This window comes from Lithobates pipiens, unplaced genomic scaffold, assembly GCF_037356315.1.
Source record: "Lithobates pipiens isolate NorthernLeopardFrog02 unplaced genomic scaffold, aLitPip1_a1.2 Scaffold_8, whole genome shotgun sequence".
Lineage (NCBI taxonomy): Eukaryota > Metazoa > Chordata > Amphibia > Anura > Ranidae > Lithobates > Lithobates pipiens.
The window spans coordinates 686,549,371-686,621,459 of NW_027507903.1; the positions used below are offsets into that span (position 1 = coordinate 686,549,371).

The window sequence follows — 72,089 nt, forward strand, 5'->3', positions numbered from 1 at the left end:
GGATAATGGGCAAGATTTGGTCAAATAAAGGGCATGGGGGGAAGGGGGGCTGGGCATTGTCAGGGGTAACATATACCAATGTACAAAATGTTAAAGTGTAAGTTCACCTTTACAGAACAATCTGTAAGATCAACTCACACAAGACCCCCCTCCCCCCCAGTCCCGCTGACCTGGAGCGTGGCGATCTCCCGTTCTGAGCCTTGTTATACCCTCATCACGACTTAGAAATCCCCAGAGCTTAATCTCCTAAACGTACCCCATCAGGTCACAAGTTTAGGAGCATTCTCAGCCCTTGTACACACGGTCGGAGAATCCGTCGGAATGTGTCCTATCGGACCCTGTTGTCGGATAATCCGACTGTGTGTGGTATGCATCGGACTGTTTCCATCGGAATATCCGTCGGACTCAATTTTCCAACATGTTGGAAATATTTCCCGACCAACTGGGCCGGTCGGACATACTCCGATCATGTGTAGAGAATTTTGATTGGACCAAGTGCCACGCATGCTCAGATCAAATTCCTACATCAAAGCTATTGGCTACTAGCCTGAACGTAGTCCCATCGTAACGAAATTACGTCATCGCGTTCTGAAAGATTTTTCGACAACTTAGTCCGACCGTGTGTATGCAACAGTTTCGGACAAGATCCGACGGGCAAAATCCGACGGAGAAAATTGACGAAATCTCGGACCGTGTGTACAGGGGCTAATTGGTCGGTGCCATCACATGGGTGGCGCCGACCAATCAGAAGAAGCATAGCCGGTCCTCTCAGTGGGGAATAAGACGTGTGAATGTTGAGGGGATTTCTAAGCCCCGAAGGCCGTGACACGTCTATAGCAGGGCTCAGAACGGGAGATCTCGGTCAGTGAGAACGGGGGGGGGGGGGATGAGAAAGGGATCCTGTGTAAGTTCATCTTGCAGATTTTTCTGTAAAGGTGAACTTACCCTTTAAAAAATAACATTCAGTGTGGAGAATCCCTTTTGGTGAGGCTTACAAAATGTCTACAAATTTCCTCATACGCTTTGCCTTAAACCTGCCTGTGAAGTGGAGCGTCTATGGGTTGCTTCCTTCTGTCTGTAGACAAGCAGCAGGAGAGTCCTACACCAACCCTGATCCTTGATACTGAGGAGAGAAGGGTCCCCCTCCAATAATACATATCAGAGCATGCGTCTGGGCTAGGCAGAAAAGGAATTGGGGAGCGAGCGTGCACCCCCTCCCCCTCCTGAGCCACAATAAGCCAAAGGCCCTCAGTTAGTGATAAGCCAAAACTCACCTGGGCTCGGGTCGAGACGGGTTCAGCAAACATGACTAAAGTTTAGGTGCCGAACCCAAACCCTGTAGAAGTCAATAGGAGCTGAATGTCTGTTCTGTACATTTGCTGAGATTGGCAAACTAATGACACGGGGGGGGGGGGAGGGTAACATGTACCAAAGGAAATGTAGCACTGACCCCCGAAGGAGCTGCTGGTTTTATTGGTCTTACCGTTACCTCCTTGTGTGCTTCTCCGTCTAGGGTTTCCCATGGTAGACGGCCCAAAGAATGTGGAAACTGACACTGAATCTTCTTTTGGGTTATTTATTTGGAACAGAAACAGAGTCTTTCAATATTGGGTAGAGGGTTAGGAGTGATTTCAGGTACTTTAGACTGCAAAAAATGAAGGAAGTCCTTATAGAAAAGCCAGAGAATAAAGACCGTTCCTCAGCTGGATTTTACACCCCCGGATAGACCTCCTCTCACTAGGCCTAGCAGCCAGTAGGACAGGGGTCTCAAACTGGCGGCCCTCCAGATGTTGCAAAACTATAAGTCCCATCATGCCTCTGCCTCTGGAAGTCATGCTTGTAACTGTCAACCTTGCAATGCCTCATGGGACTTGTAGTTTTGCAACAGCTGGAGGGCCGCCTGTTTGAGACCCCTGCGGTAGGGTGTTTGACAAAGTCTCAGCCACAGACTTGTGATGTACACTTGAGCATTACTGAGGGACGTAGATGAATTTAAAGAGCTATCATACGGTACCAGGTTCTCTCAGCCGATCCGGCGATACCGTATGAGTGTGGATCCATGAAGTGTCCTTCAACTAAGCCTCCAGGCTCCTTCAGAGAAGCCAGCCTTGCACACAGCCTTCTCCTGAAGAGTCCTGCCCTGGGGTTCTTCAGTTGCTGGGCCTCTCCCTTCAGATGAGACGGCACCGGACCACCCTTGGATCAATAGGCCCCGAAATACACTTGGGCCTGTCCCTGCAGTTGCGTTGCCTCGGGCCAGCCGGACCCGAGACTCAGGATGCATGGTTCCGCACCCCAGGCCAGGAGGGCCATGGGGCTGGGTCAGGAGGACCACCAGAACCGAACAGACAGAAAATCAAAGATGGAACTCCGAACCACGAGGCATTGGTACCTTAAATACCACTTCCCAGAATGCATAGCAGGAGAACACTCCCACTGGGCTGGTTCAGAGAGAACAGTGGCATTCAATACACCCAGCTAAACTGCGTTGCTACTCTTGCCGGCGGGGACAGCGACACCTGCGGTCAAGGAGAACCCAGTGCAACCCAGCTGGACTGGTACCGAAACCAGAAATTTTCGAGAAATAATCCTGAAGCCCAACTGTGGTTTTAGGCAAATTAACTTTAGAAAAAAAAAACCATAGCGCCTGTACTGTCCTCTAATTGTGTTGTCCCCCCTATACATTGTAAAGCACCAACCCACCCCCCACACTTTCGTTGCCTGCCCCAGGCTGCTTCTTTGGAGAAGAGTCTGTTATGCATTTTTGGGGGGACCCCACACTTTTTTTATCCCTTGTTTTTTGCCTGGGGTTTCCACCCTTAAAATCCACACCGGACCAGAAGGGCCTATTATGAATTATGCAATTTTTCTATCCAATTCTTACATGGCCATGTAAGTAAATAGGGCCATTGATGTCACTGGTTGTTAAAGTGGTATTACAGGTTCAGGTTTTTGTTTTGGCATAAAATGATTAGTCGAGGGGGTGTCTATTCTTCTTACTTATCTGCCTCGCTAAGTAGGGGGATAATCTCAAACAGTAATAGGGCTATGTATTAAAAAAGTTCTAACAAATATGAAATCATCGATTAATGTCCATATGTTAACAGTGGATGATACTACATAAATATTCTAAAAACCACCATTTAAAGTGCAAGTATATTCAATGTGATTCTAAATCAGGCATAAATAAATTCATCAAAAAGTGCAAAGTGCTTATTTAAAAAGTGTAAATAAATAAAACGCACTACAGAGGTGACTCAAAACCTAAAAAGATATATATATATATATATATATATATATATATATATATATATATATATGTATATATATATATATATATAATCCAAAGTGAATAATAGTGATATTTTTCAGAGGATCTATGCATCAGATTTGTAACTTCAGCATAGTATATTGGTACAGTGTAAAAAGAATGGTGGTTTTTAGAATATTTATGTAGTCTCATCCACTGTTAACATATGGATATTAATCGATGATTGTACATTTGTTAGAACTTTTTTAATGCATAGCCCTATTACTGTTTGAGATTATCCCCCTACTTAGCGAGGCAGATAAGTAAGAAGAATAGACACCCCCTCGACTAATCATTTTACGCCAGAACAGCGCGACGCCACCATACCCCTCATCTCTGTACCAAGTGGATGCGGTTTGATCCATCTCGGTGGAGGCAGCAGTTCTATGATTTAGTTTCTACCAGTGGTAGCGCAGGAATAATTTCTTTTTTTTTTTTTTTTTTTTTTTATTCTTTATTTAAATTTTTCATTTAAGTTGCGTACAAAACATAATCAAGTATTAAAAAAAAAAACATAGGACCAATATACATTCATGTCTTTCAATTTTTCACATTATCCTGGTTTTCTTTCTTTACTTCTCGAGTTCTTCTAAAATATCTCCCTCCCACCCCTCTCCCCATCCCTACCGACCCATTACCTCGTTAAAGATCATAGATCTTTAGATCTTTCTTCCTCCATTCCCAGCCCTTCAATGCTGTACATTTCCTCAACTTTTCCTAACCATTCCTTTACTTTGGGTGCTTCTATTTCTTTCCATTTTTTCGGAATCAGACTTTTTGCCACGTTTATTAATGAGCTTGTAAGGGAATTCCTATACTCCTTAATTGGGGTATCTACTGCATGGAATAGGCATACCCATGGGTTCTCAGGTAACTGTATTTTAGCTATTACTTCTATATATCTTATTATTTCTCTCCAATACTCTTTAATCTTGGGACAATCCCACCATATATGGGCCAAACTTCCCGTTTGTCCACAATTCCTCCAACATTTCCCAGATTGTCCCTCCTGGTACTTTGCCATTATATCTGGGGTCCTATACCATCTTACTAAAATTTTATAATTTGTTTCTATCGTCTTACTATTTTCTGTGGATCTGTGCACCATCTTCAATATTTTTTCTATATTTTGGTTTTCACCCCGTGCTCCTATCTCTTCTTCCCATTTTTTAATGAAAGTTGGTACCTCCGCTTCACATTCCCGTCTCAAGACCTTATAAAGCTGGGCAATACCTGCCCTTGGGGATTTCCCCTCACATATCCGCTCCAAGGCAGTCAAATTTTCTCCAGCGCAGGAATAATTTCTTATCATTCTGGTTTTTGTTTTTTTAAAACAAGCATGCCATATTTACCGGCTCTGTAATAGTTTTGCGCAGAGTAGGCCCGATCCTCCTCTTCTCAGGTCCTCCATCGGCACTCCTGGCTCCTCTTCCTTGTCCAGTGCCCCCAATTGCAGGCCGTTTGCTATGGGGACTCCTAATAAATGATTTCCTGCACAGCCTGAGATGTACTGCAGCAAGCATGGAGACGGACTATTAATTCACCCATTTGCCAAAAAGCAAGAACAGCTAGAGTTTTACTTGAACCCTTCATCTCCCTGAACTCAAACCTCATCTCTACTTATGTCCAAAACAATATTCCCAATGCACATATTCCTGAGAATAATGGAAGAGAGAGTGAGTGTTGTAACCACCGCCACCTAGAGGCCGGAATGATTCAAGGCAAAAAATATATCACCAGCAACCCAGAGAACTACATAAAAGGGTCTTAGCCCTTGTACACATGGTTGGACATTCCGACAACCAAATCCATCGGATTTTGGCTGTCAGATTTTGTACGAAACTGGTGTTGCATACACACGGTCGAACAAAGTTGTCGGAAAATCCGATTGTTCGGAGCGTGATGACATTAATTCGTTACGACAGGACTACGTTCAGGCTAGTAGCCAATAGTTTTGGTGTAGGAATTTGATCTGAGCATGCGTGACACTTGGTCCGATTGGAATTCTCTACACATGATAGGACAAAGTCCAATCGGATCATGTTGTCGGAAAGTTTTATAGCCCAGTTCTCAAATTTGATCCGTCGGATATTCCAACGGAAACAGTCCAATGGAGCCCACACAGTGTCAGATTATCCAACAACATGGTCCGATCGGACATTTTCCATCGGAATGTCCAACCGTGTGTACAAGGGCTAACACTTTATTGAACAATCACATCACAGCAGGAAATAGTGACATTCCAGAGCCACACAGAACCCTTTCATCAGGACCCCTCTGGTGTGCTGATGACATATTTTTTACTCTCATCCCTACTTCCCTACTTAGGGTGCAACAAACGGTCAAGATGACACAAAATGAATGTTCTGGGGTCACCGTGTGAGACAGGATTCCCCAATGTCATTAGGTGACACGAGGTGCTGTGGAATATCTGGAACGTACAGCGTGCTGCAAAGTTACTGGAAGTCACAGGATGTTCTGGGGTCACTGCAAGTCATAGGATGCTCTGGGGTCACTGGAAGTCATAGGACACGTTGGGGTCACTGGAAGTCACAGGATGCTTTGGGGTCACTGGAAGTCACAGGATGCTCTGGGGTCACTGGATGTCCCAGGATGTTCTGGGGTCACTGGAAGTCGCAGGATCCTCTGGGGTCACTGGAAGTCGCAGGATGCTCTGGGGTCACTGGAAGTCACGGGATGCTCTGGGGTCACTGGAAGTCACAGGATGCTCTGGGGTCACTGGAAGTTGCGGGATCCTCTGGGGTCACTGGAAGTCGCAGGATGCTCTGGGGTCACTGGAAGTCGCAGGATGCTCTGGGGTCACTGGAAGTCACAGGATGCTCTGGGGTCACTGGAAGTCGCAGGATGCTCTGGGGTCACTGGAAGTGCCAGGATGCTCTGGGGTCACTGGAAGTCCCAGGATGCTCTGGGGTCACTGGAAGTCACAGGATGCTCTGGGGTCACTGGAAGTCACAGGATGCTCTGGGGTCACTGGAAGTCACAGGATGCTCTGGGGTCATTGGAAGTCACAGGATACTTTGGGGTCACTGGAAGTCCCAGGATGCTCTGGTGTCATTGGAAGTCACAGGATGCTCTGGGGTCACTGGAAGTTACAGGGTGCTCTGGGGTCACTGGAAGTCACAGGATGCTCTGGGGTCACTGGAAGTCACAGGATGCTCTGGGGTCACTGGAAGTCACAGGATGCTCTGGGCTCACTGGAAGTTACAGGAAGTTCTGGGGTCACTGGAAGTCACAGGATGCTCTGGGGTCACTGGAAGTTACGGGATGCTCTGGGGTCATTGGAAGTCACGGGATGCTCTGGGGTCAGTGGAAGTCACGGGATGCTCTGGGGTCACTGGAAGTCACGGGATGCTCTGGGGTCAAGGGTGATGCAGGAGACCCTGAAATCACTGGAAACACCGGATTGACACAGATCCCGGCTGTCTTCAGTGATGTCACATCTGCCTTGCGGTTCACTGTGGTTCTCCCAACTTCTCTGGACTCTATAATGCAATTACACAGCACCAGCAATTTTTGTGGTCTCCGTTCTCAGTGCAATGTCCGCGAAATGGATTGGAGGGGCTCCCCCTTGCACCAGATGAGCTTGTTTTTAATCTTGTTTCTGTGAGTGTGCTTAATCCTTTGATTAAATTGTTCATTTTTAATGCTACACTCAGGTGGCGCTTCCTGTTTTTGTCCTTTTCACGACACAGATGTACAGAGGTCACTTCAGATGCTGAGATCATGGGAGACACAAGAGTCACTAAAGACACAAGAGTTGTGGCATCTATGGACATGATGGAAACACTGGGGGTCACTGGAGTCACAGGAGCACTGAGGACACAGGAGATACAGGGACATTGGAGACCCAGGAACACTGAGGACACAGGAGACACAGGGACATTGGAGACCCAGGAACACTGAGGACATAGGAGATACAGGGACATTGGAGACCCAGGAACACTGAGGACACAGGAGATACAGGGACATTGGAGACCCAGGAACACTGAGGACACAGGAGATACAGGGACATTGGAGACCCAGGAACACTGAGGACACAGGAGATACAGGGACATTGGAGACCCAGGAACACTGAGGACACATGAGATACAGGGACATTGGAGACCCAGGGGCACTGAGGACACAGGAGATACAGGGACATTGGAGACCCAGGAACACTGAGGACACAGGAGATACAGGGACATTGGAGACCCAGGAACACTGAGGACACAGGAGATACAGGGACATTGGAGACCCAGGAACACTGAGGACACATGAGATACAGGGACATTGGAGACCCAGGAACACTGAGGACACAGGAGATACAGGGACATTGGAGACCCAGGAACACTGAGGACACATGAGATACAGGGACATTGGAGACCCAGGGGCACTGAGGACACTGGAGACACAGGGACATTGGAGACCCAGGAACACTGAGGACACATGAGATACAGGGACATTGGAGACCCAGGAACACTGAGGACACAGGAGATACAGGGACATTGGAGACCCAGGAACACTGAGGACACATGAGATACAGGGACATTGGAGACCCAGGGGCACTGAGGACACAGGAGATACAGGGACATTGGAGACCCAGGAACACTGAGGACACAGGAGATACAGGGACATTGGAGACCCAGGAACACTGAGGACACAGGAGATACAGGGACATTGGAGACCCAGGAACACTGAGGACACAGGAGATACAGGGACATTGGAGACCCAGGAACACTGAGGACACATGAGATACAGGGACATTGGAGACCCAGGGGCACTGAGGACACAGGAGATACAGGGACATTGGAGACCCAGGAACACTGAGGACACAGGAGATACAGGGACATTGGAGACCCAGGAACACTGAGGACACAGGAGATACAGGGACATTGGAGACCCAGGAACACTGAGGACACATGAGATACAGGGACATTGGAGACCCAGGGGCACTGAGGACACTGGAGACACAGGGACATTGGAGACCCAGGAACACTGAGGACACATGAGATACAGGGACATTGGAGACCCAGGAACACTGAGGACACAGGAGACACAGGGACATTGGAGACCCAGGAACACTGAGGACACATGAGATACAGGGACATTGGAGACCCAGGAACACTGAGGACACAGGAGACACAGGGACATTGGAGACCCAGGAACACTGAGGACACAGGAGATACAGGGACATTGGAGACCCAGGAACACTGAGGACACAGGAGATACAGGGACATTGGAGACCCAGGAACACTGAGGACACAGGAGATACAGGGACATTGGAGACCCAGGAACACTGAGGACACAGGAGATACAGGGACATTGGAGACCCAGGAACACTGAGGACACAGGAGATACAGGGACATTGGAGACCCAGGAACACTGAGGACACAGGAGATACAGGGACATTGGAGATCCAGGAGCACTGAGGACACAGGAGACACAGGGACATTGGAGACCCAGGAACACTGAGGACACAGGAGATACAGGGACATTGGAGATCCAGGAGCACTGAGGACACATGAGATACAGGGACATTGGAGATCCAGGAGCACTGAGGACACTGGAGATACAGGGACATTGGAGATCCAGGAGCACTGAGGACACTGGAGATACAGGGACATTGGAGACACAGGAACACCGAGGACACAGGAGATTCAGCCATACTGCAGGTAGTGGGGGGCTAGTCATAGAGATGCATTGTCAAATGCAGAGCACCATGCTGTCTAGCAAGGGGAGAAGGGAATAATGTAAGGCTTATTAAAGGCTTTGGGTTCATTTTTTTTAACTGTACCCTATATCCTCAATGCCCACAACTGGATTAGATTACAGTAAAACATTTATTTATTTGTTTCCATGCATGAAAAAAAAACAAGTAGACACATGATAGGGAATTGGAGGAATGTTCCATGCTAGGAGGGGCCCAAGTCACATCTTATTACTTGGAAAGAGAGGTGTGTGCGATCTTTCCTCTACAGCCCCATATTCCAGCTGTCTGATTTCCAGGTAAGCTGTCACTTTATTTGGAGGAATTGTCTGTAGTCTTTGTCCATTATCATTTTATCTGTGTATAGATAGATAGATAGATAGATAGATAGATAGATAGATAGATAGATAGATAGATAGATAGATAGATAGATAGATAGATCTCCATTGGTCAGCAGATCTCCCACAGAAGAGACAGAAGATAAGGTGATTGTGGTTGAAGCAGAAGTTGATGGTGGGTCAGGGTTAGAACATTCTGAGTGGGACCTGATAATGGACAATGGGGAAAATAGAAAATAAGAGAGACTTATCATGGGTGGGGACTTAGTGGAAGATGGCTGGGGTGGAAGGGGTAGAGCGAGAACTGATCTTAAACAGAGGACTAAGGAGGATTTGTGTGATCTCTCCATGGACCATGGGGAGGGGAGAAGAGGTTGAGGGGGTGAGGAACGTGGTTGGGGAAAGAGGGGATGGTTGTGGTTTGGTTTAGTAGGTGGAATGGTATCTAACCATAGACCAGTGATGGAAAACCTTGGCACCCCAGATGTATTGGAACTACATTTCCCATGATGCTCATGAACTCTGCAGTGTAGCTGAGTATCATTGGAAATGTAGTTCCAAAACATCTGGGGTGCCAAGGTTTGCCATCACTGCCATAGACCATGGGTAGAATAGACAAAGGAAAGCTAACATGGATGTGGACTGAGTGAAAGATAATTGTGGTCTGGATGAAATGAGGTAGAGTGGTATCTGATCTTGGACAGCGGAGAGAGGGGGCAGTTTATGATCTGACCATTGACCATAAGGAAAAGATGCTGAGATTGACTGAGTATGGCTGGGGGAAGATGGTCATAGTAGGGTAGAGCGAGCAGAGTGGTATCTGACTGTGGAACATGTCCACTGTGTTGGTTGTTGGCTATATCGAATATCAAGCTTAGTTTTGGACTTCCGATTGGCCATATCGACTCACAGCAGGGGGCATCTCTATATTACATTCCATTCCATGGAAATAATTGATGTTTGTTATTCAGGGAGATGGAGCTGTGTGTGCTGCTGTTCCTGGTGGTGATCCCGTCTTCATGGGCACAGGAAGGTAGGTAATGAGACTTGACGAAAACTGCTATTGTTGAGCTCAAGTCTCTAGCACAGGAAGGTAGGTGATTTGACCTGCACACAAATACTGTTGGTGATCTCAGAGTCTCTGGTAGTTTTCATGATCCCATGACTAAGCTCCAGGCTAAGGAGGCCTCTCTTATTACCCCCATATAACACTGTGTATGTGTGGCACCAGGGATTTTTCCTGTTTTCTTTCTAGTTTTCAGGGGGGTTGGGGGAAATGAGGTTAGTTATATCAGGTTCTCCAACTACGCCATTTTGTGGACAGGGCCCAGGTACCTTAGCCAAAGGCATGCTCACCAATGCCTGGGACCTGTGGTCATGTGAAAGTCTAACATTAAGGCAGTCTCCTGACTCAGGGATGAGCTGACATTGAAAGTAGTATAAAGACATTTCTCTCATTTCCAAGAACTGTCCCATTGCTCTACTCCCAGAGTGTACACGTGTTGCATTCAATTTAGTGGGCTGAGCCACGCTATCTCCACCAGTCAGTGTATCTCCGCTACCTCACTCCCTGTGAAGGAATGAAACACCACCAGGCAAGAAGCATTAGTCCCATAGGTTTCCTATGTTAACTCCTTCCGTGCCATGCCGATTCTTCTTACTTGCAGATGAGTTCACCCCAACAATCAGAGTCACAAAGATCTAAAGAAATCTATGAGTGGGCACCATGGGACATTTGGTGAAAAGAGTGCTTTACTGTTGTTTTTTTTTCTCACAATGGTTTGTTCTTTGACTGTTTTCCGGGAGCTGAAGCCCTGAACACAAACCCTCAGCCAAACATAATACCTTAGGGTCTCATATGCATCTTGGGGGGACCCCCACAGCATTTGTTTCTATTTCAGGTAAATTCAACAAAGTTTTAATCATTGGAAGCCATCTGACAATCGATGACTCACATGTAGGGATGAGCCCAATGTTTGAGTCGAACGTAACCAAAGAGCGAAAATTATGGGGCATTTGCGGCAAATTTGAGCACCGCGGAACACCCCATAATGCACTGCGAGATTGTCGTACATTAATGTATGATGATTGGCCAAAGCATGCACCTGACCTGCATGCTTTAGCCAATCACAGCGTGCTCTGCTGAGAGACACATAATTGGCCAAAGGCAGGGTGGTAAGTTCAGTCATTATGCACTGAGTATTATAAAGGCAGCCGGTGAAGATAGATTCCAGCTGCCATAGAAAAAGTAAGCATGTGGGGTATGAGATTTGGGATAGGTGTGCCAGGTTCCTGGACAAGTATGCCCATGTTAGAAGGGTAAGTGGAGCCAAGAGCCAAAACTTGTTTCGGCACTGGGCTCCGGGATTTAGCCCGATCTTTGCGGGACGCCAGGATTTAAATCAAATCCTGGGATGGTCGCGGGGAAACCGGGATGGTTGGGAGGTATGTATTAGCGACCTACTATGGTGATCTTTATTTAGAAGACCCAGTTGATAAATCTGGAACAACTTCAACTTCCTAAACTATCAAATACACAGTCAGACATGTTAAAGGCACCTATAACTAAAGAGAAAGTTATTGCCACTATAACAAATAAGTAGTTCACATTATTGCAGTGCAGTTCAGTACAGTAGGCAAAAGTAGAGCATGCTACGTTTTTCTGCACTGCAAATGTTAAAAAATGCAACTGCAACTATTGGTGTTCAGATAATCTTTCTACAAAAATGCATACAAATGCACTACATATAAAGGGATAAACTGTAAGAAGCAAGTGGGAAAAACACCTTGTATATTTTTAGCAACAAGTCCGTGCTCCAGGCAGGGCCGGACTGGGAATAAAAACCAGCCCTGGAAAAAATTGCATACCAGCCCCACAGCATAACATCATTTTCTTGTTCATGAAAGGGAAAACCTTACATTTTAAAGCACATTTGATGAAGAGAGCATTATATATAGATATGAATGAAATCACATAGGGCTTTATATATATATTTTATATATATATTCAAATTCCAGACTCCCTCAGAGACTGCAGACATGATACAGGAAATGGTCAGAGACTGCAGACATGATACAAGAGCTCAATGCAGCCTCAGCAGTGCCGAACAAACGCAGCCTCACTGTCCCCATCAATGCAGCCTCACTGTCCCCATCAATGCAGCCTCACTGTCCCCATCAATGCAGCCTCACTGTCCCCACCAATGCGGCCTCACTGTGCCCACCAATGCGGCCTCACTGTGCAGGGGTAGAGAGCACTGGGGGGGGGGGCTGGAGAGCACCAAGGGGGCAGAAAGAACAGGGGTGGGGAGAATGGGGGGCTGAAGAGCACTGGGGTGGGGGCTGGAGAGTGATGGGGAGAGCTGGAGAGTACTGGGGGGGCGAAAGAACAGGGGGGAGAGCACTGGGGGAGTGGAGAGAATGGGGGGGAGAGCACTGGGGGAAGTGGAGAGCACTGGGGGGGAGAGGAGAGCACTGGGAGAGAAAGAACAGGGGGAGAGCACTGGAGGGGAAAGAACAGGGGGGAGTGCACTGGGGGGATGGAGAGCACTGGGCTGGAGAGCATTGGGGGGAGAGCACTGGGGGGGAGTGGAGAACACTTGGGGGGGGAGAACGGGGAGAGCACTGGGGGGAAAGAACAGAGGGGACAGCACTGGGGGTGTGGAGAGCACTGGGGGGGGGGAGAACTGGGGGGGAGAGCACTGGGGCGAGTGGAGAACACTGGGGGGAGAACAGGGGGAGAGCACTTGGGGGGGGGAAGAACAGGGGGGAGAGCACGGGGGGGGGACAGAGGGGAGAGTGCAAAGCACTGGGGGGAACAGGGGGAGGGCACTGGGGGACTGGAGAGCACTGGGGGAGAACAGGGGGGAGAGCACTGGGGGGGAGAACAGGGGGGGAGCACTGGGGGGAAAAGAACAGGGGGGAGAGCACTTGGGGGGGAGACAGGGAGGAGAGCACTGGGGGGAAGAGCACTGGGGGAGTGCAGAGCGCTGGGGGGCGAACAGGGGGGAGGGCACTGGGGGAGTGGAGAGCACTGGGGGGTAGAACAGGGGGGAGAGCACTGGGGGGAGTGGAGAGCACTTGGGGGGAGAACAGGGGGGGATAGCACTGGCGGGGAACAGGGGGAGAGCACTGGGGGGAGTGGGGAGCACTGGGGGGGGGGGCAGGGGGGAACAGGGGGGAGAGTACTGGGGGAACAGAGGGGAGAGCACTGGGGGGAGTCAAGAGAACGGGGGGGAGAACACTGGGGGGAGTGGAGAGCACTGGGGGGAAACAGGGGGGAGAGCACTGGGAGGAGTGGAGAGCAACGGGGGGAGAGCACTGGGAGGAGTAGAGAGCAATGGGGGGAGAGCACTGGAGGGAATGGGGGGAACAGGGGGGAGAGCAATGGGGGGGGGAGAACAGGGGGGATAGCACTGGGGGGAGAACAGGGGGGAGAGCACTGGGGGGGATACCAGGGGGGGAGAGCACTGGGGGAGTGGAGAGCACTGGGAGGGAGAACAGGGGGGAGCACTGGGGGGAGTGGAGAGAACAGGGGGGAGAGCACTGGGGAGGAAGAACAGGGGGGAGAGCACTGGGGGGAGTGGAGAGCACTGGGGGGGTAGGACAGGGGGGGAGAGCACTGGGGGGAACAGGGGGGAGAGCACTGGGGGGGAGAACAGGGGGGGAGCACTGGGGGGAGTGAAGAGCACTGGGGGTGGACAGGGGGGAGAGCACTGGGGGGAGTCGAGAGAACAGGGGGGGAGAACACTGGGGGGAGTGGAGAGCACTGGGGGGAAACAGGGGGGAGAGCACTGGGAGGAGTGGAGAGCAACGGGGGAGAGCACTGGGGGGTAAAACAGGGGGGAGAGCGCTGGGAGGAGTAGAGAGCAACAGGGGGAGAGCACTGGGGGGGAATGGGGGGGAACAGGGGGGAGAGCACTGGGGGGGAAGAACAGGGGGGAGAGCACTGGGGGGAGAACAGGGGGGAGGGCACTGGGGGGAGAACAGGGGGGAGAGCACTGGGGGAGTGGAGAGCACTAGGGGGGAGAACAGGGGGGAGGAACAGGGGGGAGCAGAGAGAACAGGTGGGAGAGCACTGGGGGGGAAGAACAGGGGGGAGAGCACTGGGGGGAGTGGAGAGCACTGGGGGGGTAGGACAGGGGGGAGAGCACTGGGGGAAGCAGGGGGGAGAGCACTGGGGGGGAGAACAGGGGGGAGAGCACTGGGGGGAGTGGAGAGCACTGGGGGGTGGACAGGGGGGGAGCACTGGGAGGAGTGGAGAGCAATGGGGGGAGAGCACTGGGGGGGAAGAACAGGGGGGAGAGCACTGCGGGGAAGAACAGGGGGGAGAACACTGGGGGGGAGAGCATTGGGGGGGAAGAACAGGGGGGAGAGCACTGGGGGGGAAGAACAGGGGGGAGAACACTGGGGGGGGAGAGCATTGGGGGGAGGGGAGAGCACTGGGGGGGGGGAGAACAGGGGGGTAGAGCACTGGGGGGAGGGGAGAGCACTGGGATGGTGGCTATAGAAGGATAGGGAGAGCTGGAGAGTGGGGGGGCAGCAAGAACAGGGGAGGAGAGAACTGTGGGTGGGGGGCAGGAGAGTGTGGTGGTGGAGGAGAGCACTGGGGGGTCAGGGAGCACAAGGTGAACTGGGGACAGTAAAATAAGTTGGATAGGAGAATCAGCAGGGGGGGCTCCTGCAGCGCCCCCTCCCCCCCGCCGATCCTCCTATCCAGGCACTGTGGCACACAGGGCGGGCTGTACCTGCAGTATCTCCTCCTGCGGATCACAGCGCTGGCTGGCTTTGTGTTCGCGGCCGCTCTGTAACATGGCCCCGCCCCCTCAGACCGGCTCGTGTGATAGGTGGAAAGTTGATTCTATCTACTATGACACGAGCAGGTCTGAGGGGGCGGGGCCATGTTACAGAGCGGCCGCCGAACACAGAGCCAACCAGCGCTGTGATCCGCAGGAGAGAGCGGAGGATGCAGCCGCAACTAAAAGCGGCCCCAGGGCAGGCGGCCTACCGGGAAATCTCCCGGTATCCCGGTAGGCCAGTCCGGCCCTCCAGGGCTAGCCTTCAAAGGGAAGTTGAAAGCAGACTCCAAAGAACGTGCAAAAGAAACAGAAAAGGGTGTCACCAGATTGGAGTCAGTTGCATTTAATAAATGTACAAGTGCGTACTGTACATCCACTCTCATGTAATGCAGAAGATCTTCAGCACAAAGTCCTCGATGTGTCAGACCAGTGTTTTCTTAGCCTGTAGATGAATCTTCCATGGGAGTAAGTAGTCCCGTTGTTCTGCCGAGAACTGTCCCCCCATCAGATAGCGTCCGCCCTGTACTGTGCAGGCGCAGCGCTTGCACAGTACGGAGGACAAGGAGACTCCAAAAGTCTCAGAAGATGAACGGCGCCTGCGCACTTGCTAGTACCTTCTGCCCTGAGTCCAGGTTCAAGCCCCACCATGCAAGTGGACATACGGTATATGATGTAAAACACCACTTGGTAACAGGGAATCTCGTGGGCTTGCTTCGCTCGCTACGCTTTGAGCACGGCCTCGCTTCACTCTGCAATTTTTTGTTCTAACTCTATGTCCACTTGGATGGCGGGGCTTGAACCTGGACTCAGTGCGCAGGCGGCGTTCATCTCCGGAGACTTTCAGCGTCTCCTTGTCCTCCGTACTGCGCAAGCGCAGTACAGAGCGGACACTATCTGACGGGGGACAGTATTCAACAGTACACCATCCAGCAGGATTTCCTTATCTGACCATGGAGGCTGGAACCGAGGCTTGGCTCTGGTCAGAAAGTGAACCACAGGCGTTGAGTGCGGTGACGTCACTAGCAACAACGTTTCGGAGCTGGCGCTCTGTGTAGGCGAAAACAGGCGCGCTCCTTCCTCAAGCTTAGGGGACATGGGCTATGTTCAGCCTTATATGTGCATCGGTTTGCTGCCATCTAGTGCCTGCAGTGTTGAAAAACAGCCAACATAATCCTAGAGAGCTGCAAACACTAATCTATTGTGGCAAATGCAGGAGAACAAAAAAATATGAATACTAGGACAAATGGCAAAATAATGGAATGGGGGAGGGGGGAAAAAGAATATAAGGGGCTGTTAATGAGGATAAATACACATATGTGTTGATGCTTGTAAGCATACCACATATATATATATATATATATATATATATATATATATATATATATATATATATATATAAATGCAGATAAAAACATGTGCAAAATGTAATGAAAATAACAACTCGATAATAGATAAACATCACTTATAGGTACAATATAAAATAATTAAAATGAATTGCATAATTATAGTGTCACCATTGCATGGTAAAAATAGATGGAAACATATAAATAGGAATATGTATTAGAAATATCTTATAATAGATGAATTAATCAAGGGAATTGTTAAAATTCAATGAGTTAATATAAAACTTAAAATAAAAACATTTTTTTTCTATGTGTGTATATATACACTTGTGTTGCATACACACGGTCCCACAAAGTTGTCGGAAAAATATGATCGTTCCAAACGAGGTGACGTACAACTCGTACGACTGGACTGTGTAGAGGCCAGTAGCCAATAGCTTTTGTCCCCAAATTTATTCTGGGCATGCGTGGCACTGTGTGCGTCGGAATTCTATACACGCGACCGGATTTTGTTGTCGGAAAATTTTAGGTCCTGCTCTCAATTTTTTTTTCCGACGGAAAAAACCCACTAAAGCCCACACACGATCAGATTTTCCAACAACATAATCCGATCGGACTTTTCCTGTCAGAATTCCGATCGTGTGTACGGGCATAAGAGGAAGCGAGATCCTCACAGAGGTTTCAACCATCCACACTCCATCCATAATGGACACATTTAGGCTTTAGGTACACTTAAAATGTATACATTGGCTTGCAGCTGTAATGTGTTTTATGTTTTTCTTTGTTTTCCAGACTTGGAGGGGAAAGTGTTCATCTTCCATAGAGAAGGCAGCACAGATCATGTCATTCTGAAACCTGCAATTACAAAGCCATTGCAGCAAGTCAGCGTCTGTCTAAATGTCTACAGTGATCTTTCACGTGGTTATAGTCCCTTCTCTCTCGCTACTACAGAAAAGAGTTCTGCTTTTGCATTCTACTCAAACTCTCCAAATGTCTGGTCCATAGTAGTAAATGGAATTCTCGACTATATTAAGACAGACTCGGATTCCTTGAACTGGAGACACATCTGTGTGACCTGGGATTCTGACACTGGCGTGGTCCAGTTTTGGGCCAATGGAAAACTCTACCCCAGAAAAGTCTTATCAAAAGGGTCTTCCATCAATGGTGTAACCAGCATTGTTCTGGGACAGATTCATAACAATTTTGGGGAAATTATGGCTTCTTCTTATTCATTGGTTGGAGAAATAAGTGATGTCCACATGTGGGATGTTGTCTTGACTCCAAGAGACATCCAGAAAGTCCTCTCTGGTGACCGCTATGGAAATATCATTAGTTGGAAGTCTCTAGGCTATGAAATGAAAGGGGAAGTTCTTCTTCAACCTAAACTTCAATACAAGTCTGGGGGGTCCATCAGCTCATTATGTACACCATAAAAGCCAAAACTTTTTGGGGGTTTGGAGTAGGAAAGGGTTAAAATCAACATCAGGTTCTTGTTGCTGTCCCTATCCTGCTCAGGAGATTTAGCTTCACTTCCTGTCTCAGAGAAACAATGGGTAATGTGAAGAAATCTCCACAAAGTCACCAGAACATGGGTCCCCATTGGAAGATTTCCTCTTACCTTTTGCTCTCTAAAATTCCAAAAACAACGTCTACCAAGACCAACACAAAGAGTGAATATCTCCCCAGCAGAGACACAGACAGTCATGAACACTTGGTAGAGGGTCTAACCCTTTCACACTCCATCCAATACAAAAAAAATAAATGTTTTGTCTTCGCCTACGCTTGAAGTGGTGGCAGGTTCTGGAAATTGGCATGGGTTTTGTGGGTATCAGTTTCTGCATTAAAAATATTAGCATGCAAATTACCGCTACAGATAACAGTTATTCCAAGCTTTGTATACTTAGGTTGCATCATAACCTGAATTAAAGGTGTAATATTCACGTATTGACCCTTCTCCTCTATGGAACCACCAATCCCAACACGTAACTATGATAAGCAGGCTGCTATTGCTGAAGAACAATTGGTTATGGATCCAAAATTAACTGCCTACATTTACATTATTGTCCCTATTAAGAAGTATCGGGCTTCCTTCTTAATTGCTCTTCTAATAAGGTATATTGTTTCTTATTAGGGCAGTGATGTCATACAGGGGGCGGTGATGACATCACAGGAGGTTGGGAGTTTCTCAGAATGTTCTCCATGGAGCAGCCCTTTTGTCATTCTGATCGTGTTGGTCTTTTGGACTATAAGGTCCCTCATCCAGGTGAAGTGAAGTTTGGCTGGTTGCCCCTAGCTTATGTCTGCTGGGACTTAAATGGACCGGCCCACTCATCTCTATGAATAATCTCTGGGTCACTGACCAGGAGCGAACGCACAGCATGTGACCTGATCTGCACGCTTTCTCCAATGAAAGTCCAAGTATGGGTATTTTCACATAGTTATATTGGCCCAGCTTGAGTGAAATGAAAGCATACATGGGTCACACCTGTGGGTTTTCCTGTGCAAGTGGGCAATGACTTTAGTAGCCCCCTCTAATACCAAGATCTCCAATGCCTTCTGGGACCCGCGCCGAGTTTTTACACTGCTGCATATCAACCACAGGGGGCCTCTCCTTTGGCACGGGCGGTGTTTTACAGAACACCCTGTATTTTTCTCAATGAATGCAGAACATTCTCTGATTGGACATGGAGGGGGGTTATGATGTCATCCTCCTGTCTACATGCCTCATCCAGTCAGAGAACATTTTGCATTTATTGAGGAAAATGGAGGGTGTTCTGTGACTGGACCCATTAGATGGCGGGATCACTGAAATAGTGGTGACTACAACCATGGCTGCTGTTAGAGATCACAGAGCCCAATACATCTTACCTGACACTCCCCCGGCCCAAAAGTGACTGAGGACATAGATTGATCAGTCCCTTTCTCTACAGCCTTGGCTGCACAGATGAATGAATAGGAAACACTTTGATGCCGCATACACCGGACTTTCCGGCAGACTTCACCCGACAGAATCAGTCCGTCGGACATTCCGATCGTGTGTGGGATAATCCGATCGTTTGTCCTTTAAAAAATTCAGACGGACCTAGAAATAGAACAAGTTTCAAATCTGTCCGACTGACTCAACTCCTATCGGGAAAACCGTTCGTCTGTGTGATGGTCGAATGGACCAAATACAACGCAAGGGCAGTTATTGGCTACTGGCTGTTGAACTTCCTTTTCTAGTCCCGTCGTACGTCATCACGTTCAAAATGAACAGACTTTAGAACGGACACTAGTCCGTTTGTGTGTGGACATGTCCGTTCATTTGGAAGTCCATCGGAACTCCGTCGGGAAGACCATCGGACCTTTTCTGCAGGAAAGTCCGGTTGTGTGTACGCGGCATGAGGCTTCCTGTTCATTTACAAACTGAATCATAGTAATCACAGTACTATGATTCAGCGATGAATGGACACAGAGGTGATTGGTACCGATCGCTCACTGTGTTCATTCAGGAAAGCAAGGGGCCAGTCAATTACATTCCCCTGTGTGCCTGGAGCAGCTGCCAGCAGATAAGGAGGGAAGCAGATGGAAGGGGTGCATGTGCAAGAAATAATCCCCTTGCAGAGCAGCCGGTGGGACGGAGAGGAGGTGAAGCTGTCAACGCTGCACAGGGAGACAGAAGAGGAGTGATGTCTGCAATAAGACAGTACAGCAGGTCCTCCTACTCGGCAGGTGCCTGGGCCTCCATTTTGAACTGATGGGTCCCGGGCCCACTACAGGAGGGCTGGCTGTACTGCCTTATCAGAGATCCTGACTACAACACTGATTTCCACCGGTACAACATATGGACCAATTTAATGTGCAATAAAATGACAGCCAGGGCAGTGATCAGCCATGGCAGCCTTTGTAGTCATAATCCACCAATAGCAGGAACATTTTGTACTCTACCCACCTCCACTCCAGCTATGTACATGGGCTGTCTCATTTACTTCTTTGAGGTTCAATATCTTTACCATCTTGGTCAGGCTGGGGGATGACATACCTCCCACTCATGTGCAAAGGCACTCATTTGCCCCCGGGCACCCGGCCTATGCCAGGAACGTACGCCGATCTGCACATGCACTCATACGGAGCTCAGTATAATAAATCCCTGTCATTTAAAACATGCGGACCAGGAAGATTCACCTGCAGAGAATGTGTGAAGAATGTCACATCCTGTGTATATGGCAGGGGTAGGCAACCTCGGCCCTCCAGCTGTGAAGGAATTACAAATCCCAATATGCCTCTAGGAGCCATGCCTGTGATTGTCAGGGTCTTGCAGTGTCTCATGGGACTTGTAGTTTCACCACAGCTGGAGGGCTGAGGTTGCCTACCCCTGGTATATGGCATAGTATGTCTCTTCTGAAATATAAAAAAAAAAACCCTTACTGTACATTTGTCTTCAAACCTGAGCAGCGTCAAATTTGATTGGCTGTTACAATATGCCCTCCCAGTCCCGTTGCACATGGCTGGCAGCTCACGAAGGTTGAATAAGATAAAAGTCGATATAAAGTCCAACGAATGGCAGTTTATTAATTTGGGAATGCGGTGAGTAACTATAGAAAGATTGGTTTGACATATGAACATTGTTACATTGTGACAGATGGGTCTCATTTGTGAACTGCTGCATATTCTGGTCATCTTTCCTGGCTCCAATCTCCGTCCCGGCAGATGTCTGTGTCCGGTGCACTGGCCTTCCATTCTGGGCTCTCTGGTTGGCCGTGAATCCTGGTGATAATTCTGATAAGAAGAGCAGTAATAACAATATGGCCGCCCCAACACAAGGGGAGAATCCGTGATCTCCACCTATAATCATGCCCCAATCCTGATCGTTTACAGCATTTGTCAGTGGACTTCACTGTCCATATCTGCGGTGAGGAACATTTACTGTAGGACACAGCCGGGAATACTTCATCAGGGGTCACACAATACCAATATCTAACCCATCGGGGGACACAATACCAATGTCCAACCCATCAGAGGACACAACACCAATGTCCAACCCATCAGAGGACACAATATCAATGTCCAACCCATCAGAGGACACAACACCAATGTCCAACCCATCAGAGGACACAACACCAATGTCCAACCCATCAGAGGACACAATACCAATGTCCAACCCATCAGAGGACACAACACCAATGTCCAACCCATCAGAGGACACAATACCAATGTCCAACCCATCAGAGGACACAACACCAATGTCCAACCCATCAGAGGACACAACACCAATGTCCAACCCATCAGAGGACACAATACCAATGTCCAACCCATCAGAGGACACAACACCAATGTCCAACACATGGGGGGGTCACAATACCAATGTCCATCACATCGGGGGACACAATACTAATGTCCAACACATCGGGAGACACAATACCAATTATATAACGGGACACAATACCAATGTCCATCACATCAGGGGACACAATGTCCAATACATCAGGGGACACAATGTCAATGTCCAATACATCAGGGGACACAATTCCAAACGATATCAGGGGGACGCAATGCCAATGTCCAACGCATCAGAGGACACAATGCCAATGTCAAACACATCAGGGGACACAATGCCAATGTCCAACACATCAGGGGACACAATGCCAATGTCCAACACATCAGGGGACACAATGACATCAGAGGACACAATGACAATGCCCAACAAATAGGGGACACATTTTGAGAGCCTCCATAGTAGGAGCACATACTGTATATAATAATGGATGGATTGAGGGCAGGTGAGCCTGGAGAGAACCCAATCCTCCTTAAAGGCACAGGGGTGCACTGGACACCCAGCAAATAGCACAATGGCAGCAAAGATGTCCAGTGAGCCCCCTAACTGAGGAGGAGTGGGCTCTCTCCAGGCATATCTACCCTCAATCCATCCATTATTATATATATGTGCTCCTACTATGGAGACTCTCAAAATGTATAGAGTTAGGACTGCATATGTCACCGGGGTGCCTTGTCGTGGCCTCTGCAGTTAATGCATGCATAATAAATCTTATTAATGTGAACTTCTGGACAGGACAATTCAGTTTGTGGCTGGTACGTTGAGCTTGGAAGTTCTTTGTTGTTGTTTGACACAATACCATAGTCCAACACATCAGAGGACACAATACCATTGTCCATAACTTTGGGGGACACAGTGCCACCATCTAACATATCAAGGGTCACAATACCATTGTCCAATTGGGGGACACAATAGCCGTTTCAAACACATCAGGGGACACAACACCCGTTCCCAACACATTGAACACACGGCCATTCTCCAACACATTGGGGAACACAATACCCTTTCCCAACACATTTGGGAACACAATACCATTGTCTACTATATGGGGGTTACACAATACCTTGAAAGTAGAGTACATGATGATAATCTCCAGCACATCAGGAGACGCAATGCAATTGTTCACCACATTGTCCAGCATACATTATGTCCTATATAGACCTTCACTCTCCACCAGCTATTGATGATGGCCAGAAATGGATCTTCACCCCCATTAGTTGGGATCCTATTCATGTTCTCTCTGTCATCTCCCGATACTCGATATGGAAACTAATTGTCTTCACAGGGGGATACGATTTTCTCTTCTTTCTCTTCTTTCCCTGGAGCTGCAGCTGAGATAATAAAAATGACAGACAGAATGAAAATATAATACTTTCTTTTACTTCATATATCAGAAGCATCAACAATATACACTCACCGCCCACTTTATTAGGTAAACCTGTTAATTTGCTTGGTAACACATATTGCTAATCAGCCAATCACAGGACAGCAACTCAATGCATTTAGGCATCTTGAAGTGGTGAGATTTTTCACGCACAACCAGCTCTTGGGTTTACTGGAGAATGGTGGGAAAGGAGAAAATATCCAGTGCACGGAAGTTGTGTGGAGGAAAATGCCTTGTTTTTTGTCAGAGGAGAATGGGCAGACTGGTTGGAGATTATAAAAAGGCAACAGTAACTCAAATAACCACTCTGTGCTCCCACGGTATGCAGAATACCATCTCTGAATGCACAACACATCCAACCTTGAAGCAGATGGGCTACAGCAGCAGAAGACAACACCGGGTGCCACTCCTGTCAGCTAAGAACAGGAAATTGAGTCTACAATTGGCACAGGATCACCAAAATTGGACAATAGAAGATTGGAAAAATGTTGCCTGGTCTGATGAGTCTGGATTTCAGCTGTGACATTCAGATGGTGGGCTCAGATTCATCCTGCCTTGTATCACTGGTTCATGCTGGTGGTGGTGGTGTAATGGTGTCGGGGATTTTGGCAAACTTTGGGCCTCTTAGTACCAATTGAGCATGGTTTAAACACCACGCCCCACCTGAGTATTGTTGCTGACCATGTCCACCCCTTTACAGTGTCCCCCATCTTCTGATGGCTGATCCTTCCAGCAGGATAATGCACCATGTCACAAAGCTCCAATCATCTCACCACTGGACAATGAGGTCCCTGTCCTCCAATCATCTCACCACTGGACAATGAGGTCACTGTCCTCCAATCATCTCACCACTGGACAATGAGGTCACTGTCCTCCAATCATCTCACCACTGGACAATGAGGTCACTGTCCCCCAATCATCTCACCACTGGACAATGAGGTCCCTGTCCTCCAATCATCTCACCACTGGACAATGAGGTCCCTGTCCTCCAATCATCCCACCACTGGACAATGAGGTCACTGTCCTCTAATCATCTCGCCACTGGACAATGAGGTCACTGTCCTCCAATCATCTCACCACTGGACAATGAGGTCCCTGTCCTCCAATCATCTCACCACTGGACAATGAGGTCACTGTCCTCCAATCATCTCACCACTGGACAATGAGGTCCCTGTCCTCCAATCATCTCGCCACTGGACAATGAGGTCCCCGTCCTCCAATCATCTCACCACTGGACAATGAGGTCCCTGTCCTCCAATCATCTCACCACTGGACAATGAGGTCCCTGTCCTCCAATCATCTCACCACTGGACAACGAGGTCCCTGTCCTCCAATCATCTCACCACTGGACAATGAGGTCACTGTCCTCCAATCATCTCACAACTGGACAATGAGGTCCCTGTCCTCCAATGGCCTCCACACTCACCACATCTCATCCAATAGCAGCCGACAAATCTGCAGCAACTGCGTGATGTTATAAAGTCACTATGGAGGAAAATCTCTGAGGAACATTTCCAACATCTTGTTGAATCTATGCCACCAAGAATGAAGGCAGTTCTGAAGGCAAAAAAGGGTCAAAACTGGTACTAGCAAGGAGTACCTAAGAAAGTGACCAGTGAGTGTACATTTTACCATTATGACACATTATAATATATCATCTATTCTTCTGCTAAGAAAAAAGAAAGAAGGGTGTGAGGTCAGGGGCATTCCTGAGGCCTTAAAAGACCTAGAATTCCCTGGGCACCTAGACTGAAATATTGGGTGATAACCTCACTCGTTAAGGGCATTGCTTGGGTTCTAAAATACCTAAGGCCACTAGACTGAAATGTGGGGTGATAAAGGAATAAGGTAAAGGGCACCAGCGCCTAGAGGCGATTCAGTTCGCATTGTGCGCTATATAAGTATTTCATTCATTCATTCATTCATTCACTGGGGTCCTAAAAGATCTGCACCCATCCTGATATTTAGACCAAAATATGAGGTGATAAGGGGGTGGGGTCAGGGACAGTGCTAGGTTCTAAAAGTCCTGTGGCCCTCAGCACATCTAGTAGGAAATGTGGGGTGATAAGGGGGTGAGGTCTAGGGCATTGCTGATGTCCTAAAATACCTGACGCCTCTAGGTCTCCTAGACTGAAATATGGGTTAATAAGCAAGTTAGGTGAGAGATTTACTGGAGTCTAAAAAGACTAGGGCCCCCCAACTTACATATTGGGTGATAATGGGGAGGTTAGGGGCATTGCTGGGGTTCTAAAAAAAAAAACTAGGTTCCTCAGGGCACCTACAGTATACTTAAAAAAATAGGGCGATAAAGGCAGAGAGGTCAAGGGCATTGCCAAGGTTCTAATAGACTGAATGAAATGGGGAATAAGGGGGTGAGGTCAGGACATTCATGGGTTCTAAAACACAGATGGCCCCAAAGATACCCTTTATGAAATATGGGATGATAAGGGGGGTAAGGTTAGGGCAATTGTTGAGGTCCAAAACAACCAGGGGCCCATAGGGCATGTAGCCTGAAATATGGGGTGTTAAGAGATTGAGGTTAGGGGCATTGCTAGAGTCCTAAAAGACCTGGGGTCTGCAGGAGCCAAGACTGGGTTGGGGTGATAAGGGGGTGAGGTTAGGAACAATACAGGGGTCCCGGGGCACCTAGACTGGAATGTGCTGATAAGGGGATGAGGTCAGGGGTCCCAGGGCACCTAGACTGGAATGTGCTGATAAGGGGGTGAGGTCAGGGGTCCATTGGGCACCTAGACTGGAATGTGCTGATAAGGGGATGAGGTCAGGGATCCCTTGGGCACCTAGACTGGAATGTGCTGATAAGGGGATGAGGTCAGGGGTCCATTGGGCACCTAGACTGGAATGTGCTGATAAGAGGATGAGGTCAGGGGTCCATTGGGCACCTAGACTGGAATGTGCTGATAAGGGGATGAGGTCAGGGGTCCATTGGGCACCTAGACTGGAATGTGCTGATAAGGGGATGAGGTCAGGGGTCCATTGGGCACCTAGACTGGAATGTGCTGATAAGGGGATGAGGTCAGGGGTCCATTGGGCACCTAGACTGGAATGTGCTGATAAGGGGATGAGGTCAGGGGTCCATTGGGCACCTAGACTGGAATGTGCTGCTATGGGGATGAGGTCGGTCCCTTAGGCACCTAGACTGAAATAGGGTGATCATAGGGTGAGACTATTTCCATGTCTTTGTTCTTACCGGCCAGCCGTAAGCGTACAACCAGGATGACCAGGAACAGGACAATACCAATCACTGTACAAACCGCGACCGTTCTCCTAATCCTGGAACCTGAGGAAAGGCAAGGGAACATCATTTAGGAGGGAGCATGACATTGTCTGCTGTTTACATTGTACCAGAAAAAAGTCACAGAGGTCCAAGCGCTCAACTCACTGGGAGCCATCAGTCAGAAGACTCGGATGGGAGTTATAGTCACCCAGATATTGGCACATAGACCTATCCGATCTCTGTATTTCACACAATTGTCACATCCTAGAGATTAATAATTTAATAATTCTACAATTCTCTGCAGATTGGAGAAAATGGATGTCTACTTATCTGGAGTCTCCTAATTCCATGGGATTCCTGTGTCCCTACCTTCTTTCTCAGGAGAGGCAAAAATTTCCAATTCTTTCATTGAAAAGTTACCCATCTGTTCACATTGCCACACTATTGCTGAGGACTACACCCTGAGGAGACGTGTTGACCCACCTTGTCCCTGGAGGCTCTATGTGCCTTTGGAGGGCAGGGGGTGCTACATTTTTGGCATCTGATGTGAGGGCTCAACCTTACTTTTGTCCTCGTTGACCCAGAAACACACATAAATTGCACAAAGATTCATTTTTATTTCCTTTGGAGTGTGCAGAACACCATCTAAAGCCTGATGCCCTGTACACACGATTGGTTTTCCCATCGGAATAAACTCTGAAGGTTTTTCCGAAGGAATTCCAATGGAATTCCGCTCAAGCTGTCTTGCATACACATGGTCACACCAAATTCCGACCGTCAAGAACGCGGTGACGTACAACACGTACGACGGCACCATAAAAAGGAAGTTCAATAGCCACTGCGTCGGAAGAGCATACAGACGAGCAGTTTTTTCCGTCTCAAAAATTTAGAACATGTTCTCTGTCTAAGTCCATCTGAATTTTCGATGGAAAAAGTCAGATGGGGCATACACACGGTCGGAATATACCATGAAAAGCTCCCATCGGATTTTTTCTGTGGGAATGTCCGACCGTGTGTACACGGCATGAGAGATTTTAACATCATCCTAAGAATTGTGGGGAAGAGTCTTTTTTTATTTTTTTTTATTTTAAGAGCGCTGTCTGGTTTTGTCACTTTTGGCAACACTGACTGATTTAAAACTGGACTCAAGAAGATGCAAGGCACCTCATTGGAAGGATGAAGGGTTCCAGAGCATACCAGACCAATCAGCAATTTGGGAGAAGTAAAAAGTGAATTGTAGCCTGTGTGAACTGGATGATGCAGACGAGCTACTGCAACTGACCTTCAGGTGAAGGAGGAGAGAAGCATGATGGCATTCACCAACCCCAATGCATCCTTTTCAGCCATTGATAGTTTCTGTCCCAGGGATCACCATCTGGTTGGCTGTGCAGTGTCACCAGATCACGGATACCGGCATACTAATGCGACCTAGGGGAAGCTTGGCGATGTACACTATGAGAGGCTATGAGATCATCTGGTAGTTTGCTGTCTCTGCTCTCCAAGCTGTAACTAGGAATGAGCTGAACATACCTGGGTTCTGTTTGAGGTTGGTGAACATTAGATACATTCAGATACAGAATCAGAACCCCATTGAACTCAATAGGAGTCAAATGTTAAAAATCTGTTCTGGTCATTTTCTCCTGGCAATGACACCTCCAGCCTTGTCACCCCAGCTGTTAAGAGTGGATTGGACCTCAGGTATGGCTGTTGCTGAACATCCTGCTACCACCAAGTTTACTCTTACTGCTACAGACAGTGTCCAGACCGCATCAGACATGGATAGTTCCTCATGAGCCGCTGTGGTAGATCCCTACAATGCACCCTATCAGTGCCAGAGTGCATAGGCTGCAAGATCACCAGAGGTAAGTAAGCCCATTGGGGTGATGGAAGGAGGATTTGGTAGTGACAGGGCTACTTCTGCTCAACCTCAGTTAGTGCCTGCCCACAGTGTGTGATTCTAACATTCAGACAGATCAGGAATCAAAGATATGGGATTCAGTGTCCTTTGTGGGTTGGTGGTCAGATCAGACTTTGAAGAATCAGTAGAGTATGAAATATCATCTTGCTATTGCCCCTGCCCTAAAGAGCCACGTGTAGGTGCACCATTGATCATTCCCTCACCTCTGCCCTCTGCTGGATATGAAAAAAAGTTGACAAGCCTGCTAACGATACCTCCTCAAGCTGCTGAGTGCTAAAGGTAGAGATGAGCTCAGACATGTTCAGATCCTGGTCCAAACCCACTTGAGCAAGCCCACCAAGAAGTTGTCATTGTATTGAGCCAACCATCATTAGCTAGGACATTCCCTGCCCTGTAGCTGTATGTATACAAGGGTTGTGCAGTTGTGCTAAAGACGGGAATGCCTTGACTGCAGATGATTGCCCCCCTACAGTGACAGCTTCTTGGTGGGCTTGCTCAAGTGGGTTTGTCTAGAATTTGAACACCCCCCCCCCCCCCCAACTTATCCCTAGTCAGAGGTTACAAAAGTTGCTGGGATCCCCGTTAGAAAAATCCCCAGAGTCTTGTGTTCTCTCTGGATGTAGACACCCAAGAAAACTGCCCAGATTGTCTTGGCTGCAGAGGGTTGGGATCAGAAAGGAGGGGAAAGACTATGGAATGTTATATCTGTAGTGATAGCCCCTGTAGGGGCTGCTGGTAGTTGTGGTCTGTCTGTCACCCTGCCCAGCCAGGCACATGTTTTTTTTCAGTTACTCCCAGACAGGAAACAGTCCATGCACTTTGTTATTTTTATTGGGGAAATTCAACTTGGGTGGGGATGGGGTAAATATTAGATGCCCAGTTGATCAAAAGACAATGTAGGGAATTAAACTATATACATCTCCAGTATATACAATTTCCTCTCTTCCTCCAGCATATCATTTGATTACTGACCTCACTCTCAGTACAAACTTACTTGCAGATTATCACTCCCCCAGGACCAGCTAGCACTGAACTGCAGGCCTGACGCTGGCTCAGTCAGGCCCAAAGCAATTGTCCCTGCAAATTCAGATTGAGAATCGGTCAGGGCTCTTCAAAATAGTCCAGGCAGCTCGACCTCTCCTCTCCTCCTTCCCTTCCAGAAGTTTCCAGCATGTTCTGGATAAAAGTGGGAGGTCTCAGGGAAGCTGCCTGTGAGTCACCCAGCTCTGCCTGAGTCACTCCCAACCCAGAATCAAAACAAACATGCTTGGCTGCCAGCCAAACCTGAAATTGTATCTACACTACAGAAGACCTGACTACTATACTCTTTTGGCACACTAGAGGGTGCTACATATCTGTCTTTGACTGAGAAAGTGGGAGATAGCAGGGAGAAGAAACCTGGCTGATATGACTTATTTGGGAAAGGTGCTGCAATTTTCTATGATATGAGGACAAGTATAATAATTGTGTAGACACATGGAGCTCTGGTCACCATATATATACACCAATAGGAAGGTGATTTGAAGTAAAGCACTGCCATATCTATAGACCACGCATGTGGGGTGGTGCTGCATGGTGCAGATGAATGTATTGAATGGAATGGCAACATTACAAAAATTCTAGCAGTCTATATAAGTCCCTGCCCCTAAGTATTGGCACACATCTTGCCAGAGGCTAGTGTGGCCAGAGAAACCCCACTTACTAGGGAAAGTAACTAGCGGTAGAGAAAGGTTCCTCATGAGGAGAGAGAGGTTAGGAACTTGCTAACTTGGAAGAGGTCTCGCCTCTTGGGACCGGACTGGCCAACACATAGTGGACACCATTGTAAAAAAAAAATATAGGGACACTTTTTTGTCTGCGGGCATAGTCTTATTATAATTAGGGGGCGGGGCATTTGTTTATAGAAGTAGTGGATGAAGGGAACCATGGCGAAAAATGGGCACGGTTTAAGCTAGATAGTGGGCGTGGCTTAAAGAGACGTGACTCAATAGGTGGCGTGGTTAGAGTCTGATATGAATGAGGGATGGAAGGGAGAAACAAAGGGAGAAAGAGAACGAATGAATGAAAAAAGAAAGAAAGGGATGGAGGGACAGCAGGCCCAGATCCTACACCACAATAGAAATGTGTATTTCAGAAGATTTAACAATCAGCAGATAAAGATACTCCAAACACACTTCAATCATCCCGGCACCATGGTTCTTATGGTGTCAGGATGATTGAAGCACATTATTTATATTATTACATTGTAATATAAAATGAAATCATTCAACTCACCATAATAAGAATCAGTGGGAGCCTTGAGTGTGTCACTTGCCACCAGATGCCATCAGCTGTCCCCAACAGAGTCCCTCCTTACATCAGGCCTTCCCAGCGGAGTCCCTCCTTACATCAGGCCTTCCCAGCAGAGTCCCTCCTTACACCAGGCCTTCCCTGCGGAGTCCCTCCTTGCACCAGGCCTTCCCAGCGGAGTCCCTCCTTACACCAGGCCTTCCCAGCGGAGTCCCTCCTTACATCAGGCCTTCCCAGCGGAGTCCCTCCTTACACCAGGCCTTCCCAGCGGAGTCCCTCCTTACATCAGGCCTTCCCAGCGGAGTCCCTCCTTACATCAGGCCTTCCCAGCGGAGTCCCTCCTTACATCAGGCCTTCCCTGCGGAGTCCCTCCTTACATCAGGCCTTCCCAGCGGAGTCCCTCCTTACATCAGGCCTTCCCAGCAGAGTCCCTCCTTACATCAGGCCTTCCCAGCAGAGTCCCTTCTTACATCAGGCCTTCCCAGCAGAGTCCCTCCTTAGGCTGGATTCACACCTATGCATTTTTGGTGCATGTTGCAGATTTGCACTACAGTCCATTCACCATGGTTTCCTATGGATCACGTTCAGTAGTGCAAATCTGCAAAATGCAAAAAAGCACTAAAAATGCATAGGTGTGAATCCAGCCTTACATCAGGTGTCCCCAACGGAGTCCCTCCACACATCAGACATTCCCAGCAGAGTCCCTCCTTACATCCGGTGTCCCCCAGTGGAGCGCTCCCCTTAAATCAGGTATTCCCCAGCAGTGGAGACTCTCTCCGCCACCATAACAGAACACCAGATCGATCTAATTAACAGTCAGAGTGGAACAAAATAGGCGGAGCCGGCCATGTGGCTGCCAATAGAAATTGGACTGCAGCTCAGCCCACCCCTGCCCCTTTCCATTCAGGTCACAGACAGACTGGCAGAGGGGCGGGAGAAGAGCGGTGCCGCAGCTCAATTTAAATTGGCAGCCATCCGGCCTCTGGGCATTCTGGTCTTCAGGAAAATGGCAGCCAGTGGAGACATTGTCTCTGCCAGGCGCGGACCACTGACAGCGGTGAAAAAAAAAAAAAGAAAATTTGGGAAAACAAGGATTTCCCGGGAATCGTGAAAAACGGGGAAAAAGTCTAAATCCCGGGAATGTCCAGAACAGTTGGCAATTATGGTCAACAGCATCTGTTGCAGAGGGTAAAGTGCAGTCTGGCCGATCCGGTCCCAAGAGGTGAGACCTCTTCCAACTTAGCAAGTCCCTTACCTCTACCTCCTCATGAGGATCCTTTTCCTACCGCTAGTTACTTTCCCTAGCAAGCGGGGTTTCTCTGACTACACCAGCCTCTCGCAAAATGTGTGCCAACACTTAGGGGCAGGGACTTATATAGACCCTGCTATCCCAGGATGGCCACTATTCGGTCACATGGCTGCAGCCAAAACACTGCTCCACTGACCCAGGAAACCATAGAGAAACTATTTTCCCCTGACTTCCTCTCCAGGCTGTGACACCACTAGGATTGGACACCACCTACAGGGCAGAAAACAGACTGCATCTGTCTACAGGCTTTATATGCCAGTTCAAATACTAGACCCCCCCAGTACTATTGGCATATCTCCCAACTTTCTGAGATGGGAATGAGGAACAACTATTAGCAAAATGATGTAGGTATAGGACACACCCACCTGCCACACCTCCCTTAAGGAGAATTGTACAAAAAAAAAAAGATTGGCTAAATCCACAAGTGCTTTTTTTTTACCACTATTCCTTTATATTGGCTTTTGAAATTGGCAAATGTAGCAATTTAGAAATCAGATGAAAGGTGGGAAACACTTCTTGATAAATAAGTAGTGCATTTTTTATACAACCATATAGATCAGATCTACACGAGGGACACATGAGGAGGAAAGAGGGACAGATGGACTTTGTTCCAAATGAGGCACAGTCCCTCAAAATCAGGGACAGTTGGGGGCTATGCTGTTGGTAACTGATTTTTTTGCTTTAATATTTTGGAGGACACAGCCAGGTTTTGTTCAATAGTAACAAAGGAGCGATGTGTACAGATGGGCACCAGTTCCATTTAGATGCAAGAAATGGAGTTTGTCTCTAACGCAACACTCCTGGGAGAACGGGTGAGGACCCAGGACACCCAAGACACCCATGGACCAGGCAGAATCCAGATGAGGACAAAAGTAGCAAAAGAAATGGTCGGCGGGACTTTTAAAGATGCATATGTCTGTCAGGAGGCAATCGAAACCAAAAAGGATTAGTTAAAGTTAAAACAATATTAGTCATAAAACAGATGACCAGAATTGATACTCACGATGAGAAGATTGAACAGATGCTTGGATGTACAAAGCAACGACGCGTTTCACAGTTAAAATTACTGCTTCTTCTGGTCTTTTTTTTAAAGAGTAATTCCAGGCATACAATTACCCCCGAGGGGGTAATTTCAACATAGGGGGCGCAGGAGGAGAGACCTAGTTCCCCCCTTTGCTTACCGGAGGATCTACTGCTTTTTGGCCTGGAGGAGAAGGAGGAAGTGATGGCTCCTGACACAGCAAGGCAGTGGGTGCTCAATACAGCCCCCAGTGGTGACACATAGGCATGACAAAATTATATACCCTCTAAAGAAACACATGGAGGAGCTGCTCGTAAGGTGAAAAACACATGAACTGGGTGCAACCGTTCTTATCTAGCTGGCCAAAGACAAACATCAAATCCTCTCTGTTCTGCACCGACAGACCAACCCACCCAGGCGCTATGTTACTCCTTCTGGAGTTTTTGCTTCTCTGCATGAATTAGATTTTACAGATCATATGTTCCATGGAAAGAGCCTAACATCCTGCAATATCTGAGAGGCATTACCAGGGTTTTCCATTCAGATAACAGAGCCCATGGCTGGGGGAGAGCCAAATGCTGGTGTGGGTTGGCCCTCTAGTAAGTGGCTTTCCATATGGTGGTGGTTCCTCACATGTCATTGTGGATCACAGAGGTGTCGTCACTCAACCTATTTGAATATACGCTTTATCCAGAGACTGTACTAGTTTAACAAATTGTATACCATACCCACGTTGGATGTTATTTACCTTCCGGTCTGCATGACCTGGTTGGACTCATTGTGGGTGCAGTGTTTTTTTTTTTTTTTTTTATTGTTTATTGTGTTTATCTCACCCAAACTGCAGCCCTTTTCTAGTTCTTTGGGTTTTAAGGTAACGCAGTTTTCTGTTTTCCATTATATACTTAAAAGGAGAAATTCATAAGAAAATCCAAAGATATTTCTTAGAAAACTCCACTTACCTTCCCGCCACAGAGTTAGCTGCGATAAACCCAATCTTCACCCTTCACTGTGGGCTCTGAAACCTTCAGGAGCAGGGGAACCTAGAGGTTATCCCGCAATCCTGGACCTGCAATGGCACCCTGCAAGTAAAAACTTGATGGCCTTACTACCGAAAAGTACTGGATCCCAGGGTCCAGCTCTCTAAAAAGAGAAGCATTTGCAAGCAAACCCTTGTTTCTTCGGACATGAGGCCCGGGTACCATTCCTTAGGCCCATCAAAGAACACTCGGAATGGATCCGGTCAGCATGGCTAGCCCCAGCGAGGATTGCTTCCAGTGGAGCTCAGCACAGCACATCTTTACTAATGATCAACACCTTAGACCAGTGATTCTCAACCAGGGTTCCATGGAACCCTAGGGTTCCTCCAAAGGTTGCTAGGGGTTCCTTCAGCATTGGGCAATTTCTGCCTCTCAGATAAGTTCCCACTGACACCATTGATCTTTTTAGCTATCTGTAAGGAGGTTATTCTTCCCAATGACCACAAATCTAAGGACCATTCTTCCCACTGACCATCACAAGTTGTAGATTTCTCTAACCTAGCAGGGGTTCCCCAGGACCGGAGAACAATTTCAAGGGTTCCTCTGTGTTGAAAAGGTTGAGAAAGGCTGCCTTAGACACTGACGAAAGGTACTCCCAGTAGTGGGAGGGGTTATATAGGGAGTGCACTTCTGGTCTTAGGGTGTGCCAGTGTCCGTCACGTAAAGGTGGCCTATTAACCCACATAGTAACTACTATGGCTCTGTGTCCCCTGATAGTATCAACAAGAAAGTATTATACAAACAATATATATATATATATATATATACACACACACATGCTCACCCAAATAATCTGAAATTGATCGTGTCACAGCATTAAGGAGAGAAAACAGCATTTTGCGACAAATAGGCGATAGAGTCACCTGGATGGTCTTACATAGTTAGTAAGGTTGAATAAAGACACCAGTCCATCCTGAGTGAGCGCACATGTCTACATTGCATCTCATTATTATTTAAGGTACCCCTACAGCACTGTCAATTTACACACACATCACACACTCACATTGGTCCCTACCCTCAAGGAGCCCACAATCTGAGGTCCTCTACTCACATTCATATACTAGGGCCAATTTTTTGGACAGAAACCAATTAACCTTCCTGCATGTCTTTGGAGTGTGGGAGGAATCTTGAGTACCCGGAGGAAACCCGCAAAGGCACAGGGAGAACATGCAAACTCCAGGCAGGTAGTGACGTGGTTGGGATTTGAACCAGCAACCCTTTTTACTGCTAGGGTGAGAGTGCTAACCACTACACCACTGTGTCACCTGTTTTGTGGATGTTGAACCATGTATGTGGGTAAGAAAGATCTAAAATGTAGTAACACATGTGTAGTAAAGTGTGCCACCATCCCAGAATACAGCATTTAAGATTAACTGTGTATATACATATACATACCATAATATATATATATATATATATATATATATATATATATATATATATATATATATATATACACACACACATACTATAACACATACTATAACTATATTTTATATATATATATATATATATATATATATATATATATATATATATATATATATATATATATATATATACACACACATACATATACACACAACCACACCTAGCAGGTATACACACAGTTAATCTTAAATGCTCTAATCTGGGATGTTAGTGCACTTTACTACACACAGGGGGTCCCCGACTTAGGAACGCCCGACTTACGAACCGCTCCTACTTACGAACAGGGCGCTGCAGGGACCCTTTGCCATTCCGCGCAGACCACTTGCCGTTCTGCGGATGCGCGGCCAGACGGAGCCTCGGAAAAGTCTGTAATTTCCCGCGCATGCGCAGAACGGCATTCAGCGGGACATCGGAAATGTCCATAATTGTCGCTCTGCGCAAGCGCGGCCGACTTACGAACATTTCCGAATTACAAACAGGGGGAGAGTCCCTAACGGGTTTGTAACCCGGGGACCCCCTGTATGCGTTACTACACTTTAGATGCTTCTTTCTGTACATGGTTCAACAGCCACAGGACCATCCATGCGACTCTGACATTGCCTTTTTGTCACAAAATGCAGTTTGCTCTCCTCGATGCTGTGACATGATCAATGTCACCTTATTTGGGTGAGCGTTATATATATATATATATATATATATATATATATATATATATATATATTTTTTTTTTTTTTTTTTTTTTTTTTCATTGTTTGTATAATATTTTCTGTCTCATACTAATGTCAATTTTTTTTGTAACTTGAACTATATAGATGCATGGGAAACAGCCCTGAAGAAGCAGTCATTTTAACTGTGAGGTTTCGGAGCCCACCGTGAAGGGTGAAGATTGGGTTTATCTCTGATAACCCTGCGGTGGGAATGTAAGTGGAGTTTTCTAAGAAATATCTTTGGATTTTCTTATGAATTTCTCCTTTAAGTATACAATGGAATACAGAAAAGACCTTAAAAACTCAAAGAACTAGAAATGGGCTGCAGTTTGGGTGAGATAAACACAATAAACAGTAAAAATATTAAAAGAAAACAACACCCACAATGAGTCCAACCAGGTCATGCAGACCAGAAGGTAAATAACATCCAACGTGGGTATGGTATACAATTAGCTAAACTATCACTGTCTCTGGATAAAGGGTATATTCAAATAGGTTGAGTGAAGACACCTCTGTGATCCACAATGACATGTGAGGAACCACCACCATATGGAAAGCCGCTTACCAGAGGACCAACCCACACCAGCATTTGGCTCTAACCCAGCCACGGTCTATATAATGTTGTCATGCCTATGTGTCACCACTGGGGGCTGTATTGAGCACTCACCGCCTTGCTGTGTCAGGAGCCATCACTTCCTCCAAAAAGCAGCAGATCCTCCGGTAAGCAAATGGAAGGGAGGGGGACTAGGTCTCTCCTCCTGCGCCCCCTATGTTGAAATTACCCCCTCGGGGAGTAATTGTATGCCTGGAATTACTCTTTTTTTTAAAAAACAGCCCTGAAGAAGCAGTAATTTTAACTGTGAAACGCGTTGGTTGCTTTGTACATCCAAGCATCTGTTCAATCTTCTCATCGTGAGTATCAGTTCTGGTCATCTGTTTTGTGACTAATATTGTTTTAACTTGTATAGTTTTTGTAATAAATTATTATTATTTTTTTTCTAAAAATCCTTTATGGTTTCGCTTGCTTCTTGACAGACATATGCAGCTTTAAAAGTCCCGCCCACCATTAAAGGGACAGGCTTTTATCTGTTCCCTTTAACATTTTCTTTTGCTATCTTACATGAATGTGGATGCAATACTCTGCCTCTAGATTCTGTCCACAAAAGTTTCTTTATATGAGGACAGAAGTACTTCTAGTCTTCACAGATGAAGAACCTTTCATCGGATCCGGCAAAGATCAGATCCCGGCGGTGAGACGCGTGTGGGAAGCGGTAACTGAACATAATTATCACTATCTACGGCCTTTTTATTACATTAGTGGCCACCGCTGAGCCGCACCTCCCAACTTTATTGAGATGGGAATGAGGGACACCTATCAGCAAAAGCATGCAGGCATAGGACACCTCCTCCTTAAAGGGGAATTGTACAAAAAAAAAAAACAAGATTGGTTAAACCCACAAGGGCTTTTTTGTACCACTACTGTTCCTTTATATCGGCTTTTGGAATTTACAAATGCAGCAATTTAGAAATCAGGTGAAAGGTTTAGTGCTGGAAAACAGTTTTTTAATAGATAAAAAGTGCATTTTATATACAACTACATAGATCAGACCAACATGAGGGACAAATCAGGAGGGAAGAGGGACAGAGGGACATTGCTCCTAATCAGGGACAGTACCTCCAAATCAGGCACAGTTGGGCGCTATAGCTGAGGTTTTTATACCTTGTTGGTTGACAACCACTTCCTTATACCAGGACCCGAGTACATGAGAACCGTATTAGACATCAAGTCACATCTCTGCATCCGGGACTTTGTGGTTCAATATTACCTCCAGAACACTCACATCAGTCTCTGCACCCGAGGAGCTTACACTCCAATATCACACACTATTATTATTATACATTTATATAGCTCTGACATATACTGCAGTGCTGTATAGAGATCACTGAGCCAGTCACATCAGTCTCTGTACAGAGGAGCTTACACTCTAATGTCCCCTCCCCCCACAGTCACATCACTCTCTGTACAGAGGAGCTTACACTCTAATGTCCCCTCCCCCACAGTTACATCAGTCTCTGTACAGAGGAGCTTACACTCTAATGTCCCCTCCCCCACAGTCACATCAGTCTCTGTACAGAGGAGCTTACACTCTAATGCCCCCTCCCCCACAGTCACATCAGTCTCTGTACAGAGGAGCTTACACTCTAATGCCCCCTCCCCCACAGTCACATCAGTCTCTGTACAGAGGAGCTTACACTCTAATGCCCCCTCCCCCCCCACAGTCACATCAGTCTCTGTACAGAGGAGCTTACACTGTAATGTCCCCCCCCCCACAGTCACATCAGTCTCTGTACAGAGGAGCTTACACTCTAATGTCCCCTCCCCCCACAGTCACATCAGTGTCTGTACAGAGGAGCTTACACTCTAATGTCCCCTCCCCCACAGTCACATCAGTCTCTGTACAGAGGAGCTTACACTCTAATGTCCCCTCCCCCCCACAGTCACATCAGTCTCTGTACAGAGGAGCTTACACTCTAATGTCCCCTCCCCCACAGTCACATCAGTCTCTGTACAGAGGAGCTTACACTCTAATGTCCCCTCCCCCACAGTCACATCAGTCTCCGTACCAGAGGAGCTTACACTCTAATGTCCCATCCCCCCACAGTCACATCAGTCTCTGTACAGAGGAGCTTACACTCTAATGTCTCCCCCCACATCATTCTCTGTACAGAGGAGCTTACACTCTAATGTCCCCTCCCCCAACAGTCACATCAGTCTCTGTATAGAGGAGCTTACACTCTAATATCCCCCCCCCACAGTCACACCAGTCTCTACACAGAGGAGCTTACACTCTAATGTCCCCCCCCCCCCCACAGTCACATCAGTCTCTGTACAGAGGAGCTTACACTCTAATGTCCCCCCCACAGTCACATCAGTCTCTGTACAGAGGAGCTTACACTCTAATGTCCTCCCCCACAGTAACATCAGTCTCTGTACAGAGGAGCTTACACTCTAATGTCCTCCCCCACAGTCACATCAGTCTCTGTACAGAGGAGCTTACACTCTAATGTCCCCTCCCCCACAGTCACATCAGTCTCTGTACAGAGGAGCTTACACTCTAATGTCCCCTCCCCCACAGTCACATCAGTCTCTGTACAGAGGAGCTTACACTCTAATGTCCTCCCCCACAGTCACATCAGTCTCTGTACAGAGGAGCTTACACTCTAATGTCCCCTTCCCCCCACAGTCACATCAGTCTCTGTACAGAGGAGCTTACACTCTAATGTCCCCTCCCCCACAGTCACATCAGTCTCTGTACAGAGGAGCTTACACTCTAATGTCCCCTCCCCCACAGCCACATCAGTCTCTGTACAGCGGAGCTTACACTCCAATGTCCCCTCCCCCACAGTCACATCAGTCTCTGTACAGAGGAGCTTACACTCTAATGTCCCCTCCCCCACAGCCACATCAGTCTCTGTACAGAGGAGCTTACACTCGAATGTCCCCTCCCCCACAGTCACATCAGTCTCTGTACAGAGGAGCTTACACTCTAATGTCCCCTCCCCCACAGCCACATCAGTCTCTGTACAGAGGAGCTTACACTCTAATGTCCCCTCCCCCCCCCCCACAGTCACATCAGTCTCTGTACAGAGGTGCTTACACTCTAATGTCCCCTCCCCCCCCCCCACAGTCACATCAGTCTCTGTACAGAGGAGCTAACACTCTAATGTTCCCTCCCCCCACAGTCACATCAGTCTCTGTACAGAGGAGCTTAAACTCTAATGTCCCCTCCCCCACAGTCACATCAGTCTCTTTACAGAGGAGCTTACACTCTAATGTTCCCTCCCCCACAGTCACATCAGTCTCTGTACAGAGGAGCTTACACTCTAATGTCCCCTCCCCCCCCACAGTCACATCAGTCTCTGTACAGAGGAGCTTACACTCTAATGTCCCCTCCCCCCACAGTCACATCAGTCTCTGTACAGAGGAGCTTACACTCTAATGTCCCCTCCCCCACAGCCACATCAGTCTCTGTACAGCGGAGCTTACACTCCAATGTCCCCTCCCCCACAGTCACATCAGTCTCTGTACAGAGGAGCTTACACTCTAATGTCCCCTCCCCCACAGCCACATCAGTCTCTGTACAGAGGAGCTTACACTCGAATGTCCCCTCCCCCGCAGTCACATCAGTCTCTGTACAGAGGAGCTTACACTCTAATGTCCCCCCCCACAGTCACATCAGTCTCTGTACAGAGGAGCTTACACTCGAATGTCCCCTCCCCCGCAGTCACATCAGTCTCTGTACAGAGGTGCTTACACTCTAATGTCCCCTCCCCCCCCCCCACAGTCACATCAGTCTCTGTACAGAGGAGCTAACACTCTAATGTTCCCTCCCCCCCACAGTCACATCAGTCTCTGTACAGAGGAGCTTAAACTCTAATGTCCCCTCCCCCACAGTCACATCAGTCTCTTTACAGAGGAGCTTACACTCTAATGTTCCCTCCTCCACAGTCACATCAGTCTCTGTACAGAGGAGCTTACACTCTAATGTTCCCTCCCCCACACTCACATCAGTCTCTGTACAGAGGAGCTTATACTCTAATGTCCCCTCCCCCACAGCCACATCAGTCTCTGTACAGCGGAGCTTACACTCTAATGTCCCCTCCCCCACAGTCACATCGGTCTCTGTACAGAGGAGCTTACACTCTAATGTCCCCTCCCCCACAGTCACATCAGTCTCTGTACAGAGGAGCTTACACTCTAATGTCCCCTCCCCCCCACAGTCACATCAGTCTCTGTACAGAGGAGCTTACACTCTAATGTCCCCTCCCCCCACAGTCACATCAGTCTCTGTACAGAGGAGCTTACACTCTAATGTCCCCTCCCCCACAGCCACATCAGTCTCTGTACAGCGGAGCTTACACTCCAATGTCCCCTCCCCCACAGTCACATCAGTCTCTGTACAGCGGAGCTTACACTCCAATGTCCCCTCCCCCACAGCCACATCAGTCTCTGTACAGCGGAGCTTACACTCTAATGTCCCCTCCCCCACAGTCACATCGGTCTCTGTACAGAGGAGCTTACATTCTAATGTCCCCCCCCCCCCACAGTCACATCAGTCTCTGTACAGAGGAGCTTACACTCTAATGTCCCCTCCCCCACAGTCACATCAGTCTCTGTACAGAGAAGCTTACACTCTAATGTCCCCTCCCCCCACAGTCACATCAGTCTCTGTACAGAGGAGCTTACACTCTAATGTCCCCTACCCCCCACAGTCACATCAGTCTCTGTACAGAGGAGCTTACACTCTAATGTCCCCTCCCCCCACAGTCTCCTCAGTCTCTGGCATGTGGAGTGTGTGTACAGACAGAACACTGACCTGGGTCTGGTGGGTCTCCTGGTCTCGGGGGATCGGGGGGTCTCGGGGGCTCAGTCATCCCTCCGTCTCTCTGATGTCAGTGATCTGGATGGAACATTCTCAGTGCTTTTCATCTCATTATGTGACCACAGGAAGATACAGACAGGACGTGGTCAGACGTTGTGTGGTCACCCCTGAAGTCTCATCCTTCTCACAGTGGCCAGGAAATGAGAGCGCTGAGTATGGCGGCCGCCTCATCCCTTTAGACCTGAACACATATGAATTACTCGGGTTCTCTGGCTGATGAAGGTGGTAATGAAGCACTCGGTGCCTTATCTGCATTTAATGAGCCTCAGAACCCGAGTAATTCAAAGGTGTTCGGGTTTAAAGGGATGAGGGGCGACTCTAGCGCTGAGGTCTGTCTTAGACATGTGCATTCGTTTTCGTCCGAATGCATTTTCGTCCGAATTTCAGTTATTTTCGTTTATCGTTTTGACAAACGATAACGAAAGCACAGAATCCGAAAAACGAAAGATCCAACATAAATAAATTCTTTATTTTCGTTTTCATTGTTACAACCAGGGCTCGAGTCCTGCGGGAACGCGTGGGAACGGCGTCCCCGCACTTTTTTCACAGCAGGAACGCCGTTCCCTTTGCAGGACCAGAGCCGCCCGAGGCTCTAGCACAGTCTGCTAGCTGCGTTGTCTTCACAGAGCTGACATCGGAAGAGCAGCACAGTGATGCACGGAGGGCAGGGGCTGGCTCAGTTAACTGATTGGTTAATAGAACTGCTCTGCATTCTATCAACCAATCAGTTAACTGGGGCAGGTCCCGCCCTCTGTCCATCCCTTTGCTGCACTTCCGATGTCATCTGCTGTGTCCTGTGTAAGGTAAGACAGGGAAGAGGGCGCTGTTATGAAGGAGGGAGGGGGAAAGTATCAGAAACAGAAAGAGAATGAGGAGGGGTGATATAAAAGGGAGGCAGGGCAGGAATGTGAAGGGGGGTTCTACAAAGGGGGTGAGGACAGGAATGTAAAGGAGGTGCCATAAAGGGGCTGAGGACATGTTTAAATTTTAAAACTAGCTACTTGGTCATCTTCTGTACTATGTCGCATTCGCAGTCTGATCATCTCCTGTAGTATGTCGCATTCGCAGTCTGATCATCTCCTGTAGTATGTCGCATTCACAGTCTGATCATCTCCTGTAGTATGTCGCATTCGCAGTCTGATCATCTCCTGTAGTATGTCGCATTCACAGTCTGATCATCTCCTGTAGTATGTCGCATTCACAGTCTGATCATCTCCTGTAGTCGCATTCGCAGTCTGATCATCTCCTGTAGTATGTCGCATTCGCAGTCTGATCATCTCCTGTAGTCGCATTCGCAGTCTGATCATCTCCTGTAGTCTCATTCCCGGTCTGGTCATCTCCTGTACTATGTCGCAGTCTGGTCATCTCCTGTAGTCGCATTCGCAGTCTGGTCATCTCCTGTAGTCGCATTCGCAGTCTGGTCATCTCCTGTAGTCGCATTCGCAGTCTAGTCATCTCCTGTAGTTACATTCGCAGTCTAGTCATCTCCTGTAGTTACATTCACAGTCTGGTCATCTCCTGTAGTCGCATTCGCAGTCTGATCATCTCCTGTAGTCTCATTCCCGGTCTGGTCATCTCCTGTACTATGTCGCAGTCTGGTCATCTCCTGTAGTCGCATTCGCAGTCTGGTCATCTCCTGTAGTCGCATTCGCAGTCTGGTCATCTCCTGTAGTCGCATTCGCAGTCTAGTCATCTCCTGTAGTTACATTCGCAGTCTAGTCATCTCCTGTAGTTACATTCGCAGTCTGGTCATCTCCTGTAGTTACATTCGCAGTCTAGTCATCTCCTGTACTATGTCGCATTCGCAGTCTGGTCATCTCCTGTAGTCACATTCGCAGTCTGGTCATCTCTTGTAGCATGTCGCATTTGCAGTCACTGTATTTTATGTGAAATATATATATGCATATGAGCGTATCTTCTTTTTTTTTTTTTTTTTTGGTAGGGGAGTGGATCTTGGGTGGGAGTTCCCACACTTTTTTCCCCAGGACTTGACCCCTGGTTACAACAGTTCGATATAGAATAGGACATTCGACATGACTCTGACAATAACAATCTGTCTATAGAACCTGTGGTCGAATGTGCCTAACCTTACCTCTATTAGTCCAAGATTATATAGAGAAAAGATTCAACAGAGAAAAAAGATTTGACAGAGAGAAAAGATTCTGCAAGTTACTGTCCTAAAAAGTGTTTGGGGCCCCGGGTCCTGCCCCAGGGGACATGTATCAATGCAAAAAAAAGTTTTAAAAACGGCCGTTTTTTTGGGAGCAGTGATTTTAATAATGATTAACCACTTGCTTACTGGGCACTTAAACCCCCCTCAGTCCCAGACCAATTTTCAGCTTTCAGCGCTGATGCACTTTGAATGACAATTGCGCGGTCATACAACACTGTACCCAAATGAAATTTTTATCATTTTTTTCCCACAAATAGAGCTTTCTTTTGGTGGTATTTAGTTACAGCTCGGAGTTTTATTTTTTGCTAAACAAACAAAAAAAGATGCAAAAAAAAAAAAAAAAATCATGTTTAATAGTTTGTTATAAAATTTTGCAAACGGGTCATTTTTCTCCTTCATTGAAGTGCACTGATTAGGCGGCACTGTTGGCTGCATTGGTGGGCACTGATGGGCTGCATTGGTGGGCACTGATGGGCTGCATTGGTGGGCACTGATAGGCTGCACCGGTGGGCACTGATAGGCATAGTTAAGGCGGCACTAATAGGCACAGATAAGGCGGCACCGATGGGCACAGATAAGGCGGCACTGATGGGCAAAGATGGGCACAGATAAGATGGCACGGATAAGTGGCACGGATGGGTGGCACGGATGGGCACTGATAGGTACCACAGATAGATGGGACTGATGGGCACTGATAGGTGGCACTGATAGGTGGCTCTGATAGGTGGCACTGCTGGGCACAGATGGGCGGCACTGCTGGGCACAGATGGGCGGCACTGCTGGGCACAGATGGGCGGCACTGCTGGGCACTGATGGGCGGCACTGGGGTGCAGCACCTTTGAGGCAGATTGGGTGGCACTGTGGGTGGCACTGTGGGTGGCACTGTGGGCACTATGGGCACTGACGGGGGGCACTGACGGGGGGCACTTACTTTTGCTTTTATTTTATTTCAGGATGGCACTGCGGGAGGCAGGTGGGCACAGGCAGGTGGCAGGTGGTCCCTTGTATTGATGGCCGTGATCGGGACTGATGTCCCGATCACGGCCGCCGGCGATCGGCTTTTTTTTCTCTCCTCGCGCTGTCAGCGCGAGGAGGAATAATAGCCGATTACCGGCTCCGTTCTATCACATGATCAGCTGTCATTGGCTGACAGCTGATCACGTGATAAGGGGTCGGGATCGGCCCCTTACACGGATCGGTGATCAGGCGAGTCTCACGGACTCGCCGTTCACAGAGCGCGCCGCGCGCGCCCCTCAGGGGGCGCGCAGGCCGCTCGTAACCGGGACCACGTCAATAGACGTAGTCCCGGAAATGTAGGTCCGCGCTAATGCCGTCATTTGGCAATAGCGCGGATCTGTAGTGGTTAAAGTGAAACAGTAAAAGTGTAATATTCCTTTAAATTTCGTACCTGGGGGGTGTCTATAGTATGCCTGTGAAGGGGCGCATGTTTCTGGTGCTTAGAAATGTCCCTGCACAAAGTGTCATTTATGCAGGAAAAAAAGTCATTTAAAATCACTCGCAGCTATTATGAATTGTCGGCTCCGTAATACAGAGAACACTCATTGAAAGTCATTGATAAAAAAATAAATAAATACATTTAAAAAAAAGTGTGGGGGTTCCCCCAAATTCAATTACCAGGCCCTTCAGGTCTGGTATGGATATTAAGGGGAACCCTGCCTCAAATTTAAGAAAAAAATTGACGTGGGGTTCCCCCTAAATATCCATAACCAGACCCTTCAGGTCTGGTATGGACATTAAGGGGAACCTTGCATCAAATGTAAAAAAAATTTGACGTGGGGGTCCCCCTAAAAATCCATGCCAGACCCTTTATCCGAGCACGTAACCTGGCAGGCCGCAGGAAAAGAGGGGGGGCGAGAGAGCGGCCCCCCTCCCTCCTGAACCGTACCAGGCCACATGCCCTCAACATTGGGAGGATGCTTTGGGGGTCTGTGACCCCTCAAAGCACCTTCTTCCCATGTTGATGAGGACAAGGGCCTCATCCTCACAACCCTGGCCGGTGGTTGTGGGGGTCTGCGGGTGGGGGGCTTATCAGAATCTGGAAGCCCCCTTTAACAAGGGGACCCCCAGATCCCGCCCCCCCCCTGTTTGAAATGGTAAGGGGGGTACAAAAGTACCCCTACCATTTCACAAAGAAAGTCTAAAAAATTGTTAAATAAGACAAACACACTTTTGAAAAAGTCCTTTATTAAAAAAAAAAAAAAAAAACTAAAAATTCCAGCGGTGCTAATCCACTCTTGCTATCCAGCGACAGACGGTCATCTCTCCAGCGATGGCTCATCTCATCCAGCGCAGCGAATCCATCCTTCTTCTGTCTCCGCAGAGGAGACACTGCAGGGATTCCGGCGGCCTGACGTTTCTTATATACGGAGAGCGGGGCCACCCGTCACCTGACCTCGCCCCCCTCTGACGCAAGGGGAAACCTGGGGTTCCCTGTGACGTACGGGTGATCCCGCCCCCCTCTGATGTAACACAGGCAGGTTTCCATTACATCAGAGGGGGGCGGGGTCACCCATACGTCACGGGGAACCCCGGGTTTCCCCTTGCGTCAGAAGGGGGCGGGGTCAGGTGACGGGTGACCAGCGAACAGTGAACAATTTGGGGTGTTCATGGCAAATTCGAAAAGCCGGGAACACCCTGTTCAAGTTTTAGGACAATAACTTGCATATTAGCCTTTAAAATTAGCACTTTAGATTTTGAACGTTGGAGTTCCATAGCCTTTAATAGGGTTCTAAAAATCACACAAAGTTTAGGTCTGTTCGCAGGTTCTGGTGCGAACCGAACCGGGGGGGGGGGGGGGGGGGAGGGTGTTCGGCTCATCCTTAGTGACAGAGAAAATTGAGACTTTCCGTGATACTTTTTTTTTATTTGCACTAACATACAATATTTCGGGGTGTGTCCCCTTCTTCAAGGTCCAAGCAGTACTGATTTACACATTTTTAAGCAGAATGTTAAACAAAAAAAAAACACACATCTCTGAGGGAAAGGAGAGAGAAAAAACAAACACATACAAATCAATGGTAATAAAGATAGCAGCGGAGTTAGTAAGATAAGAGAAAGAGCTATAGAAGGGGGGGGGGGGGGTGCTGGTCATAGAGGGGGTCATAAAGCTTTAGTATAATGGGTGAGGAAACCTATATCTAAATTCAGGCCATTATTTTTTGAAAGGTTTTCTTTTCCTGGGTAGTTCTGAAATTCCCTTTTGAAGAAGTAAAACATTGAGGTCTTCTATAGGGCGGTCGGGGGGTGAGAAGTGATGTCCCTCAGGTGTGCAGAAACTCTCTTCTTCATGTTCCTCGATGGTGTGTCGGGGGAAATTCATCCTCACTTGTAACCAGTGGCGGAATTATAGGGGTCGCCAAGATCACCATGGCGACTGGGCCCCTTGCTGCATGGGGCCCGAGGGCCCCCTGTACTCTTCGATAGGAGGGGAGGCTGAGAGGAGCTCCCCGATCATCAGCGAACTGAAATCGGCACTGTGCGGGAGCTCCTCACATTAGGCTTAGTGAAAGCAGTGTGTGCTCTTTGTCTCCCCCTAGAGTGCAGTACCCGTCAGGAAGAGCAAAGGTAAATGTCTGCTGTTATTTTTAATAAGACTATCTACTGTATTTGTGTTTGTGTGTGAGCATGCTTGTATGTGTGTGTGTGTGTGTGTGTGTGTGTGTGTGTGAGCATGCTTGTTTGTGTGTGTGTGAGCATGCTTGTATGTGTGTGTGTGTGAACATGCTTGTGTGTGTGTGTGTGTGTGTGTGTGTGTGTGTGAGCATGCTAGTATGTGTGTTTGTGAGCATGCTTGTATGTGTGTGTGTGTGTGTGTGTGTGAACATGCTTGTATGTGTGTGTGTGTGAACATGCTTGTATGTGTGTGTGAACATGCTTGTATGTGTGCGTGTGTGTGAACATGCTTGTATGTGTGTGTGAACATGCTTGTATGTGTGTGTGTGTGAGCATGCTTGTATGTGCGTGTGTGTGTGTGAGCATGCTTGTATGTGCGTGTGTGTGAACATGCTTGTATGTGTGTGTGAACATGCTTGTATGTGTGTGTGTGTGAACATGCTTGTATGTGTGTGTGTGTGAACATGCTTGTATGTGTGTGAGCATGCTTGTATGTGTGTGTGTGAGCATGCTTGTATGTGTGTGAGTGTGTGTGTGTGAACATGCTTGTGTGTGTCTGTGTGTGTGTGTGTGTGTGTGTGTGTGTGTGTGTGTGTGTGTGTGTGTGTGTGTGAGCATGCTTGTATGTGCGTGTGTGTGTGTGAGCATGCTTGTATGTGTGTGTGTGAGCATGCTTGTATGTGTGTGTGTGTGAACATGCTTGTATGTGTGTGTGAACATGCTTGTATGTGTGTGTGTGTGTGTATGTGAACATGCTTGTATGTGCGCGTGTGTGAGCATGCTTGTATGTGTGTGTGTGTGTGTGTGTGTGTGTGTGTGTGTGTGTGTGTGTGAGCATGCTTGTATGTGTGTGTGAGCATGCTTGTGTGTGTGAGCATGCTTGTGTTTGTGCGTGAGCATGCTTGTGTGTGTGAGCATGCTTGTGTGTGCGTGAGCATGCTTGTGTGTGCGTGAGCATGCTTGTATGTGTGTGTGCATGCTTGTATGTGTGTGAGCATGCTTGTATGTGTGTGTGTGAGCATGCTTGTATGTGCGTGTGTGTGAGCATGCTTGTATGTATGTGTGTGTGTGTGTGTGTGTGAGCATGTGTGTGTGTGAGCATGTGTGTGTGTGTGTGTGTGTGTGAGCATGTGTGTGTGAGCATGCATGTATGTGTGTGTGTGAGCATGCTTGTATGTGTGTGTGTGTGAACATGCTTGTATGTGTGTGTGAACATGCTTGTATCTGTGTGTGTGTGTGAACATGCTTGTATGTGTGTGTGAACATGCTTGTATCTGTGTGTGTGTGTGTGAACATGCTTGTATGTGTGTGTGTGTGAACATGCTTGTATGTGTGTGAGCATGCTTGTATGTGTGTGTGTGAACATGCTTGTATGTGTGTGAGTGTGTGTGTGTGAACATGCTTGTGTGTGTCTGTGTGTGTGTGTGTGTGTGTGTGTGTGTGTGTGTGAGCATGCTTGTATGTGTGTGTGTGAGCATGCTTGTATGTGTGTGTGTGTGAACATGCTTGTATGTGTGTGTGAACATGCTTGTATGTGTGTGTGTGTGTGTATGTGAACATGCTTGTATGTGCGCGTGTGTGAGCATGCTTGTATGTGTGTGTGTGTGTGTGTGTGTGTGTGTGTGTGTGTGTGTGAGCATGCTTGTATGTGTGTGTGAGCATGCTTGTGTGTGTGAGCATGCTTGTGTTTGTGCGTGAGCATGCTTGTGTGTGTGAGCATGCTTGTGTGTGCGTGAGCATGCTTGTGTGTGCGTGAGCATGCTTGTATGTGTGTGTGCATGCTTGTATGTGTGTGAGCATGCTTGTATGTGTGTGTGTGAGCATGCTTGTATGTGCGTGTGTGTGAGCATGCTTGTATGTATGTGTGTGTGTGTGTGTGTGTGTGAGCATGTGTGTGTGTGAGCATGTGTGTGTATGTGTGTGTGTGTGTGAGCATGTGTGTGTGAGCATGCATGTATGTGTGTGTGTGAGCATGCTTGTATGTATGTGTGTGTGTGAGCATGTGTGTGTGTGTGTGTGTGTGTGTGTGTGTGCGAGCATGCTTGTATGTGTGTGTGTGAGCATGCATGTATGTGTGTGAACATGCTTGTATGTGTGTGTGTGTGAGCATGCTTGTATGTGTGTGTGTAAGCATGCATGTATGTGTGTGTGTGAGCATGTATCTGTGTGTATGAGCATTAATGTATGTTCGTATGTGTGTGAGCATGCTTGTATGTGTGTGAGCATGCATGTATGTGTGTGTGAGCATGTATGTGTGTGTGAGCATTGATGTATGTGTGTGTGTGTGTGTGAGCATGCTTGTATGTGTGTGAGTGTGTGTGAGCATGCTTGTATGTGTGTGTGAAAGCATGCTTGTATGTATGTGTGTGTGTGTTCATATATGTATGTGTATGTATGCATGTGTGTGTGCATGTGTGTATCAGTGGCGGTGCATCCAAAAGGGTGCACAGGTTCCACCCCCTCTATGACCAATGGATAGATTCATGCATAGCATAGCAGGAATCTATCCATGGCCACCGGTGCCTGAATTACAGGGGCGGTGGGTGTTTTTGCAGCACCTGATTAGAGCCATGGGCTATAATAGGCTTCAATATAGGTGAACTGCGAGCGCCATGCTTGACGCTCACAGTCTACACAGGTGTGTTAGAAAAGTGAATTAATATTCACTTTCCTAACACTGAACCGCTTCTCCACCAATCAGGTGTGTGGGTCTTTTACCCATCACCCGATTGGCTGAAACGATAGACACAGCTATTGGATGCCCATCAGGAGGAGAGGACGGGAGATGAGGATGGCAGTAGCTGCATGGAGGACCCCGCTCATGGCCGTTACCCGCTGCCCCACAATGGTAGCATTTGATGGGCACAGTGGCAGCATTTGATGGGTACACTGGCAGCATTTGATGGGCACAGCGGTGGCATTTGATGAGCACAGCGGTGGCATTTGATGGGCACAGCGGCAGAGTTGGATGGGCACAGTAGTGACATTTGATGGTACAGTGGTGGCATTAGATGGTACAGCGGTGGCGTTTGATGGGCACAGTGGCTGTAATTGATGTTTTTTAAATCGGATCCTTTATATGCAGCCACCCACTTGGGACTGGTCCCTGGTGTTCCACCATCGGGCTCGGAGAAAAGAGCCCTATCCGGAGGTCGCGGGGGGGCCCGCCATGGTTTCCTGCATAGGGGCCCTGAAGGTTCTAGTTACGCCACTGCTTGTAACTTCTGTCCTGTTTCACCAACATAAGATCCTTTGCTGCTCCTCTTGCATTGGATGAGGTCCACCACATTGCTGGAGGTACAGCTGTAAGATTCATCATATTGAAGGTCCCATTTGTGTGTGTGGGGGGGACTTGGAATTGATCTGGTTGCAAAGTTTGCAGCGTTTTTTTATTTTTTATTGCAGTGTTTGCTTCCATTATTTGTGACTTCATAATCAGAGTGAAGTTTCCTGCTGATTGGTTTAGGTCTGAGGTCGGGTGGTTGTCTGGAAGCCAATAATGGGGGTTGTTGGAATATTCCTTTCAGAGTTTCACCCTCTGTTATAATGGGTTGTAAATCTTTGATTATCTTTTTGATCCCTTCTAGTGTTGGGTTGTATGTGGTGACTTGAGGTACTCGGTTATTTGTTTTTTTCTCTGTGTATTGGAGGAGATTTTCTCTTCGGATTTTCAAAGCAGTGAGCCCGCAGCAAAAGACAAAAAGAATAGGCGCAGGGCGGGCATGACTGGGTTAACAGTGGAAGAATGGAAAAGCAAGAGGAGGGGCTTAGGTGCCGAGGGGGATGGGCTGGGGCAGAGCATATATATACTCCCGGTGCATCATGGGAGTTTAACAGAAGGTCAGGGGAAAAAGTTCATCCAGCATGGCGTCGGTGGAGCTGCTCATGGCGCGGCTGAGGGAACAGGCGGTGGAGCGGGGGGATGGATGGCTGCAGGACACCTTGGAGGGTTTGTTGCGGTTGCCTGCAGAGGAGCTCGGCGGGGAGGTGAGGAGCGGCACTAGGACACGCCGCTCGCGGCCACCCGAACGTTTTTCTACGGCCCGGGAGGGGGGGCAGGGCAGGTGGCGGTTCGGCGGCACGGACGACAGTGCCCCTGGCCAAGCGGAAGGAACTTGCATTAGGTAGGATGAGTGGCCCCTTTTCTACTCCTCCTTGGCCGGACTTGGTGGTGTCTCCGCTGGGTGTGGTGCCCAAGACAGAGCCTAATAAGTTTAGGCTCATACATCACCTATCCTTTCCTAAGGGTGGGTCGGTTAACAATGCGATCGACCAGGAGGCGTGCTCGGTGTCATATACGTCATTTGATGCGGCGGTGCGCTGGGTGCGAAAGTACGGAAAGGGGGTGCTCATGGCCAAGGCGGATGTGGAATCGGCCTTTCGGTTATTGCTGGTTCATCCAGAGAGTTTCCGTTTGTTGGGGTGCCATTGGGCTGACGGTTTCTTCGTTGACCAATGCTTGCCGATGGGTCGTTCGATTTCGTGCGCGTTGTTCGAACAATTCAGTTCCTTCGTGGAATGGGTGGTGCGAGATGTGTCCGGGGTGAATTCAATCATTCACTACCTGGATGATTTTTTGTGTATAGGGCCGGCGGGTTCTAAGCTATGCACGATTTTGTTGGCAACTTTACAACATGTGGCAGGCAGGTTTGGCATTCCGCTGGCCCCAGACAAGACGGAGGGACCTCGTTCGGTCATCACGTTCTTGGGCATCATCCTTGATTCTGAGGCCATGGAATGCCGGTTTCCCGGAGGATAAGCTGGTGGACTTGCGAAGGGAGATTGCTGGGTTGTTGGGTGCGAAAAAAGTTCAGTTGAGGATTTTGCAATCAGTGCTGGGCAAGCTCAATTTTGCTTGCCGTATTCTGCCGATGGGGCGAGTTTTTAGCCGTAGGTTGGCGGCTAGTACTGCAGGTGTTCGGGCTCCTACGCATTTTGTGCGTTTGGTGCGGTCGCACAAGGAAGACTTGAAGGTGTGGAACACCTTCCTGGAGTCTTTCAATGGTAGAGCAATGTGGATGTCAGGTCCGGTCAGCAATTTTGACCTGGAGCTTTTCACCGATGCTGCAGGTGCTTCGGGTTTTGGTGCCTTTTTTCAGGGACGCTGGAGTGCTGGCCCGTGGCCTCCTTCTTGGGTATCTGCGGGATACACCAAAAATTTGGTTTTACTGGAACTGTTCCCGGTGGTTCTGGCGGTGGAGTTGTGGGGTGCAACGTTTAAGGACCTGAAGGTACGTTTTCATGTAGACAACCTGGGGGGTGGTGCAGGTTCTCAACAGGAACTCGGCATCGTCACCGCCGGTTGTGCGGTTGTTTGCGACATTTGGTATTGCGTTGTCTTCAAATGAATATTTTCCTTCATGCAGTGCACCACCCGGGCGTGGAGAATGTGGTGGTGGATGCTCTTTCACGGTTCCAGTGGGAGAGATTTCGGGAGTTGGCGCCAGCTGCAGATCTGCATGGCACGCCGTGTCCCACAGGGTTGTGAGAGATAGCTGTAGGTGAGTCTCTGGAGGGGAGTTGAACGGGTTTAGGGTTTGTGGCTGCAGGTGTGCTGACCAGGGGGAAACTTCCCCTTCCTTGGGGGTGGTATGCGGGAGTGACGAAGGTATGTTGAAAATCAAAATGCAAAAAAAAACCCAGAAAACTAAAATACAAAATAAAAATGGGTGGTCTCGGGGAGTTTGGTGGATGGTTGTGGTGCTAGTACATACCGCAGGGTGCATAATCAGGCAAAAAAAAAATAATAACCTAGTTGGGAAACTGTAGGGGGACTGTCCTTACTTAATGGTTGCATGGGGCTGCACTGGGGCGGGGTATGGTTGGTGTGTTTTATGTGTTTGGGGATCGTAAGGGGGTTAAGGCTAAATGGTTTGGGAGTTGGAGTGGTTTGTCATGCATGGTTTCTCTGTTTTCTTCTATTTACAGATTCAGCGAAGGGTTTGGTCTGGATAATGGGCCATTCCTATGTTTGCTGGGGGGCACGGAGGGGTGATGCCAGGAGGGGGGGCAGACAGCTGGGATTTCCATGGCGGGAGGTCTGCGTCAAATGGTTCGGCTTTCCTGGTATGTTATGGGGGAGGTTGGTTTCGGGGGTTCACTGTTTTGCGCTCAGGGACAGGCCTCCAGATGTTTTAGTCATTCATGCTGGGGGTAATGATCTAGGGTCGCGAACCATGATCGACCTTACCAGAGACATTAAAGTGGATGTGGGGCGGTTGATGACCGATTTTCCTGAAACGGTCATTGTCTGGTTGGACATGGTGGCCCGCATGACATGGCGGTTTGCCAGGTCCGTGGAGGGAGTTAATAGGGCAAGGAAGAAGGTGAACAGGGCGGTGAGCAACTTTATGGTCAGGAACGGAGGTCTGGCCATCCGCCATTTGGAGGTCGAGTTTGAGACCTGGAGGTACCTGCGAGCTGATGGAGTACACCTGAATGATGTGGGCATTGACCTATGGACTCTGGGCCTGCAGGAGGGCATAGAAAGAGCGCTCCGGGTGTGGCGGGGCATTCGGGAATAAGTAGGTTACTCCCTCATGCTGTGGCGGGTGTTGGTCTGTGCAGGGGAAGGAGATATGGCAAAAGAAAAGTTCAGGAACTATCGCTGGATGGCTCCTGATGGTGGTTTCCGGACAACTAAGGTTAGACGGAAAGTGTTATGGGGCACTGCGGACAGTGTTTGTCTCTGAGCCTGCTTGTCGGCTTGAGGCCTAATATTACACTTGGAGAGGGACCGCAGTGCCAGTTGGTTATTTTGTTTTTGAGGTTTACAAAAAAGTGCCTGCACAGACCAATGGCAGATAGTATTTATAACAGAAGTTTTTATATTCATACAGAATTTTATTGGATTTATTTTGTTATTTGTTATTTAAATAAAGTAGGCCGCTATGGCCTTTGTTACTCCAACTCGGTGTTGTCTCAAGTTAATGGGTGAAAAATATGGGTAAGTTGGGGGTTGGAATGATTCATATCTGGTATACAACAGTCATGTGTTTATGCTGTTGTTGATGGTTTTGTCTTTGTAGCCTTTCTTATGGAAGGAGTCTGCCAGTGTTCTGAGATGTTTATCTCCGTCTTCTGGGTCTGAACAAATATTCTTCTAAATAGACACTGGTAATTCTTTAGAGCACAAGATGATGATGCCTCAACCTGAGTTCTCTCATATTTTTAACACTCACCATCCACTTTATGAGGTCCATCTTGCTTGTAGCAGATTGGACACCCTTAATTAGGTGCATCTTGCTAGTAGCTGGTTGGACCCCCTTAATTAGGTGCACCTTGTTAGTAGCGGGTTGGACCCCCTTAATTAGGTGCACCTTGCTAGTAGCGGGTTGGACCCCCTTAATTAGGTGCATCTTGCTAGTAGCGGGTTGGACCCTTTAATTAGGTGCACCTTGCCAGTAGCGGGTTGGACCCCCTTAATTAGGTGCACCTTGCTAGAAGCGGGTTGGACCCCCTTAATTAGGTGCATCTTGCTAGTAGCGGATTGGACCCCCTTAATTAGGTGCATCTTGCTAGTAGTGAGTTTGACCCCCTTAATTAGGTGCATCTTGCTAGTATCGGGTTGGACCCCTTTTACTAGGTGCATCTTGCTTGTAGCGGGTTGGACCCCCTTAATTAGGTGCATCTTGCTAGTACCAGGTTGGACCCCCTTTATTAGGTGCATCTTGCTAGTAGCGGGTTGGACCCCCTTAATTAGGTGCATCTTGCTAGTAGCGGGTTGGACCCCCTTTATTAGGTGCACCTTGCTAGTAGCGGGTTGGACCCCCTTAATTAGGTGCATCTTGCTAGTAGCGGGTTGGACCCATTTTATTAGGTGCATCTTGCTAGTAGCGGGTTGGACCCCCTTAATTAGGTGCATCTTGATAGTATCAGGTTGGACCCCCTTTATTAGGTGCACCTTGCTAGTAACGGCTTGGTCTCCCTTAATTAGGTGCATCTTGCTATTAGCTAGTTGGAGCCCCTTAATTAGGTGCACCTTGCTAGTAGTGGGTTGGACCCCCCTTTACTAGGTGCACCTTGCTATTCGCAGGTTGGACCCCTTTAATTAGGGGCGTCTTGTTAGTAGCCGGTTGGACCTCCTTAATTAGGTGCATCTTGTTAGTAGCGGGTTGGACCCCTTTACTAGGTGCACCTTGCTAATAGCAGGTTGGACCCCCTTTACTAGGTGCACCTAGCTAGTAGCGGGTTGGACCCCCTTAATTAGGTGCATCTGGCTAGTAGCGGGTTGGACCCCCTTTATTAGGTGCACCTTGCTAGTAGTGGTTTGGACCCCTTTGGCCTTCAATCTTCATGGCATAGATACAACAAGGTGTTGGAAATGTTCCTCAGAGATTTTGCTCTGCTGGAAGGAGACATCAAAAGATGGGGACACTGTAGTCATAAAGGGATGGACATGGTCAGCAACAATACTCAGGTAGGTCGTGGTGTTTAAAGGATGCTCAGTTGGTACTAAGGAGCCCAAAGTGTGCCAAGAAAATATCCCCCACACCATTACATCACCAGCCTGAACCAGTGATACCCCATCCCACACACCATTACACCACCACCACCAGCCTGAACCGGTGATACAAGGCAGGATGGTTCCATGACCCCCCCATCTGAATGTCGTAGATGAAATCCAGACTCATCAGACCCGGCAACATTTCTCCAATCTTCTATTGTCCAGTTTTGGTGATCCTGTGCCCATTGGAGCCTCAGTTTCCTGTTCTTAGCTGATAGGAGTGGCACCCGGTGTGGTCTTCTGCTGTAGTTTTCCAAATGGAACCAATAATAGAAGCTTTAGGATGGATTCAACCATAACAGAAATCAATATAAAGTGCAATGAATGTAATTCCGGGGCCTTAATTCTGTGACAATGAAGAGCCTGGGGGGGGGGGGGGGAGTGGTTGGAGACGGTTGGAATCCTGGACGAGTCTTCCAAATGCACAATGATAGTTCCATTTGGTACAACCCAGTGCTGTGAAAGGGGATGATCTAGGGTCACCTAATAGGTATATGGGGTGTACGGCAAGGTACAGGAGAAGGGAGGTATGGAGGAACATTTCGAGGGGGGTGGATAGGGAAGAAAGTAAAGTCACCTCCTCAGTCTCGGTGATAAACAGAACCAAGTCTATTAGGTAGAACCACAATCGCATAGTACTGAGAATATGCTTGGAAGTCATGATATGTATGGTATCTTGAGTATTAGTGGTAGTCCTCCTCGACAGGGGGACCTCCCCGACTTGTCCCTTGGGTAGGGGAGGGAGGCCCAACTTCTACAGTTAACCATCATGTCTGAATCAGGATTTAATGTCTCAGTCTGAGTTTGATTTGGGGGGGGGGCATCCAGTCCCGGTAGAACAGTGGTCCTCAACTCCTGTCCTCAGGGCCCGCTAACAGGCCAGGGTTTAAGTATTACTTTGGGGAGATGCGAACTAGAATACGGCAATCAATGAGCAGGAAATGATCTCACCTGTGATGTATTTCAGTCATCTTGAAAACCTGGCCTGTGTTGGGGGTCCTGAGGACAGGGGAGGAGGAACTCTGCATTAGAGTCATGTATCTGTCTGTGGTCTGGAAGTAGGTCCAACAGGCCCGTGTGTGAGAATTCCGCATGGGGTATCTCAAGCCATGCAATGAATTCCTCTCTCTGCTATTTTGCTTATACATGTGAGCCATTCGGGTTTAGTCGGGGTCTGAGGTGAGCCCCGGGGGTGGTAAAGTACGGAGTTTGGCCACACTGATCATGTGACTGGCTAGGGATTGGTGGTAGGAATGAGAAGGTGTGGTTGGGTGATGGAGCAGCATAACTCCCAATTATTCAACTTCAGAATGAGGGACACCGGAGGAGTAAAAAGTCCTGCAGTGCGATATGTCATGGAAAATTGTGGGCGTGGTCAAGCGCCTTGAAGTGAGAGGAGCTTAAGTGATGTAGTTAAACTAAACCCATGCTGCCTTGTACCTAGAAAATACAGTATGTTCTAATTGCTTTGTCTGAGCCTAACTTAAAGAACTTCATTAACCACTTGACCACTGGGCACTTAAACACCCTTAATAACCAGACCAATTTTCAGCTTTCGGTGCTCTCACATTTTTAATGACAATTACTCAGTCATGCAACACTGGACCTATATGAAATTTTTGTCCTTTTTTCACACAAATAGAGCTTTCTTTTGGTGGTATTTAATCACCGCTCGTTTTTTTTTTTAATTTTTTGTGCTATAAAAGAAAAAATACAGAAAATTCTGTAAAAAAATGAATTTTTCTTTGTTTCTGTTATAAAATTTAGCAGATTAGTAATTTTTTCTTCATAAATTTTGGCCAAAATGTATACTACTACATATCTTTGGTAAAAATAAGTACAAATTGGTGCATATTATTTGGTCTTTGTGAAAGTTATAGAGTCCACAAGCTGTGGTGCCAATATCTGAAAATTGATCACACCCGAAGGACTGACGGCCTATTTCAATTCTTGAGACCCTAACATGCTAGAAAAGTACAAATACCCCCCAAATGACCCCTTTTTGGAAAGAAGACATTCCAAGGTATTTAGTAAGAGGCATGGTGAGGTTTTTGAAGTTGGCATTTTTTCCCACAATTCTTTGCAAAATCAAGATTTTTTTTACTTTTTTTTTCACAAAATTGTCATATTATCAGTTTATTTCTCACACACAGCATATGCATACCACAAATTACACCCCAAAACACATTCTGCTATTACTCCCGTGTACGGCGATACCACATGTGTGAGACTTTTACACAGCGTGGCCACATACAGAGGCCCAACATGCATGGAGCACCATCAGGCGTTCTGGAGCACCCAGGACAATTCTGACATTTCTCTCCTACATGTAAAAATCATCATTTATTTGCTAGAAAATTACATAGAACCCCAAAATATTATATATGCTTTTTTAGCAAACACCCTGGAGAATACAATGGTGGTTGTTGCAACTTTTTATCTCGCACAGTATTTGCGCAGCAATTTTTCGAATGCTTTTTTTTGGAAAAAAAAAAACAGTTTTGTGCTTAAAAAAAAAAAAAAAAAACACAGTAAAGTTAGCCCAATTTTTGCATAATGTGAAAGATGAAGTTACACCGAGTAAATAGATACCTAACATGTCACTCTTCAAAATTGCACACACTCGTGGAATGGCGCCAAACGTCGCTACTTAAAAATCCCCATAGGTGACGATTTAATTTTTTTTACTGGTTATATGTTTTGAGTTATAGAGGAGGTCTAGGGCTAGAATTATTGCTCTCGCTCTAACGTTCGCAGCGATACCTCACATGTGTGGTTTGAACACCGTTTTCATATGTGGGCGGGACTTACGTATGCGTTCGCTTCTGCATGCGAGCACGTGGGGACAGGGGTGCTTTAAAAAAAGAAAAGTAAATATTTATTGTTCATTTTAGTTTATTTATTTTAGTTTGACATTTTTTCCCCAAAAATAAATTTTTTGATCACTTTTATTTCTATTACAAGGAATGTAAACATCCCTTGTAATAGGAATATGGCATGACAGGTCCTCTTTACAGTGAGATATGGGGTCAATAAGACATCTCACCTCTAAGCTGGGAAGTCTGAAAAAAAAAAGATTCTGGCTTTGATCGTATTGGCGAGTCAGTAGAAGCACCGGAGGGCGGCGGGAGAGGGGGATGTCTATGGCTGGGTATTGCTGGGTATCACTGACTATGGCTGGGTATCTCCGAGTATGGCTGGGTATCTCCGAATGTGGCTGGGTATCTCAGAGTATGGCGTTGCAGAGTATTGCGTTGCAGGGGATTGGCGGGTGTTGCAGAGCATTGCAGAGTGTTGCAGGGTATTGGCGGGTGTTGCAGAGCATTGCAGAGTGTTGCAGGGTATTTGCGGGTGTTGCAGAGCATTGCAGAGTGTTGCAGGGTATTGGCGGGTGTTGCAGAGCATTTCAGAGTGTTGCAGAGCATTGGCGGGTGTTGCAGTATTTTGGAAACATTTTCCAGGATGTCGGATCAATACATATATCTGCCACTAATCCTCATATCAACCACATTTCCGGATGTGCAAAACAACCAATAAAAGTGCAAAATTGTTTGATGTGCCAAATATTCCACTTGTGGCGCCGTGTCCTCATCCTCTTCATACCACACCAGTAAGCAATGGCCACTTACCTTGTGGTAAAGAGGTAACCGCATAGAAGTATACCGGCTATTCCCCTTCTTCTCCTTCTCCTTGGTAATGAATAAACCTGGACCCTCAGGGTGGTCTTTATATCCCGTCTTTGTTTCTAAGCAGCAGCAGGAACAGCTGAAAGGAAGGAGGAGTGCCGCATGGTGTGGTATGTTTTACATCCACAAATGTGTTTATTAGTAAAAAAGGACCTCACATAAAAACAAACCAGCAGTACGTATCTCCGATGAGCACCGAGCTCGTATTGCCTGTATCAGTTTAGAACGCCTATCCCGTCCCTACGCGTGACGTCACAACCACGTGACTTCATCAGGGTATGCTGGGTAGGTGTATTTCATATGTTTATATAGTCTTTACAATAGAATTATCTAGTGGCCATTTTCTCGAAGTCCTTATCAGTCCTATAGCGGCCATTTTCTAGAGGACCGCAGCCATTTTCTAGAGGCTCAATATATTATTACTTTGAAGGTTATAGCGGCCATTTTCTCGGCTCCCACCATATAAGGAATGGAGGTCAAAGGGGTGGCTAAGTGCGGCCATCTTACTAGTGGCAAGATGAAACGTAGTCCATCCCGAGAATCCCGGCGTCACCACCCCGCAGATCAGATACGGAATGCAAACAAAATGACTATATCTCACTGGGGGAGAAAAAAGAAAACAACGTAAAACATGAGCACCATGGAATTCTATGACATATGGATGACCTCAATATGCCGCCCATATGTTAGAATGGGTCTCTTCATCCCATTGAATAGTACTATCTGCACAGAAGTATACCGGGTGTGATATTGGGGTGTTTAGCTCCAGTGATTAGATGCATTTTCAGTCCACATCAGACGGGCATTTATAGTTAAGGGCCTGGTAGCCCACGTTTATTAAAGGGAAAACAAAACTGTCCATCCAGGAATCCCACGCAGGGGTTTAAATTCATTCAGCACACAAATGAAAACATACCAAGCCACCTGGCTCTCAATGGTCAGCAGTTCCTCTGCTGGCTCCCAACAGATCGATTCTCTCCAGCCCCCCTGGACTCACCGACTTCCGTAGTCTTCCCGACTCTCAAGGCTGTCAGCCTTTCCTAGTTCCTGACCTGGGTAGCCCAATTGCCCCTTTTCCTGACCCAATACCCCTCACCAGCACTCTTATAATCTATAATAATGAGACCACACCTTGTCTTTGGAGTAAACAGGCCACAACAGCCTTTATTAACACAACCAAAATGTTACTCCCTCCAAAAGATATGTGTGTGTGTATGTATGTATATATATATATATATATATATATATATATAAAAACCAAAAACATTGTTAACTTTACAAACTTCAGTCTGATGATCTCTGACGGTGACCCACTTTAACCCAAATACCAACCTCAGCTGACAATTCATAATAGCTGCAAGTGATTTTAAAAGACTTTTTTTCCTGCATAAATGACACTTTGTGCAGGGACAGTTCTAAGCACGGGAAACATGCGCCCCTTCACAGGCATACTATAGACACCCCCCCCCCTACGAAATTTAAAGGAATATTACACTTTTATAGTTTCACTTTAATCATTATTAATATCACTGCTCCCAAAAAACGTCCATTTTAAAAAATTTTTTTGCATTGATACATGTCCCCTGGGGCAGGACCCGGGTCCCCAAACACTTTTTAGGACAGTAACTTGCAGAATCTTTTCTCTCTGCCAAATCTTTTTTCTCTGTCGAATATTTTCTCTATATAATCTTGGACTAATAGAGGTAAGGTTAGGCACATTCGACCACAGGTTCTATAGACACAGATTGTTATGGTCAGAGTCACGTCGAATCTCCTATTCTATATCGAACTGTTGTAACAATGAAAACTAAAATAAAGCATTTATTTATGTTGGATCTTTCGTTTTTTGGATTTTGTGCTTTCGTTATCGTTTGTCAAAACGAAAATAGCTGAAATTCGGACGAAAACGAATGCACATGTCTACTTCTTATACCCTCCTCCATTCTCACCACTTCAGACCCTCGTTACCCTTTCCATCCCCCTGATATCTTTCTTTTTATGATGGATTTCTAATTAGACGATTGTAATGCCTTCCTTTGCTGGATCCAATCTCCTGGTGACTGATGGCATTATATGTACTGAGCTTTGTCTCCTGTGGTGTTGTCTGTACAAGAAATATATATATATTTTTTGTTAAAAGGTCTGCATTGCTCCAGCAAGACTTTCCACACTCGGTGCAGAAAAATTGCTTTACATTACACCTACCTGAAGTGTGAGGCCTGTCCCCCACCTACCTAAAATGTGAGGCCCATCCCCACCTATCTGACATGTGATGCCCATCCCCCACCTACCTGAAATGTTAGGCCCATCCTTCACCTACCTGAAATGTTAGGCCCATCCTTCACCTACCTGAAATGTGAGGCCCATCCTTCACCTACCTGAAATGTGAGGCCCATCCTTCACCTACCTGAAATGTGAGGCCCATCCTTCACCTACCTGAAATGTGAGGCCCATCCTTCACCTACCTGAAATGTGAGGCCCATCCTTCACCTACCTGAAATGTGAGGCCCATCCTCCACCTACCTGAAATGTGAAAACTGTCACCTCACCCACCACAAAATGCAGCAAGGGGACGGGGCTTACCAATATGCCATACATATGCATCACTAATTCCTCCCGTAGACACCTCCTGACCCCTGTTCATGATGGAGAAGTTTATAATAAAAACAACACAGGGTGCTGGCGCTTGAAAATCAGATGTCTAATGATATAATTACAATGAGTCTAATGTTAAAAGTTCATTCTCAACGTTTAAAAAGTAAATCTGATTGTACAATCTTAATTAAGCTGACCACACACCATACAATCTGATTGTACATTCTCCTGAGTTGGTAGAGAAGACGGCTGTTTTGGGAAAGATTGCTTTCAGTATCAGACATGTAATCTGTTCTCGTTTCCTCTGCCATATTGGAGAAACAATTCTGAAGAGTTCGAGGAATGAAGCATTTCAGTGGTGAGGAGGTTCCTAGAAATTACAATCTGGGCAATATTTTTGGATGAGGCATCAAACCACAAGATAGAAAGTTCCTCTTCTGGTACTTTATTGTACAAAACACACAGAAACACCCAACATTGTTATTTCTGAGCATATTAAGCACAAGGTAGTTCTGGGGGCCCCCTCGTCTCTACTGGACCAACTCTCGGCGATGGACAGACTATCGATGATAGTCGATAGGCAGGCCAGAAAAATCTGTGGTAATTTCTGCCAGTCACACAATCCCAGTGCTTGGCGGGCTGACATTCAAAGGGAATGCAACCTGCCCTCCAACTGCCTCATTTGTGACATGCCCACCAGGTGGAACACAACATTAGCAATGCTGCAGCGGCTGCACACACAGCAGAGGGCCATCAATGAGTACTTGTGTGAATATGGCACCAGGACAGGGTCAGGAGAGCTTGGCATTAGTTTTGCTATGCCGGTGGCTACTGATCAAGGATGCATGCACTGTCCTGTCACCATTTCAGGAGGCCACGAGGATGGTGAGCAGTGACAATGCATGTGTCAGTGATACTGTCCCTCTTGTCTTCCTTCTGGAGCACATGCTGCATGGAATAATGGAGAAGGCACTTGAGGCAGAACAGAGACAGGAAGAGGAGGACTTCATTACCTCTCAAGGCCCCCTTTATCCAGACAGTGTTCCTGCCGGCCCGCCGATCACACAGGAAGAAAAGGAGGAGGATTATGTCAGCATGGACATGGAGGCTAACACTCAGCAGCAGTCTTCACGGGATGGTTTTCAGTCCCCAGAAACCCAAGGAGTTGTGCGTGGCTGGGAGGAGGTTTACAGATCATGTGATCCTTAGTGACCCAGAGGACTCAGGATCGAATGTTTCTGCAAACTTACACTGCATGGCCTCCCTGATTCTGCAAAGCCTGCAAAAGGACCCTAGGGTTTGTGGTATCAAGGAGAGGGATCATTACTGTCTGGCAACCCTTCTTGATCCACATTACAAGGTTTGCAGAACTCATCTTGTATTTGCAGAGGGAGCAGAGGATGAAACATCTTCAGGCAGCCATGAGGAAAGGTTTGTGCAATGCATTTATAGACCCTGGGAAGATTACAATTTCCTGGTGCTGGACAACATGTTGCTGAGGCTTTGTTCAGTCAGATGAAGAGTGTTGGAGAAAGTGGCCGGCTGACTGATGCCTTTAGACAATTTTTCAGTCCTCAGCACCAAGGTCTGATTGGTTCAAGCAACCATCACCAGTGTCTGCATTATATTGTGCAGGATTATCTAGGGGCAAGATCACACTTGGAGACCTTTCCAACAGAGCATCCACTGGGTTACTGGGTCTTAGGATGGACCACTGGCCAAAACTTGCTCAATATGCAATTGAGCTACTGGCCTGTCCTGAATCCAGCATTCTTTCTGAATGCACATTCAGTGCTGCTGGAGGGTTTGTAACAGATCATAGAATGTTCCTGTCCACAGACTCCGTTGATAGGCTCATATTCATAAAAATGAATCAGTCTTCGATCAGCAGCTACCAAGCCCCTGATGCTGTTGTAACTGATTGCATTTTCTATGGATATGGGATCCCTTGAAGACTGCCTATGTTGAGTGACTATCCTATCCCTCCTCAATCTTGATGATGCTGGCTTCCAACAATATATTTGGTTTAGGGCACCACCACCACCAAAGGCCCAATTTTCTGCCCCTATTTAACAGGGGCATGTAATTACATTTCTTGATCTAATGTTTCACAGCAGAGCCCGTTTCTACACCCACCAAGAGTAACTGTGAGGGCCTACAGTGTTGTGACACCACCACCACCTAAGGCCCAATTTTCTGCAGAGTATATTAGGCAGGCCATATAGTATATATACTGCAGTTCAGAGTCTATCGTGCCTGGGGACCCCCACATAATTTTTTATTTGGGTGCGGGGTTCCCCTTAATATCCATACCAGACCCAAAAGGGCTTGGTAATGGACTGGGGGGAGGAACCCATGCCGTTTTTCTCAATCTTTTTCATCCATATTGCTGAGACCCAACAATTCATTATAGCCGCAAGCAGCTTTAAATGACTTTTTTCCCTTTAGAAATGTAACTTTGCTGTGGTATTGTTCTAAACAAGGGAAAACTGCTCCACTTTACAGTCACAGTATAGTCTTAGTCACCCCCTGGCGCAATATTTAAAGGAATATTTCATATGTCATTATTTCACTTTAAGCATTATTAAAATCATTGCTCCAAAAAAAAGTGCAGTATTTAAAACTTTTTTTGCAGTGATACAGGTCCCCCGGGGCAGGATCCGGGTCCCCAACCCCTTTTTATGACAATAACTTGCATATAAGCCTTTAAAATTAGCACTTTAGATTTTTCATGTTCGTGTCCCATAGACTTTAACGGTGTTCAAACAAACTTTTTGCCTGTTCGCATGTTCTGCTGCCAACCAAACCGGGGGTGCGGCTCATCCCTAGTGCTTAACAGTGCCACCTATCAGTGCCCATTAGTGCCGCCTTCTCAGTTCCTATCAGTGCCCATCAGTGCCGCCCATCAGTACCCATCAGGTAATGAAAGCTGAAAATTGGTCTGGGCAGGAAGGGGGGAAAGTGCCCGGTAAGCAAGTGGTTAAGAAATATTATCAGGAAATCACTATTTTACGGATAACAGATTGGATGCACAGTAAGGAAGGGAAGAGTTGGGTAGATATTGAGATGTCACAAAGTAAAGTAGATTTAGGGAAGATGGTGTGGCAGAGCCGTACCTAGAGAATTTGGTACCCGGGACCCATCCTATATCTGGCTCCCCCAACTGTAAAAACACCCACAAAAAACACCCTCCTCTGCCAAGATAAGCGGTTTTTAATTCTGCTTTTTTTAATGGCGCTGTTGACTGCCGAGTAACACTGCGCTGCCGCTTCCAGGTTTCTACATCGGAGACCCGATCAAAGGCAAATTTGGCTTTGTTCGGGTCTCTGGCCAGCCAACTGGTGGCTCAGGTCTGCGGGTGGGATGGGAGACCTGGGTGGAGCTGTGGGGGGAATGGAGATGTCCCCTCCTGCTCCTTTTAATAACAGCCAATGGTGTTCATCCATGGCAGCCAGTGACAATAGACAGGACAGGACAGAGGTGTCAGTCACTCAGGTGTGAGCAGATGCCACATTTTTGGACAGATTGTGCCACGGTCAGGAAAGTGGAGAGCTGGAGGAGACAATACAAAGTATGGCCCATACTTTGCATTATCTCATGTACTCAGTGACAGATCTGATCCAGAGATCCCACTGTATGGCACTGATGATTTGATTTGGATTTGGGAACTGACCTGCTGACAAGGCGTGTTGCTTGCTGGATCATGGATGGGAGGGAAGGTGACAAGATGCTGCTGTGACCTGCTGCTGGCTGGACAGATCTGATGGCTGCAAGATGTGGGTGTAAATCAATGTATGTCACCTGGTCTGCAGACACCCCCCCCTTTATCAAACCAGCTCATCTACTCTATACCTGGTTGGTGAACACAGCAACACCACCCCCCCTTACCAGGTAAGCTCACAGCTCAGCTACTATAGGTGGGTGGGCAATATACAGCACACACCTGTATTCTGCAACCTGTACATAGCACATGCCTACATTCTGCAACCTGTACATAGCACACGCCTGTATTCTGCTACCTGTACATAGCACACGCCTGTATTCTGCAACCTATACATAGCACATGCCTGCATTCTACAACCTGTACATAGCACACGCCTATATTCTGCAACCTGTACATAGCACACGCCTATATTCTGCAACCTGTACATAGCACACGCCTGTATTCTGCAACCTGTACATTGCAAACGCCTGTATTCTGCCACCTGTACATTGCAAACGCCTGTATTCTGCAACCTGTACATTGCAAATGCCTGTATTCTGCAACCTGTACGTTGCAAACGCCTGTATTCTGCAACCTGTACGTTGCAAATGCCTGTATTCTGCTACCTGTACATAGCACACACCTGTATTCTGCTACCTGTACATAGCACATGCCTGTATTTTGCAACCTGTACATAGCACACGCCTGTATTCTGCAACCCCCCTATCAGGTCAGCTACACTATACCTGGGTGGGGGTGAACACAGAAACCCTCCTTTCTCTGACAGACCAGCACAGTAAAGATGGCAGGGCAGACACGCTCCTCCAGCCTCTTCTCACAACCCACACACCCCCTGTCACCAGCTCACCTCGGGCTCTCAGCTTCAGCTGGGGAGGTCCAGACTCCGGAAGAAGGTGTGGACACAGTGTGTAACAGCAGCCCCACCCCCGCGCTGAATGATGACACACCCAGCTCCACTGCTCAGCAGTGGTGGGTGGAGCTAGCAGGGGAAAACAAAATCCAGACCATACTATTTCGACCACAGCGCTGGGGGTGTTCCAGCTGACAAAAAAAACTACTAAACAGAGCCAGGCATGTCCTTAGGATTCTGTCAGACAATGTTACCCAACCCGGGTGCAGAGTGAACCCCCAAAGCAATGCCACCTGGCCACTGACACCCCAGATGTGTGGCACCCGGGGCGGAACGCCCCCCCTTGCTTGGTATGCCTCTGTGGTATGGGTACCACGGCAATTTCGAGAATTAGCCAGCAGCACAAATCCATTGAATGGAACACGTTTAGGATATGGGATGGACTGAGTAGACTATACCACTGGGAATATAACACACCTTTAATTTCTTTATTAGACACTAATTATTTTAAGCTAGGGAAAAGGGATTATGTAGATTTCACCAGATGGGCAAAAAAGAGGAAATATTACTGCGGTATGTGATGAAAGGGTATAGAATATGCACGTTCACTGAAATCACACAAACAATGGGGAAATATGCCATTAGATAGATGGAGGTGCACACAATAACAACACTTTACACAATCACTACCACAACCAATGCAGGGAAAAGGGAACACGAGGCTAATAGAGAAGCTGTTTAGTTCCTCCTTGTGCTTAAAGCAAAATATATCCAGAATATATAAAATACTGGTAAAGGAAACAGAACCTAAATATCCACCTGTAGCACTAACCCCCGAAGGAGCTGCTGGTTTAATTGGGCATACTGTTACCTTCTTCTCCTCAATTCACGTCTAGGGGTGTCCCATGGTAGGTGGCCTAGTAACTTGAGAGACTGACGACAGATCCGCATAAAGGGATTTTATTTGCAAAAATGTAGACAACGAACAGTCTCTTAAATTAGGATAAGAGGGTCAGGAGGAAAGTTCAGGTACTCTTAGTGTCAAAGTCAATAATGAAGGACTTGCTTACTTTGACTAAATCCAGAGAATAGCCATTCACAACTGGATGTTCACTCAAGTTGGATAGTCCCAAGGCCCAGCAGCCAACAAGGTGCTTAACTCAGGAATATGTCTCTGCCACAGACGTTGTTGTAGAGCACGTGGAAATTAAACTTGTAGAACACTTGTGTGATTCCTGTATCTTTCGGCCAGCTTGGCGATACCCACGGGACAGGATTCTCTTAGGTACTTCAGCCCCTCCAGGCTCTTGCTAAGAAACCAACCTGTACGTGGCTTTTTTCTGAAGAGTCTTCCCCTGAATAACTACGAAGTTACTGGGTCTTTCCCAGACCGGAGACGGCACCCAAACATCTCATAATCTTTCTTTAGTTTCCTTGCCTCGGGCTAGCTAGACAATAAGTAGGGTGGATCCGCACCCCAGGCCATAGCCTTCCTGGGGGCTGGTCAGGAGGACCAGGACCATGGAGTCAGAACATCCTTCTGGACCGGAACCCCAAACCATGTGATGTCCGCATCTTAAGTACCCTCTCCCGGAAAGCACAGCAAGAGCGCCAATTCCACTGGGCGGGCTCCGAGAGAGAGTAATCTTAAAGCACCCAACCAGACTGTGGTTCCATGCCTGTCAGAAGAGATAGTGCCCCCTTGTGGCCAGGCTGAACATAGAGGAATATTTTAAGATCAGCCTATTTTGCTACAAGTGACGCTAAGACAATGGAGATGTGCTTTAAATTATTGGCAAGATGGTATGTGACGTCACAGAGGGCATGGCGGTTCAGAGCGGATGTCCCCCCAACATGCTGGAGGCGATGTAATGCGCCTTGGACCTTTGCGCACCTGTGGTGGGAATGCATAAAAATCCAGCTTTATTGGGAGGGAATTATTAGGGTGATATACCAAATAACACATTCAGATGGATCCCTGAAAATGCCTGTTCTATGACATGGAAAAAAATGGTGGCTCAGTACAGGAATACCTTAGTTCCATACCTATTAAATGCAGCAAAAAGCCTGATCCCGAGATGGTGGAGAACTCCAGAAGTGCCAACTATGAAGAAGTGGGTAGCAAAGGTGGACTGGTTGAGATGAATAGAGACGCAGAGGACTCCCTAGAGCAGCCATTCTAAACCTTTTCAACACAGAGGAACCCTTGAAATCGTTCTCCAGTCACGGGGAAACCCCTGCTAGAAATTAGAAATCTACAACTTGTGATACATTGGTGTGATGGTCAGTGGGAAGAATGATCCTTACACTTGTGGTCATTGGGAAGAATTACCTCCTTACAGAGAGCTAAAAAGATCAATTGTGTCGGTGGGAACTTATCCAAGAGGCAGAAATGGCCTAATGCTGAAGGAACCCCTAGCAACCTCTGGAGGAACCCTGGTTGAGAATCACTGCCCTAGAGGCATACTATAGCACATGGGGGAAATGGTTAAAGTTCAAAAAATCTTTGGAATATACGATTATGGCAGATGCCTAAAGGGGGCAAGTGAAATAAGGGAGGGCAAAGTGTAAAACGGGAGATGACAAGACCTGAGTGAGGGAAGTATTGCCTAATGCCGCGTACACACGATCAGAATTCCAGACAGAAAAAGACCGATGAGAGCTTTTCCAACTTGAGTGAACATCCAGTTGTGAATGGCTATTCTCTGGATTTAGTCAAGTCCTCCATTAATGACTTTGACACTAATTCCGCGTACACACGATTGAAATTCCGGCCAGAAAAAGACAGATGAGAGCTTTTCATCTGAAAAATGCGACCGTGTGTGTTCTCCATCGGAATTTAGCTGTCAGAATTTCCACCAGCCAAAAATTTATAGCATGTTCTCAATTTTCCCAACGAAAAAACTTTCTATCGGTAATTCTGATTGTGTGTATGCAATTCTGACACGCCAAAAATCACGCATGCTCAGATTCAACTACGAGACAGAGGCTATTGGCTACTGGCTATTGAACTTCCTTTTTCTAGTCGTGTCGTACGTGTTGTACGTCACTGCATTATAAATAATCGGAATTTGGTTTGACCGTGTGTAGGCAAGACAGCTTGAGCCGAATACCGTCGGAATTCCGTTGGGAAAACAATCAGAGCTTTATCCGTCGAGAATTCCGATCGTGTGTACGTGGCATAAGAGGGACAGGGAGATGGGGGGAGGGAGTGGGCCCCATGAGAACTGAGGAGAGAGAGAGAGGAAGAGACTGAATTAGGGGGGTAAGTATGTTTTTTTTTGTTTTGTTTTTTCTTTCCTTTTAGGGGAGGGGGTTTGGGATTTGGGAAAGGTATATGTTGTAGTGAAATAACGCAATGTGGAAGTTGAAGGACAGATATACTTATCTATATTGTAATGGTGTGCTTTTCTTTTTCTATGAATCTAATAATAATAAAAAGATAATATATTAAAAAAACTGGTTCCGGGGCAGAGCCTTGGGGCACCCCACTTACCACTCCAGACCAGTCTGAGTACACATTAGACATGCAATTGGTTTCAGTCCGAATACAAATTCGGACAAATTTTTGGGTTATTCTGAGATTCAGATATATCCAAATCTCGGAATGAAATAGTAACTCATTTTGTTAAAATCCATTCAAATTTGTTTTGTTTATTTGTTTTCTAATGAATTCCAACTTTTCAGAATGATTAGAATTCGGATTGGTTGAAAAACGATTGACCAATCCGAAGAAAACAATGCTGGGCATTGCCGGCAATAGAAAAGTGTTAAGAAAATGTGAGGTTCCCTCCCAAAATCCATACCAGACCCTTATCGGAACACACAGCCTGGCAGGTCAGGAAAGGGGAGGGGGCGAATGAGTGTTCCCCTTCCTGACCCATATCAGGCCACATGCCCTCAACTCGGGGGGGGGGGGGGGGGTTTAGCGCTAGGTGGGCTCTGACCCCCACCCCAAAGCAACTTGTCCCCATGTTGATGGGAAAAGGGTCTCTTACCGACAACCCTGGGCTTTGGTTGTGGGGACTTGCTGGGGGGGCTTATCAAAATCTAAAAGCCCTCTTTTATAAGGGGCCCCCCATGTGAATGAGTATAGGATACATAGTACCCCTACCTATTCACCAAATGTGTCAAAAAGTAATAAAAACAGAGTTTTTAACAGATCTTTTATAAAAAAAAAAACAGTGTCCCCCGATGTAGATCCATTGTCAATCACGCCGCCGCTGACCGGAAAAAGAACAAAACAAAAAATACGCTGTCGCCATCATGGAGGCCATCTGCCTACTGCAGACTCCTCCGCCTGACATTTCTTATATAGGTGAGGGGCATTTCTGGGCCTTGTGGGTTACTGCAGAACCCGGATCCCAAACATATCAAAGATTGCTCAGTCTTTATATGTAATAACATGTAGAAAAGTGACACATTCTAAGCTCACAGATGAACAGAAACGAGCCGTAGAGACATTATAAACAGCAATTCTGACAAGTCTATGGTTAGCCTTCCCTGACTATAAGAAAGATTATTATGTGTTCTGTCATGAAGCAACCAATCAGACATCAGGAGTGCCGGTGTTTCATCAGATTAGGCGACCCGTCAGAATGTGTAACAGAAGTGACGTTCCATCACTGCCATTTTGCTCCATAGTAAGGATACACTGAGAAGGGGGAAAGCGGACATCTTGTTACACCCACCGGAGTGTTTCATTTTACACTTATTTTTAACAGTAAAGTGAGTTTATATAGTAAAATACAGAACACCGTCTGACTGGTAAGATGTTGAATTTTAAAAGCACAGGTTTCTCACAGGTTTTCTAATCTGACAGAAGTTTGTTGCTTTAAAAATTCAACATCTAAACATTCAGAGTCCTAAGTCCTATATTTCAGTATATATACTCACTTTATTCCTAAAAATAAGTGTAGCGGCCATAACCCATTGCAGGGCGGTCTTGACTTATTGGGCTAACCGGTTACCTTCTCCTGGCCTGCTCTTCCACGGCTAGGGGTTTACAGGGTTGATACCCAACAACTGACACAGATGAAGTCCTCTTTAGAAGGTTTTATTTTGCAGTAAGAACTCTCAAATAACACTTGTGTAGAAAATCGGACTGGGACTTTTCATTTTTTAACTCCCTTTTTACATGAAATGTTTTACTCCCTTGAGTGAGGGTTGGACTGGTGCACTCTGGTTTCCACTTCGGGGTTGCAATGTGCCTAGTTCGCTTCCCCCGCCCATCTCTTTGCTGACAGGGGTGGGACATGACCTCGGCGCATCGATGTCATGGCAACACGCTCTGCACGCAGCGTCATTTGACGTTGTGTTGTAGAAGGTAGTGTTTTT

General features: G+C 47.3%; 1 protein-coding gene and 1 long non-coding RNA gene across 2 annotated transcripts; one reads left to right on the top strand and one right to left on the bottom strand.

Moving 5' to 3' along the window:
• Positions 1-9,233: 9,233 nt before the first annotated feature.
• LOC143962218 (C-reactive protein-like) lies at positions 9,234-18,440 on the top strand. The gene is made up of 3 exons (XM_077471553.1): positions 9,234-9,316; positions 10,327-10,388; positions 17,289-18,440. The coding sequence occupies exons 2-3, from the start codon at positions 10,331-10,333 to the stop codon at positions 17,927-17,929; spliced, it is 699 nt and encodes a 232-aa protein (XP_077327679.1). The 5' UTR covers positions 9,234-9,316; positions 10,327-10,330; the 3' UTR covers positions 17,930-18,440.
• A 2,582-nt stretch (positions 18,441-21,022) lies between these two features.
• LOC143962219 (uncharacterized) lies at positions 21,023-41,644 on the bottom strand. Its single transcript, XR_013270651.1, has 3 exons — positions 41,520-41,644; positions 26,403-26,492; positions 21,023-23,141 (listed from the first exon to the last, which is right to left on the bottom strand). It is a non-coding gene; the product is annotated as an uncharacterized LOC143962219 (long non-coding RNA).
• Between the last annotated feature and the right edge of the window lie 30,445 nt (positions 41,645-72,089).

Bases quoted from the DNA above. Each gene is read 5' to 3' on its own strand.
- LOC143962218 (XM_077471553.1), top strand. From the start codon at position 10,331: ATGGAGCTGTGTGTGCTGCTGTTCCTGGTGGTGATCCCGTCTTCATGG. The intron at 10,389-17,288 runs GTAGGTAATGAG...TTTGTTTTCCAG, and splicing joins GTCTTCATGGGCACAGGAAG to ACTTGGAGGGGAAAGTGTTC.